The 72,089-nt window shown below is 42.3% G+C and overlaps 4 protein-coding genes across 6 annotated transcripts in view; 2 read left to right on the forward strand and 2 right to left on the reverse strand.

The window, feature by feature from the left end:
* Positions 1 to 6,574, forward strand: part of LOC110511523 (proprotein convertase subtilisin/kexin type 6) — an 85,069-nt gene extending 78,495 nt beyond the window's left edge. Inside the window, exons 20-21 of the mRNA XM_036963434.1 lie at positions 1,406 to 1,518; positions 4,965 to 6,574. Coding sequence (XP_036819329.1) covers positions 1,406 to 1,518; positions 4,965 to 5,062 — 211 coding nt within the window. The 3' untranslated portion in view covers positions 5,063 to 6,574. The remainder of the gene's footprint in view (positions 1 to 1,405; positions 1,519 to 4,964) is intronic.
* Positions 6,575 to 26,304: 19,730 nt separating this feature from the next.
* Positions 26,305 to 36,461, reverse strand: LOC110526696 (BTB/POZ domain-containing protein 1). Of its 2 annotated transcripts, none has more exons than XM_036963578.1 (8): positions 35,910 to 36,461; positions 34,717 to 34,873; positions 34,001 to 34,106; positions 32,574 to 32,771; positions 31,947 to 32,076; positions 29,482 to 29,569; positions 28,960 to 29,106; positions 26,305 to 28,025 (listed from the first exon to the last, which is right to left on the reverse strand). In XM_036963578.1, exons 1-8 carry the CDS (start codon positions 36,326 to 36,328, stop codon positions 27,867 to 27,869), a joined length of 1,404 nt encoding a protein of 467 aa, XP_036819473.1. In that variant the 5' UTR covers positions 36,329 to 36,461; the 3' UTR covers positions 26,305 to 27,866. The 2 variants fall into 2 exon arrangements, with proteins under 2 accessions (XP_036819473.1, XP_036819472.1); XM_036963577.1 differs by having other exon boundaries at positions 31,947 to 32,139; positions 35,910 to 36,460.
* A 5,061-nt stretch (positions 36,462 to 41,522) lies between these two features.
* Positions 41,523 to 50,117, forward strand: LOC110526703 (transmembrane 6 superfamily member 1-like). The gene is made up of 7 exons (XM_036964406.1): positions 41,523 to 41,666; positions 43,573 to 43,655; positions 43,863 to 43,981; positions 44,428 to 44,532; positions 44,885 to 44,977; positions 48,190 to 48,309; positions 49,803 to 50,117. The coding sequence occupies exons 1-7, from the start codon at positions 41,632 to 41,634 to the stop codon at positions 49,995 to 49,997; spliced, it is 750 nt and encodes a 249-aa protein (XP_036820301.1). The 5' UTR covers positions 41,523 to 41,631; the 3' UTR covers positions 49,998 to 50,117.
* A 9,675-nt stretch (positions 50,118 to 59,792) lies between these two features.
* Positions 59,793 to 72,089, reverse strand: part of LOC110526700 (hepatoma-derived growth factor-related protein 3) — a 14,548-nt gene continuing 2,251 nt past the window's right edge. Inside the window, exons 2-6 of one of the 2 annotated variants that reach the window (XM_036964082.1) lie at positions 71,604 to 71,680; positions 66,403 to 66,541; positions 65,747 to 65,911; positions 61,487 to 61,615; positions 59,793 to 60,861 (exon numbers count right to left, since the gene is read on the reverse strand). In XM_036964082.1, the coding sequence (XP_036819977.1) occupies positions 60,835 to 60,861; positions 61,487 to 61,615; positions 65,747 to 65,911; positions 66,403 to 66,541; positions 71,604 to 71,680 (537 nt within the window). In that variant the 3' untranslated portion in view covers positions 59,793 to 60,834. Of the gene's footprint in view, positions 60,862 to 61,486; positions 61,619 to 65,746; positions 65,912 to 66,402; positions 66,542 to 71,603; positions 71,681 to 72,089 lie in introns of both variants that reach the window. The other variant, XM_036964081.1, reaches the window with a different exon arrangement.

A 72,089-nucleotide genomic window follows, 5' to 3' on the forward strand; every position in this document is an offset into this window, starting at 1 on the left:
AGACCCTGTCCCATCACCCACTAGGTCAGACCCTGTCCCATCACCCGTTAGGTCAGACCCTGTCCCATCACTCGTTAGGTCAGACCCTGTCCCATCACCCGTTATGTCAGACCCTGTCCCATCACCCGTTAAGTCAGACCCTGTCCCATCACCTGTTAGGTCAGACCCTGTCCCATCACCCGTTAAGTCAGACCCTGTCCCATCCTCCGTTAGGTCAGACCCTGTCCCATCATCCACTAGGTCAGACCCTGTCCCATCATCCACTAGGTCAGACCCTGTCCCATCATCCACTAGGTCAGACCCTGTCCCATCATCCACTAGGTCAGACCCTGTCACATCATCCACTAGGTCAGACCCTGTCCCATCATCCACAAGGTCAGACCCTGTCCCATCATCCACTAGGTCAGACCCTGTCCCATCACCCACAAGGTCAGATGCTGTCCCATCACCCGTTAGGTCAGACCCTGTCCCATCACCCACAAGGTCAGACCCTGTCCCATCACCTGTTAGGTCAGACCCTGTCCCATCATCTGTTAAGTCAGACCCTGTCCCATCCTCCGTTAGGTCAGACCCTGTCCCATCACCCGTTAGGTCAGACCCTGTCCCATCACCTGTTAGGTCAGACCCTGTCCCATCCTCCGTTAGGTCAGACCCTGTCCCATCATCCGTTAGGTCAGACCCTGTCCCATCCTCCGTTAGGTCAGACCCTGTCCCATCACCCGTTAGGTCAGACCCTGTCCCATCACCCACAAGGTCAGACCCTGTCCCATCACCTGTTAGGTCAGACCCTGTCCCATCCTCCGTTAGGTCAGACCCTGTCCCATCATCCGTTAGATCAGACCCTGTCCCATCCTCCATTAGGTCAGACCCTGTCCCATCACCTGTTAGGTCAGACCCTGTCCCATCACCCACTAGGTCAGACCCTGTCCCATCACCCGTTAGGTCAGACCCTGTCCCATCACCCGTTAGGTCAGACCCTGTCCCATCCTCCGTTAGGTCAGACCCTGTCCCAGAACCTGTTAGGTCAGACCCTGTCCCATCACCCACTAGGTCAGACCCTTCCATAACTATTTATAACATAATTGTCTTCTTGTCTTCTTGTCGCGTCTTCTTGTCGCTATTCATTATCCAATACATTATCTTTCTCTTTCTCAACCTCCCCCCCTCTCTTTCTCTACCCCTATGTCTCTCTTTCTCCCTCTCAACCTCCCCCTCTCTTTCTCTACCCCTCTGTGTCTCTTTCTCCCTCTCAACCTCCCCCTCTCTATGTCTCTCTCTTTCTACATCGCTCTGGGGGGAAAAAGGCCCACCTTGTTTTCTGGACGTATCCCATACTCTTTCTTTCTTTTCATTCTCTCTCATTCTCTTTTGTCCCTCCATGTTATTGTGTGGGTGCGGTGTCCAGGTGTGAGGAGAATTGCCTGAGTTGCGACGGCCCCGGGACGACCTGCGTCAAGTGCAAAGACAGCTACAACCTCGTCAGCAGGACGTGCATCGTGAACGCCACCTGTAACAATGGTGAGTGTATGAGAGCTTGTTGAGGGTCACTCAAAAGGCCTGAAATACACACTCAAACTTTCACACTTTCACACTTTCACACACACACACACAAATAGCGGTGGTGACACATACCCCAACAGTTCTTTCTCTGGTGGGATGTTAATACAGGAGGCTTGTGTGAATGAATTGTGTGAATGCAGAACAGATTGGCGAGGGGTGCTAACAATGTCATTACTGTGACCCCTGTGTCACACTTAATCTCTTTCACCCTGAGTGAAGTAGGTGGCGGTTCTGAAAGGCATGTAATTGCCATTAACAAGTGCTTTGAATTCTCTCTCGGAGCATCAAGTTGCATCCCAAATTGCACCCTATGGGCCCTGGTCCAAAGTAGTGCACTATATAGGGAATAGGATGCCACTTGGGAGCCAGATACAGTAGCTACTGCAGCTAGGCTCTTAGAAGCTGCTTTCAGCTTTCGGCTCTCACAGCCAGAACCAGCTGCTTGGTCATTATTGTAATAACTAGTTGGTCTTTTTACCGCCATGTGAAAATGGACCATAACTGAACCGAGCAGAGGCGTTTTCAATTGAATGGGCTTCCTCCCTTTTCTGAAGTGTGTGGTGGTGGTGGGGCTTTGGAGCTGTGGTTAATGATTCATACAGTAGGCATTCACAATGGATCGTGACGAGTGTCATTTCAGAAAAAGGGCCATTTTATTCTGACTAGGAAATGTAATTGAATTGAACATTTGCGATGGTTGACAAAGGTACCAATGTGAATACTAGTTTTACTTGAAAAATATGATAGTTTTTCTTTGACATGATATTATCATAACAACATCACACCAAGATGGTTTGTTGTTTTTGAGTGGGACGACATTCATATGACACGGTGATGGTGGTATAGAATGAGATATTTAAAGGTAGTGTTCAAGTGTTTCCTACTGACTTACAGTAACACTCTATTAATGCTATTTGGCTGTGTGGAGAGAGTCAGTCAGAGGGGAGTTGGGAGAGAGTCGGACAGAGAGGGGAGTTGGGAGAGAGTCAGTCAGAGAGGGGAGTTGGGAGAGAGTCAGTCAGAGGGGAGTTGGGAGAGAGTCGGACAGAGAGAGGAGTTGGGAGAGAGTCGGTCAGAGAGGGGAGTTGGGAGAGAGTCGGTCAGAGAGGGGAGTTGGGAGAGAGTCGGTCAGAGAGGGGAGTTGGGAGAGAGTCGGTCAGAGAGGGGAGTTGGGAGAGAGTCGGTCAGAGAGGGGAGTTGGGAGAGAGTCGGTCAGAGAGGAGAGTTGGGAGAGAGTCGGTCAGAGAGGGGAGTTGGGAAAGAGTCGGTCAGAGAGGGGAGTTGGGAGAGAGTCGGTCAGAGAGGGGAGTTGGGAGAGAGTCGGTCAGAGAGGGGAGTTGGGAGAGAGTCAGTCAGAGGGGGGGTTGGGAAAGAGTCGGTCAGAGAGTGGGAGTTGGGAGAGAGTCGGTCAGAGAGGGGAGTTGGGAGAGAGTCAGTCAGAGGGGGGGTTGGGAAAGAGTTGGTCAGAGAGTGGGGGTTGGGAGAGAGTCGGTCAGAGAGGGGAGTTGGGAGAGAGTCGGTCAGAGAGGGGAGTTGGGAGGTTGCCATGTTTATGAGGTTGCCATGTTCATTAGGTTGCCATGTTCATTAGGTTACCATGTTCATTAGGTTACCATGTTTATGAGGTTACCATGTTCATTAGGTTAACATGTTCATTAGGTTACCATGTTCATTAGATTACCATGTTCATTAGGTTACCATGTTTATGAGGTTGCCATGTTCATTAGGTTGCCATGTTCATTAGGTTACCATGTTCATTAGGTTACCATGTTTATGAGGTTACCATGTTCATTAGGTTACCATGTTCATTAGGTTACCATGTTCATTAGATTACCATGTTCATTAGGTTACCATGTTTATGAGGTTACCATGTTCATTAGGTTACCATGTTTATGAGGTTACCATGTTTATGAGGTTACCATGTTCATTAGGTTACCATGTTCATTAGGTTACCATGTTCATTAGATTACCATGTTGGCCCGCTTTATGTCTAACGTGCCTGTTTCTGCATTCTACAACCCTAACGGCCCGTCCAAGAAGGTGAGGTAAAGAATGAATGAGAAGAGTCTAGGTCTGTCTTGCTAAGCCTTACTAAGCCACTATCCAGGGGATATAGAGCTGTAATGTTGGATGTTTCACATACTGTATGTAGGTGGCTATCGAGACATCTTGTGAAATGTTTGTTTATTCTGTTTTTACAGTGGCGGAGTTCGTCCAATTGGATGCACTCAGCAAGATATTGGATATAGGAATAGACACACTGCTTTCCAGACTTGGGTTCAAATACAATTAGAAATCTCTAAAAAAAACTTTCAGCTTTTGCTTTTTCCTGCTCGGAGTGCCAGATGGTCAGTGTTTACAGTTTTGGGACTATTCTATTGGCCAATTACACCAGGCAAGCTCAATCAAGCACAGATAAAGTATTTTATATTATTTCCAATAGTATTTGAACACAGGTCTGCTGCCTTCTGCAAACCTCGTAGCTCGTTCCCCAATACTTTTTTTTAAAGAAACACCCCTACGTTTGTGCCTTTAGGAAATGTTTCACGTTCAGATTCTCTCACCTTAAGTTTTAGTTACTTTCAGTTGTTGGGCCCTGCGGGGTGCTCGCTCGCTCAGGTCTCCAGGGGTGTTTCTCAATTGCATGCCGCAGGATGTGAGAGGAAGGGATGTGATTTGGGTTTGAAAGAGCAACTAGGGCCCATGGCTGTAGCAGCCTGTGAGATATATAAGGGAGGGAGGGAGGGAGGGAGGGAGGGAGGGAGGGAGGGAAAGGCTATGGGCCCTAGTCAAAAGTAGTGCACGACATAGTGAATAGAGTGCCAATTGGGACGCACTGAAAGTATTGGCCGAGCAGCCATAATGTTGCTATGAGTAAACAGTGCCTTTGTATGGCCTCACCAGGGCCTCACACCTCCATGGGAGCTTTGGTATAACAGGGAACAGGATTGGTCTGGGCTCCTCTCTGTGGTTAACAGGCTTCTCTCTCTGCACCACGGACTCTCTACAGTGACCCAATTCCACCACCGGACTAGAAAGAATATTCTAACAGAGTAAAGGGGCCATAGCAAAGTGAGAACGGAAGAGGAGGAAGAGGATGAAGGAGGAGACGGCACGGAAAGGGTAGAATGGATGGATATGGAGAAAGGATGTAGTAGAGAAGGAGATCTAGGAGAGGAGGGGACAAGGAGAGGTCATGAGGAGGGCAGAAGGGAGGGGGCTGAGAGTGGAGAAAGAGGTGAGGAGAGGGCATTTTTGGAGGATGACTGGGAAAGGGGGGGTTTGTGTAGTAGTAAAGGATTGGCACAGAAAGTTTGTATAGGGGAAGGGAGGAAAGTGTGGGAGAGGACATAGCTGTGTGTATAATCTATGAAGTCTCTCTCTCTCTCTCTCTCTCTCTCTAGCCGACGAGGTGTTTTGTGAGATGGTAAAGTCCAACCGGCTGTGTGAGAAGAAGCTGTTCCGCCAGTTCTGCTGCAGAACCTGTCTGATGACCGGTTGAGAATCCTAGTAGAGAACCTGAAGAGTGGAACCTGGAGAGGAACCCTGCGTGGAACCCACCACTTCCTCATCCACTGTACATTTCCAAACTAGCTAATGTCTGTGTCTGAATGAAAAGAAAGAGTGAATAGGCCTTCACCAGGGTTGGGGTCAATTACATTTTCCTCAATGCATTCCTGAATCCACTGAATTGAAATGGAATTGACCCCAACCCGGAACACACACTATTCCTCCCATCAATTTTACCCCGCAAAGGGTAGACTTGATTTTCATACGATACATACAGTATTTTAAAGTGGTCTTTTTTATTAAAAAAACAACATACATGTAACATGTATATTTTGTATTCTAATGCTGCATTGTTGTAAAGTACAGTACTTTTACAATGACACGTTAGTGGATAACTCTCTGATTGAACCACTGTGTTTTGGAAGTGAAGCTGGTTGATAAACCAACAGCATCACTCAAAATGGGGATGGTATTTATAAGGCACCAAGTGGAATAAGACAAACTGAAACATGAAGGGACTACTTGAACGTTTCTGTTTTCTGCTGTGTGCCCTACCGAATACGACCCTGATCAACTTTTTCATACTTAAGATACAAACTTCCTCACAAAAAAAAATGTTTATACTGTATAAGGCTTTTAGTTTTTTTTATAAAGAAATATGTAAAACAATGAATTACTGTAATTGTATTTTAGCAGACACTATTATTCAGAATGACTTACAGTAGTGAGTGCATACATTTTCATGTACTGGTCCCCGTGGGAATCACACCCACAACCCTGGCATTGCAAGCGCCATGCTCTACCAACTGAGATACACGGGACTATTACTGAATACTGTACAATTCCTGTATACTGTACCATTTACAATGCTGTTGTACATTCTAGAATGTGTATTTGATGTTTTTATCGTTTGTTTTTATGTATTAAATAAAAGACGTACATTGTGTATGATATCTTTTTGCATAGAAATGTTTGACACAGGCTTTCAAACTCACTAAAGCTTCAACCCGAATAAGACTCATCAGATTTCGACAAACCAATTCCAAAACAATACAAGGTGTTTGTGAAGTCAACATTGTTGTTTTAAGTTGTGTCTAAAGCCTCAGGCCTAGATTCAATCCATTCACCGTGTTTAGCCGATGTCTGAGGTGGCACTGCGTTGGAGCTGTCACATCCACAAGTGGTTTCCAGTGTCAATACTATCCTAGACATTGCCTTTGGATACACGGAGTCGCAGAGACGGGCTAGCTGACAACGTCACGTAAACAATGGGGCAGAAGTCTGTGTGTTGCTGTGATTCTGGATGGCCAGATAACTAGCAACAATGATAAGAAGCTGCCGTGTCGGGAATCGTAGGTGGCTCGTTTCAGCTCGTTGTATATTGATACCATGTTGTACTGAGGTGTTTTGACTGCTCATGTCTAAGCTGATATGGCAAATTCGCTAGCTAACCAACAACTGTAATGCATCGATAACGACAATAAATGCTCATTGTGCAAATTGATTTATGTTTTTAATAAACATTGTGGAGGTAATACAGTTTACATGTAAACAGTCGAAGCCAACCCTGTCTGTGTTGCGAACCCGTCGGTTGTGTTGATAAACAACCAACTGTCTTTTAGTAGAAACCCCATGCAGCACAAGTTGACCACTGGAATGTGTGATGTAATCTTCACTTTGATAAGGCTGATATAGATCGTTATTATTTTGTTGAATGATTTTAAATGTAATTTCCATATTGCCTACACTTTCTCGTTCTGAACTTCTAAAGCTAGTGGAAAGGGTGTGGCGTCGTGACAATGACCACATGAGCAGTCGCTCACCGATTTGACAACTCTAACGCAGTTACTCCTCCGACATCGCCTAAATAAAAACAATGATATGCTATGCAATTGTCGGTTAACGCTGAACTGATTGAATCTAAGCCTCAGTTTTCACCAGCATGACTTAAACATCATTTCATTTAGCTTGGCACATTACAATGCGTTCTCTAATTGAAAACACCTTGCAGTGATTTCACTTAATCTCTTGTCCTTTACATTCGCAAACCTTCTTACCAACATGATGGTTTAAATAGGATTTAGTGTCAAAATTCTGATCACTTCAGGGTGTCTGATAACACCATGCTCTCTGGAAATCATGTTTGTTCAAGCTTTTTAAGTCTAATGCTGACTTCCCAGAAAACACACAACAACCCCACAACTATGTCTGACGTTGCAATTTACAAAAATGTCCTGTGGTAATCCTGGTAAATTTAACACACAGTCAAATATTCCTTTGGTACTTCTCCTGTGGTAGTCTTGTGGTACTCTGGGTTATTCCTGTGGTACAAGCCACAAGAGCATTAGTGAGGTCGGACACTGATGTTGGGCGATTGGGCCTGACTTGCAGTCAGTGTTCCAATTCATCCCAAAAGTGTTCGATGGGGTAGCGTTCTCCTGGCATCCGCCAAACATAGATTTGTCCGTCTGACTATCAGATGGTGAAGTGTCATTCATCACTCCAGAGAATGCAGATGAACAACATGGCATTGTCCGTGGTGATCTTAGTCTTGTGTGCTGCTGCTCGGCCATGGAAACCCTTTTCATGAAGCTCCCGACAAACAGTTATTGTGCTGACCTTGCTTCCAGAGGCAGTTTGTAACTCGGTGGTGATTGTTGCAACCGAGGACAGACGATTTCTACACACTATGCACTTCAGCAGTCCCGTTCTGTGAGCTTGTGTAGCCTAACACTTCGCGGCTGAGCAATTATTGCTCCTAGATGTTTCCACTTTACAATAACAGCACACAATAACAGATGGTGCTACATTGAAAGTCACTGAGCTCTTGAGTAAGGCCATTCTACTGCCAGTGTTTGTCTATGGTGATTGCATGGCTGTGTGCTCGACGTTATACTACTATCAGCAACGGGTGTGGCTGAAGTAGCCGAATTCACAAATTTGAAGGGGTGTCCACATACTTTTGTATATACAGTATATTTTGGACCATTTTACCACACAACTGTGTTATTGCTGTGGTACAAATCCTGTGTGGTTTTAGTTTTTTAATGTGGTCATTCTGTTTATTTGTGTGGTTATTTAGTGGTACCACATGGTATGGTAATTTTTGCATTTTATCTATGTGAAACTGATCTGTAAAATGCAACTCACAAATGTGAGGCAACTCACAAATATGTATATACATGTGCCATGATCTATTGAATTGATGTCATGTATGCCTTTTAAAAGTGAAATATTCTTAATTACATTTGACACCGAGGCTCCAGACGAAGTGTATAATGAATAAAAATAAACAATAAACTTCTAAAAAAATATTACCTGTCTTATTTCTCCTGAAAGTGGCTGTTTTAAGATTTGAATGGTCCAATTTGTCTAATCCTACTCAGAACATGATATTGATATTACCTATTAGCTACATTTTGAGGATGATTCTGTTTAGGCAGTATGGTACCACAGGAATAGTTTGCCTTTGATGATTTCTGTCAAATACTGCAAGATTACCACCACATTACCACAGAAAAAGACATTACCACCACATTACCACAGAAAAAGACATTACCACCACATTACCACAGAAAAAGACATTATCACCACATTTGTTTTACTCTTGTGGTAATTTACCACATTACTTGTATTCTTGTGGTACGGTGCCACAGGACCTTTCTGGTGTATTCCTGTCATTCTGACAGGTTTTAATGAACATTTTGCCTCAGTGGGATAAATCAGGGTCACACAGAGTGTTTCTTAGTAGTCTTAAACAATTCTACTTTGAAACAAAAGTATACACCTCACTCACATGGTTATGATCTTAAAAAAAAGACACCTGTACCATGTCAGATATGGAGCTGAAATGTATTACATTTTGAGTTTGCATCCCAATATTACACTTTATATGCATCACAGAAGACAGAAATATAACAGAACTGTTTGACATAGAAACACAAGATTTTCAGTGTTTTTGTTGTTGTTTAAATAATGTTGATTAATTATGAAATTATGAAAAATCTGAATAACTTTCTACCCATGGGGCCAATAGAGGGCGATTTGGTCATTTGGCTTCATGATTCTTGTGGTACTTTCTGATCTGGAATACTAGTCAAAATTCTGGACACACCTACTCATTCAAGGGTTTTTCTTTCTTTTAAATATTTTCTACATTGTAGAATATTAGTGAAGACATCCACACTATGAAATAACACATATGGAATCATGTAGCAACCAAAAAAGTGTTAAACAAATCCAAATATATTTTATTTTTCAGATTCTTCGAAGTAGCCACCCTTTGCCTTGATAATAGCTTTGCACACTCTTGGCAATATTTGAGGTGTGTTCTTGAAAACAAGCACAAAAGTGACAATTTGATGATGTCCTCCACTCAAAAAAATGATGTCCTCCACTCACTTTTCTCCCGGGCCCAGGATCCCTGCTCCTCCTGGCCACGCTGCTTGGTCCTTTGGTGGTGGGATCTTCTGTTACGCCCGTTGACGGAATGAGACCAAGGTGCAGCGTGGTAGGCGTACATTTTCCTTTTATTTTAAATGACGCCACAAAAACAACAAAATATCAAAACGAACGTAAAGCAGTGCAACAGCTACTACACACAAACAAGATCCCACAACTGAAGGTGGGAAAAAGGGCTGCCTAAGTATGATCCCCAATCAGAGACAACAATAGATTGGGAACCATACCCGGCCAACAAAGAAATAGACAAACTAGAATGCCCACCCAAATCACACCCTGACCTAACCAAATAGAGAAATAAAAAGGCTCTCTAAGGTCAGGGAGTGACACAATTACCATTTGTTGTCTCTCAAATACATCATTACAATTGTAGGTTAGCTAACTAGCAATTTTTTTTGCCATATTAGTGTTGACATGAAATCAGCCACAACACCTCAAAACAAGACATGGTATCAATAACATGGTGAAACAAACTGAAACAAGCCACGTACGATTCCCCACATGGCAGTTTCTTGTCATTTTTGCTAGCAATCTGGCCATCCAGAATCAGAACAGGCTAACTTCTGCCCCATTGAAGCGCGCACATCATTTTTGTAAAGTTGTCTGCCAACCCATCTATGCTTTCACCAAATAGCAGCCCATCAATAAAGGGTTTGGCTCGTGAGATTGCTTGGAAATAAATATGAATCACCAAGCTATATTAAAAGATCAAGTTTCAGACCAGCAAAACAGGGAGCGGTATCGTATTTGTTATCATTATTTTAGCTAGCATCTAGTATTATTTTGGATGTATGTAAAAGTGTTAAACAAATCCAAATATATTTTATTTTTCAGATTCTTCGAAGTAGCCACCCTTTGCCTTGATAATAGCTTTGCACACTCTTGGCAATATTTGAGGTGTGTTCTTGAAAACAAGCACAAAAGTGACAATTTCATGCAGCGCTAAAGATAATTTTTAAGAGCCACCAAAAGTCTTAACTGTAGTTATTAATTTTGAGAGCGTAAGGGCAGCCTGCCCAGCAGTGATGCACAGTGCCCATGGAACAAGAGATGTGCCTTTTGTGCCTGTGAATGTCATATTTAGAAACAGAGAAAACCGATTGGGTTACTCCACTTAGTTGAATTTTATTTTAAAAAACAAGCATAGCTTCCCTCCCCTTAATCAAGGCTGGTTTAGCAGCTTCACATGGAGTATATTTTTATCCTGGCATTACCTAAGTAGCCTATATGAATAAAGGAGTTTAAATGATCTACTGAGTGTGCCTTGAAATATTTTGGAGGTTTTTGCCCTCTAAATGTATTGCTTTTTCATTATTCACAATTCATATACAGTACCTGCATACTTAATTTAACTTGTTCAGTAGACTATCCATTTCAAAGAGTGTCCTATTACCAAAGACGCACCCCACCAAACTATTCAGTTCTCCTATAATGCCATAGCAACTGCAGATTTTTTTGAGAATGTGCATTGCACATAGGCAATGATACAATTGACAGGAGTCTTTTTTTTCTAGATATGTCAATGTTATGCAAAAATATATTTAGGACTATGTTTGCACACAGTGCCTTGGAACAATAGATGTGATTTATGACTAGAGGTCGACCGATTATGATTTTTCAACGCCAATACCGATTATTGGAGGACCAAAAAAAGCAGAATCCGATTAATCGGACGATTTAAAAAAAATGTATTAATCAATTAGTTTATAATAATGACAATTACAACAATACTGATTGAACACTTTTATTATAACTTAATATAATACATCAATCAAATCAATTTAGCCTCAAATAAATAATGAAACATGTTCAATTTGGTTTAAATAATTGAAAAACAAAGTGTTGGAGAAGAAAGTAAAAGTGCAATATGTGCCATGTAAAAAAGCTAACGTTTAAGTTCCTTGCTCAGAACATGAGAACATATGAAAGCTGGTGGTTCCTTTTAACATGAGTCTTCAATATTCCCAGGTAAGACGTTTTAGGTTGAGGTTATTACAGGAATTATAGGACTATTTCTCTCTATACCATTTGTATTTCATATACCTTTGACTATTGGATGTTCTTATAGGCACTTTAGTATTGCCAGTGTAACAGTATAGCTTCCGTCCTTCTCCTCGCCCCTACCTGGGCTCGAACCAGGGAAACATCGACAACAGCCACTCTCGAAGCATCGTTACCCATCGCTCCACAAAAGCTGCGGCCCTTGCAGAGCAAGGGGAACAACTACTCCAAGTTTAGCGCACCCCGCTAGTTTAGCTCACCCCGCTAACTAGCTAGCCATTTCACATCGGTTACACCAGCCTAATCTCGGGAGTTGATAGGCTTGAAGTCATAAACAGCTCAATGCTTGAAGCACAGCAAAGAGCTGCTGGCAAAACGCACGAAAGTGCTGTGTGAATGAATGCTTACGAGCCTGCTGCTGCCTACCACCGCTCAGTCAGATTGCTTTATCAAAAATCAAATTATAGACTTAATTATAACATAGCACTGGGCTAAGGGTGCGCACTGGAGGCACAGTGCGCAGAACCAGAAAACATGGTATCTGAACTGTGACCAACTCCTCATTGTAATTACAGGGAGTTGGTTCTTGTTCCCACCTTTGCTCCGCTCGCCACCCCGTGTGCCGCCCCCAAATTTTTTTTTGAGTCTGCCTCTCTGGCTTCCGTCATTTCTTTGATTCCTGGTTTCGTCGCCGTTCCTCTCTCGCTGCCTCCGCCTGCTTCCATGGCAGGGTCTTGTCCCCTGCCATAACCTCCTCCCATGTCCATGATGTCCTCCACTCACTTTTCTCCCGGGCCCAGGATCCCTGCTCCTCCTGGCCACGCTGCTTGGTCCTTTGGTGGTGGGATCTTCTGTTACGCCCGTTGACGGAATGAGACCAAGGTGCAGCGTGGTAGGCGTACATTTTCCTTTTATTTTAAATGACGCCACAAAAACAACAAAATATCAAAACGAACGTAAAGCAGTGCAACAGCTACTACACACAAACAAGATCCCACAACTGAAGGTGGGAAAAAGGGCTGCCTAAGTATGATCCCCAATCAGAGACAACAATAGATTGGGAACCATACCCGGCCAACAAAGAAATAGACAAACTAGAATGCCCACCCAAATCACACCCTGACCTAACCAAATAGAGAAATAAAAAGGCTCTCTAAGGTCAGGGAGTGACACAATTACCATTTGTTGTCTCTCAAATACATCATTACAATTGTAGGTTAGCTAACTAGCAATTTTTTTTGCCATATTAGTGTTGACATGAAATCAGCCACAACACCTCAAAACAAGACATGGTATCAATAACATGGTGAAACAAACTGAAACAAGCCACGTACGATTCCCCACATGGCAGTTTCTTGTCATTTTTGCTAGCAATCTGGCCATCCAGAATCAGAACAGGCTAACTTCTGCCCCATTGAAGCGCGCACATCATTTTTGTAAAGTTGTCTGCCAACCCATCTATGCTTTCACCAAATAGCAGCCCATCAATAAAGGGTTTGGCTCGTGAGATTGCTTGGAAATAAATATGAATCACCAAGCTATATTAAAAGATCAAGTTTCAGACCAGCAAAACAGGGAGCGGTATCGTATTTGTTATCATTATTTTAGCTAGCATCTAGTATTATTTTGGATGTATGTAAAAGCCTCCATAGTCTACCTTCATTCTGCCCACGGGGAGCAGTTATGACGCCAGTAACTGGATTTACACATATCCTATTTAAAACAAGTTGTTTCGTTATGATTAGAATTGGATTACAATTATTCACTCACTTTTTAAGCATTATCAAGAGTGATTTTAATCTTGCTTCTGACAACATCTGGCGTGTCCATGGCTGAGACATGGCAGACAATGCAATTTCACAGTAGGCCTCTATATCAGTGCAAATGCTATGTTTAACAATATATTTTCATATTGAAGCTATGCAATTAGGCTTCTTACAATGTTGACTGCAAATATGTTCAACATGTTTAGAAAAGATGGGATAGGCCTTCATGCATCTTGTTATTTTGTTTCTGTAGGCCATTTAACAAACTAGGCTTATATGGGTTAACATTCAAATTGGAGTAAAACACAGTAAATACACTACTTGAAGCAACCACATAGTTAATCATGGACCACTTTCTGATTGGCCAGTGAGGGGTCATGCCTAAGTTTATTTTACTCACTGCTTTAGCACACTCTGCCAACCCGGATGTCTTAGCCGTGTCTGAATCCTGGCTTAGGAAAACCACCAAAAACCCTGAAATCTCCATCGCTAACTATAACATTTTCTGCCAAGATAAATCAAATCAAATCCAATTTTATTTTTCACATACACATGGTTAGCAGATGTTAATTAAAGTGTAGCGAAATGCTTGTGCTTCTCGTTCCAACAATGCAGTAATAACCAACGAGTAATCTAACCTAACAATTCCACAAAAACTACCTTATACACACAAGTGTAAAGGGATAAAGAATATGTACATAAAGATATATGAATGAGTGATGGTACAGAACGGCATATGCAAGATGCAGTAGATGGTATCGAGTACAGTATATACATAGGAGATGAGTATGTAGGGTATGTAAACATAAAAGTAGCATTGTTTAAAGTGGCTAGTGATACATGTATTACATAAAGATGGCAAGATGCAGTAGATGGTATAGAGTACAGTATATGCATATGAGATGAGTAATGTAGGGTATGTAAACATTATATTAAGTGGCATTGTTTAAAGTGGCTAGTGATACATTTTTTACATACATTTTCCATTATTAAAGTGGCTGGAGTTGAGTCAGTATGTTGGCAGCAGCCACTCAATGTTAGTAGTGGCTGTTTAACAGTCTGATGGCTTCGAGATAGAAGCTGTTTTTCAGTCTCTGTGTCCCTGCTTTGATGCACCTGTACTGACCTCGCCTTCTGGATGATAGTGGGGTGAACAGACAGTGGCTCGGGTGGTTGTTGTCCTTGATGATCTTTATGGCCTTCCTGTGACATTGGGTGGTGTAGGTGTCCTGGAGGGCAGGTAGTTTGCCCCCGGTGATGCGTTGTGCAGACCTCACTACCCTCTGGAGAGCCTTACGGTTGTGGTCGGAGCAGTTGCCGTACCAGGCGGGATAGAACTGCCAAAGGGGGCGGTGTTGCAATCTACTGCAAAGATAGCCTGCAGAGTTCTGTATTACTATCCAAGTCTGTACCCAAACAATTCGAGCTTCTACTTCTAAAAATGCACCTTTCCAGAAACAAGTCTCTCACTGTGGCCACTTGCTATAGACCTCCCTCTGCCCCCAGCTGTGCCCTCGATACCATATGTGAATTGATTGCCCCCCATCTATCTTCTGAGCTCATGCTACTAGGTGACCTAAACTGGGACATGCTTAACACCCTGGCCATCCTACAATCTAAGCTTGATGCCCTCAATCTCACTCAAATTATCAAAGAACCTACCAGGTACAACTCCAAATCTGTAAACACGTGCACCCTCATAGATGTCATCCTAACTAACTCCCCCTCCAAATACACCTCTGCTGTTTTCAATCAAGATCTCAGCGATCACTGTCTCATTGGGGCGGCAGGGTAGCCTAGTGGTTAGAGCGTTGGACTAGTAACCGGAAGGTTGTGAGTTCAAACCCCCGAGCTGACAAGGTACAAATCTGTCGTTCTGCCCCTGAACAGGCAGTTAACCCACTGTTCCCAGGCCGTCATTGAAAATAAGAATTTGTTCTTAACTGACTTGCCTGGTTAAATAAAGGTAAAATAAAAAAATTGCCTGCATCCGTAATGGGTCTGCGACCAAACGACCACCCCTCATCACTGTCAAATGCTCCCTAAAACACTTCTGCGAGCAGGCCTTTCTAATCGACCTGGCCGGGGTATCCTGGAATGACATTGACCTCATCCCGTCAGTAGATGATGCTTGGCCATTCTTTAAAAGTGCCTCCCTCACCATCTTAAATAAGCATGCCCCATTCAACAAAAACAAAATCTAGGAATAGATATAGTCCTTGGTTCACTCCAGACCTGTCTGCCCTTGACCAGCTCAAAAACATCCTGTGGCATTCTGCATTAGCATCGAATAGCCCCCACGATATGCAACTTTTCAGGGAAGTTAGGAACAAATATACACAGGCAGTTAGGAAAGCTATGGCTAGCTTTTTCAAACAGAAATTTGAATCCTGTAGTACCAAGTTCTGGGACACTGTAAAGTCCATGGAGAATAAGAGCACCTCCTCCCAGCTGCCCACTGCTCTGAGGCTAGGAACCACTGTCACCACCGATAAATCCACTGTAGTTGAGAATTTCAATAAGCATTTCTCTACTGCTGGCCATGCTTTCCACCTAGCTACCCCTACCCGGTCAACTGCCCGGCACCCTCCACAGCAACCCGCCAAAGCCCCCACCATTTCTCCTTCACCCAAATCCAGATAGCTGATGTTCTTAAAGAGCTGCAAAATCTGAACCCCTACAAATTAGCCGGGACAATCTGGACCCTCTCTTTCTAAAATGATCTGCCGAAATTGTTGCAACCCCTATTACTAGCCTGTTCAACCTCTCTGAGATTCCCAAAGATTGGAAGGCTTCCGCGGTCATCCCCCTCTTCAAAGGGGGTGACACTCTAGACACAAACTGCTACAGACCTGCTACCCTGCCTTTCTAAGGTCCTCGAAAGCCAAGTTAACAAACAGATTACAGACCGCTTCAAATCCCACCGTACCTTCTCCGCTATGCAATCTGGTTTCAGAGCTGGTCATGGGTGCACCTCAGCCACGCTCAAGGTCCTAAACAACATCATAACCGGCATCGATAAGAGACATTACTGATATGCAGCGATATTCATCGACCTGGCCAAGGCTTTCGACTCTGTCAATCACCACATTATTATTGGCAGACTGGACAGCCTTGGTTTCTCAAATGATTGCCTCGCCTGGTTTACCAACTACTTCTCTGATAGAGTTTTGTGTGTCAAATTGGAGGGCCTGTTGTTGACACTGTGTTAACTAACCTCCAGATGAGCTTCAATGCCATACAACTCTCCTTCCGTGGCCTCCAACTGCTCTTTAACGCAAGTAAATCTAAATGCATGCTTTTCAACCGATCACTGTCCGCACCTGCTCGCACGTCCAGCATCACTACTCTGGATGGCTCTGACTTAGAATACGTGGACAACTACAAATACCTAGGTGTCTGGTTAGACTGTAAACTCTCCTTCCAGACTCACATTAAGCATCTCCAATCCAAAGTTAAATCTAGAATCAGCTTCCTATATCACAACAAAGCATCCTTCACTCATGCTGCCAAACATACCCTCGTAAAACTGACCATCCTACCGATCCTCGACTTCAGGGATGTCATCTATAAAATGGCCTCCAACACTCTACTCAACAAACTGGATGCAGTCTATCACAGTGCCATCCGTTTTGTCACCAAAGCCCTATACACTACCCACCATTGTGACCTGTACGCTCTCGTAGGTTGGCCCTCGATTCATACTCGTTGCCAAACCCACGGGCTACAGGTTATCTACAAGTCTCTGGTAGGTAAAGCTCTGCCTTATCTCAGCTCACTGGTCACCATAGCAGCACCCACTCGTAGCACGCGTTCCAGCAGGTATATCTCACAGGTCACCCCCAAAGCCAATTCCTCCTTTGGTCATCTTTCCTTCCAGTTCTCTGCTGCCAATGACTGGAACGAACTGCAAAAATCTCTGAAGCTGGAGACTCATATCTCCCTCACTAGCTTTAAGCACAGGCTGTCAGAGCTGCTCACAGATCACTGCACCTGTACATAGCCCATCTGTAAACAGCCCATCCAACTACCTCATCCCCATACTGTATTTATTTATTTATCTTGCTCCTTTGCACCCCAGTATCTCTACTTGCACATTAATTTAATTTAATTGCTATATTGTAATTACTTTGCCACAATTGCCTATTTATTGCCTTAACTCCCTTATCTTACCTCATTTGCACTCACTGTATATAGACTTTTTGTTTGACTTTTGTTCTACTGTATTATTGACTGTATGTTTTGTTTATTCCATGTGTAACTCTGTGTTGTTTGTGTCGAATTGCTATGCTTTATCTTGGCCAGGTCGCAGTTGCAATAATTCCCAGTGTTCAGTTTACGTAACCATTACTGAGAATATTGTTGTAGTTAATGTGTTCTGTTGGTTCTTTTAACATGATCACTACCTGTTCTAAAGCTTTTACCATAAGTGCAAGTGATGAATAGGAGCAATAATATATACTTCAACTTTGAACTTGACATGTAGTAATGCTTTCTTCATTGACATGTAGAAGACATTCAATTATATGGGGTTGAAATGTGGCCATAGAAACATTGATCAAAAATGTTTCACCAGTTACTTCAAATTGTGATATGGTAACTGGTGAAACCTTTTGGGTGGATGTTTCTACGGCCCTAGACTAATAAGGAGAACATCCCATCCTTATACTATATTCTTCGATAGACATAGAACTATGCTTTGTAAGCTTATTCTGTGTTCCTCCCAAACAGGACCCTATGCCCTATAGCAGAGATGCACAATTGGCGGACCTTGGTCCGGGTCCAGACCGAGTGAAGGTTCTATCTGGACCTGGACACATTTCTCATAAATAATTGTTCAATTAAATAATGATGAAGCAACACTTTTTTTCAATGTACACATAATGCACTGGCTCAGCGCAGCTGGGAAGGTCCCAGAGAGCGCCCCATAGAAAATCTTTGGAGGGAGTTGAAAGTCTGTGTTGCCCAGCAACAGCCCCAAAACATCACTGCACTAGAGGAGATCTGCATGGAGGAATGGGCCAAAATACCAGCAACAGTGTGTGAAAACCTTGTGAAGAATTACAGAAAACGTTTGACCTCTGTCATTGCCAACAATGGGTATATAACAAAGTATTGAGATAAACTTTTGTTATTGACCAAATACTTATTTTCCACCATAATTCGCAAATAAATTCATTAAAAATCCTACAATGTGATTTTCTGGAAAAAAAAATTCTAATTTTGTCTGTCATAGTTGAAGTGTACCTATGATGAAAATTACAGGCCTCTCTCATCTTTTTAAGTGGGAGAACTTGCACAATTGGTGGCTGACTAAATACTTTTTTGCCCCACTGTATGTGCATGAGAATGGCGCTGACTCCATTCCAGCCAAGGTTCAAATGACTGGCAGGGCAAGCAATAGCCCATTTCTCTCACTAAAGAAGAGAGATGGAGAAGTGAAGTGTGAGAGAGTAGGAAAGATACAAATTAAACCTGTGGTTTCTTATTTGTTCAAAACTCTAAGTATTTTTTTCAGAAACAGGCACTTGTTATTTTTTGTGAAGATGCAGTCTTGTTTTGATTGAAAGGAGAACATTTGGAGAATCATAGCGCACGTTAGACATTTTAATGGTTTGGACCTTTGGGGGCAGAAAATGTTAGTCACTGGACCTCTTTGAATTCTAATGGTGTTCCCCTGCCCTATAGGGTTCTGGTCAATAGTTGGCTTAGTGCACTACATAGGGAATAGGTTGTCCCCTGAGGGAACCCCTCAGTCCCCCTCTGGAGCTCCAAACATGAAAGGCTACTTTAATCTTTCAGAGCACAAATTCATTGTCTGACCCCTTTTGACTTCTCTGACACTCCATCCTTACCCATCATCCTTACAAGCCTATTTAGCCAGCGCTAACATCCAAGCATAGCACATGAATCATCACTCAGTGTGACTTTTATGTCTGTTTCCAGCTACCCGTGCTCCTCAGCTCATTGTTTTCTCTGCACTGGAGACAGGTTACTCATGACTTCAATTGCCCAGAACCTTGTTCTTGATGTGGCTGTGTCGCAGTGTGGAGGTGATTACTGCTTTACAGCAACGGCAGTATGGCTCCGCGGTGACCCATTTCTCAGGCCGATAAGCGTGTATGATTAGGAAACTTTCCGAGGTGCAGCATCATTCTGGGTGTGAGTCGCAAATCCACTTCTACTGAGACGTCTCGCCCCATATAGGGAGGGAGGGAAGAAGGGCGAAGACGTTTCCTTTTGATGGACCTCCCTGTCTTTCCAGAATAATAACAAAAGTGTAGAACAGTGTGATATCAGAGAAGATTGGTTTCTGTTGTAAAAGTGAAAACCACTATATAGTTCAGAATCTGACTGATCGCATCAGTTCTTTCTGTGTACTGACACCTTATGTACCAATCTGTTGCAGACTACCTGACTGCTAGTATGATGAATAGCTTAATTTGACCTCACACACTCTTAAAACAGTAAAACACTAAAAAACACTCTCTTTGGACTTGATAAAGTTGTGATAGCCTTGTGCAGGGTTTTCTCCTATAGAGCTAAATAAAAAAATATGGAATGGTCTGCCGATCTATGTGACAGATTCAGATTCGGTCTCAACCTTTAAAGGGATACTTCAGGATTTTGGCAATTAAGCCCTTTATGTATACTTAACAAAAATATAGATGCAACATGTAAAGTGTTGGCACCATGTTTCATGAGCTGAAATAAATGACCCCAGATATTTTCCATAAAGCTTATTTCTCTCAAATGTTGTGCCACATATGTTTACATCCCTCTTAGTGAGCATTTCTCCTTTGTCAAGATAATCAATTCACCTGACAACTGTGGCATATCAAAGGCTGATTAAAAAGCATGCTCATTACACAGGTGCACCTTGTGCTGGAGACAATAAAAGGCCACTCTAAAATGTATAGTTGTGTCACACAACACATTGCAGAAATGTCCACCAGAGCTGTTGCCAGATAATTGAATGTTAATTTCTCTACCATAAGCTGTTTCCAATGTTGTTTTAGAGAATTTGGCAGTACGTCCAACCGGCCTCACAACCACAGACACATGTAGCCACACCAGCCCAGGACCTCCACATCCCGCTTCTTCACCTTCAAGATCGCCTGAGACGAGTCACCCAGCCAACTAAATGAAACGGTTTGTTTGTACAACTGAGGTATTTCGGCACAAATTGTCAGAAACCGTCTCAGGGAAGGTCATCTGCATGCCCGCTGTCCTCACCAGGGTCTTGACCTGACTGCATAACTGACTTCAGTGGGCAAATGCTCACCTTCGGTGGCCGATGGCACGCTGGAGAAGTGTGCTCTTCATGGATGAATCCCGGTTTCAGCTGTACCAGGCAGATGGCAGACAGTGTGTATGATGTCGTGTGGGTGAGCGGTTTACTGATGTCAACGTTGTGAACAGAATGCCCCATGGTTGTAGTAGGGTTATGGTATGGTATGGGCAGGCATAAGCTACGACAAAGAACGCAATTGCATTTTATCAATGGCAATTTAAATGCACAGAGATGCCGTGACGAGATCCTGAGGCACATTGTTGTGCCATTCATCCACAACCATAACCTTATGCTTCAGCATGATAATGCATGGCCCCATGTCAGGAAGATCTGTACACAATTTCTGGAAGCTGAAAATGTCTCAGTTCTTTCATGTCCTGCATACTCACCAGACATGTCACCCATAGAGCATGTTTGGGATGCTCTGGATCGATGTGTAGGACAGCGCGTTCCAGTTCCTGCCAAGATCCAGCAATTTTGCACAGCCATTAAAGAGAAGAGGGACAACATTTCACAGGCCACAATCAACAGCCTGATCAACTCTATGCGAAGGAGATGTGTTGTGCTGCATGAGGTACATGGTGGTCACACCAGATACTGACTGGTTTTCTGATCCATGTCCCTACCTTATTTTTAAGGTATCTGTGCCCAACAGATGCATATCTCTATTCCCAGTCATGTGGAAACCATAGATTAGGGCCTAATTTATTTATTTAAATTGACTGATTTTCTTATATGAACTCTTAGAAAATGTTTCATGTTGCGTTTATATTTTCTTTCAGTGGACTTCCCCAGAGTCAGATGAACTCATGGATACCATTTATGTCTCTGCATCCAGTATGAAGAAAGATAGAAACAGTTTTGTGACCCAATGCTAACCAGTGTTAGCGCAATGACTGGAAGTCTATGGGAAACACTAGTTAGTAACTTCCTTCAACCTGCTTGCAGAGATATAAAAATGAGTTCATATGACTATGGGGAAGTAAATGGAGGGCTTCATTGCCAAAATCCTGAAGTATTCCTTTAATTCTTTACTGAAGACTAATCTCTTCAGTAGGTCCTATGATTGAGTATAGTCTGGCCCAGGGGTCTGAAGCATGAACCACCCTTGCTGTCTCTGCCTGGTAGGCTCACCTCTCTCCACTGGGATTCTCTGCCTCTGACCCTATTACGGGGGCTGAATCACTGGCTTGCTCACGCTCTCCCATGCCATCCTTAGGAGGGGTGCATCACGTCTAGCCAGGCTTTTTTCGCTATACTTGACCTAAGTGGGTTGAGTCAGTGACTTGATCTCTCTTCCTGTCCTCAGGCTTGTGCAGTGGGGGAGATCTTTGTGGGCTATACTCGGCCTTGTCTCAGGGTAGTAAGTTAGTGGTCTGTTGATATCTGTTTGGTGGTGTGGGGAATGTGCTTTGGCATCGTGGGTGGGGTTATATCCTGCCTGGTTGGCCCTGTCCATGGGTAACTTTGGACGGGGCCACAGCGTCCCCCGACCCACCCTGTCTCAGTCCCCAGTATCTTTGCTTCAATAGTCTATGTGCCGAGGGGCTAGGGCCAGTCTGTTCTTTCTGGTGTAATTATGCTGTTTTATCTGGTGTCCTGTGTGATCTTAGGTATGCTAAATCTAATCCCCCTCCCTCCCTCTCTCTCTCTCTCCCTCTCTCTCTCTTTCTCTCTCTGTCCCTCCCTCCCTCTCAGAGGACCTGAGCCCAAACACCATGCCTCAGGACTACCTGGCCTGATGACTCCTGGCTGTCTCCAGTCCAGCTGGTCATGCTGCGGATCCAGTTTGTGCTGTTCTGCCTGCAGCTATGGAATCATAACCTGTTCACCGGTCGTGCTACCTTGTCCCGGACCTGCTGTTTCGACTCTCTCTCTCTCTCTACCGCACATGCTGTCTCGGCCTTTGAATGCTTGGCTATGAAAAGCTAACTGACATTTACTACTGAGGTGTTGACCTGTTGCACCCTCTATAACCACTGTGATTATTATTTGACCCTGCTGGTCATCTATATGGACGTTGGAATATCTTAAAGAATGATCCAGCCTTAATGGCCAAGGACTCTTATAATCTCCACCCAGCACAGCCAAAACAGGACTGGCCACCCCACAGCCTGGTTCCGCTCTAGGTTTCTTCCTAGGTTCCAGCCTTTCTAGGGAGTTATTCCTAGCCACCGTGCTTCAATATCTGCATTGCTTGCTATCTGGGTTTTTAGGGTGGGTTTCTGTATAAGCACTTTGTGAAAACTGCTGCTAGATATAAATACATTTGATTGATTGATTGATTGATTTATTGATTGATTGGTTGGTTGGTTGGTTCAGGTGCATCATTCAAGTCCCCCACATACGACGTAAGTCGTTTTGTAAGTTATGAGACTCTGCTATCTCTCTCTGAGATGTCCTCCTTTTCTTCACAGTCTGACTTTCCATTCCAGCGTCCTCTTCTCTCGCTCACGTATGAATCAACTGGAGCTTTCAAATCCCACTCAGTGAATCCTCGGAGGCAGATAAGCATTTGAAGGAAGAAAAAGACCAGGGATGTGGAGAGCTGTGCTGAATTCCACAGAGCTATAGCGTATATGCTGGAGACACACACTCACTCATGCATGCATGTGCATGCTCACACAGACACACAGGTGGAATTAGATCCCCCCCCAAGCCAGACTGAGATCTGAGTCTGTGGGTACCTCAGGTTATCACCTACCAGCAGCACAGGGGTAGTTAGAGCTATCGCTCATGCTCCCAGAGAGGGGAAGTACTCAAGAAGAGTCGAACAAGGCAAACTTGGGCTTAGCATGATAACAATAACTAAGGCGGATAAGTTTTGAAGAATTAAACTTTGGAGAAAGTAACGTTATGTGACGTTATCTGGAGGGATGGATTCCAAAGTTGCTAAACAAGATAGGAGTAGTGTAAAATGGTAATTTAGCAGATGATGCTATTCAAAGTGATTTACAGTTGACACATGGTATTCAGTACAGTATTTGTATGGCAGCTGCCTGTTGGCATTGCTTGGAGATAGGAATGGGGAAATCTAATCCTCAGGGTCTGAAGTACTGCTGTTTTTCTGACTTATTCGTGCCACTGATTGGCCAGAGAGTTTTCTCACCTGGGACATGTTCAGAAGGAAAACATGGTTGAACGTTGCAGATAGAAATGTCATGAATAAGAGACAAAATGATTCATTATTCTACATGTCATAGTCAGGCATGTTTGTTCTACAGTATATATTTCTACCCGAACGTTATGCCCCTGATGTCCCAGGTCTCTGACACAATGGAAAGGGTGAACACCAGCAATGCAGGCGACTTCGACATCTAAATTAGTGTACCCCTGGCTTATGTGATAACCTACCATACCTTTAGGCTCAACTCTATTTCCCTCCTACCGGCAAGTTGTAAAGATCCCATCCTCTTTTGTTCTGTCCAGTCTCACAGTCCCAAAGGAGGCACGAAGACACTGTGCCTTCTGAAGCAATTCACAGCAAAACCGCAGTGCAGAAAAACCCATTACCTTTGGAAAATAAGACGCCGCTGGTCCACAGAGCAGAAATTGCTTGAACAATCCCCCCTGATCTCAGCCCCGGAAAAATAAGTAAAGACGATTCTGAAAGTCAAGAAGATCCATAGTAGGTAAATAATAATGTGAGAAAAGGGCGAGGAGAATGCCAGCCAGGAAGTCCCCATGTGTCCATGTGCAGAGAGGGGCTTTAGACCTTACACACTCCAACAGGTCGGGATTTAACTCATCCTGTCTGTGAGTGGCACAGTATTACAGGTTTTTGGGCCTGGAGAGAGAAACATGATTGAGCCTCACTCACAGCGAGAGACATCAAGTCTTTAAATATTTCAATAGCTGTTTAGTGAAAACGGCCCTTAGCTTTGGATTCCATGTGTATCTCAGTCGGAATACACTGGCTCCCTGGGATCTAATAGTCTTACTGCAAGATGCCACCAAACATGAAAAGTAATATCCACCTGGGTCTTTACTGGCCTGTAAGCAATGTCAGCTTATGGAAATATCAATGTTTTACAGGGGGGGGGGGGGGGGGGGGGGGGCATGCAGAGATCAATGCATTTCATTTACAAATGTCCTGGATATATTCTGTATCTGGATATGGCTCAGTTATGGATAGCCAATATTCTCTACTAATATTCTCATTTGGATGGCTGAGAATTTGGTAATAAAAGGAATACAAAGAATAATTACCTCATGCATAATCATCTTTCAAACCATAGGTGGTTTTTATTGTCTGTGCAAACAAAAGGTCAGAAATACCCATACATCACTTCCTACATTTGGTTATTGCTTTTAATAGTCTTTGAAGACTCATCACAAACCCCTAATGTGCACACATCTGTTTCAAAGTAGCTATTCAGGGAATCACTGTTCAACCAAAGTGCTAACTTATTCAGAGATAGCACACTGAATATTCATTAGGAAGAACACAAGTTGGTTGGCTTTTGGTAGTTTCATAATTTTGATCAAATAAGCAATAGTTTGTCTATGGATATTTGTCTTCAATAGGTATACTGCTACTTACCTCTCTGCTACTGTCCATGTAGTGTGACAATTGGTTTGTAAAATATTGATATTGATATTTAATAGGTCTACTGTTCAACGATAGCTGTCTGGAATAAGTCTACTATAACTGGTACTTATCTGCCTTATTCAAGAGCTATGTTGTGTTTAGATGTTTGTAAGAGACAGTCAGATGTTCTGAGAAATAGCATGGTGGAATGGGAACATTTCTTCACCAACCTCTCAAACCCAGCCCCAAGTATGATTCTGGAAAATATTGCCAATTTTTACACCATTTGGCAAATTGTTTTTCACAAAATGTATTTTGCACGAAATATATCTATTTCAATAAGATTATTTCCTGAGCTTGACAATTGAACACATATTTCTTCCCAGTAAAGTATGCCTAATGTGGAAGTGATGTAACTTTTTTTTTCTCACAGGCCAATGTCCTTGCCGGAGTGGCATTCCTCAATTAACAACAACAAAAATCAGCTGCTGCATCTTTGACAGTCGAGCAAGCAACCAAAGCAATTCAGCATATGAAACTAAAAAACAAGCATATCCCTTTCTCTCTCCTCCATTACCTACAAGGCAGGCCAACTTGTCTAGCATGTTATCTGATGTATATTACCTTTGATATTGTAGAAAATCAAATAAGTGGACATTTGAAAAACCATATTTCCATAGCATGGACAAGAGAGACCAGGGGTGGTTGGTTTTAGATCTGGAACTCATGCAGATACAAAGCTATTTAAAATGTATGCCTAGAAGCACAACACTTGATTCAGCTAATCAACTATTAATCAAAGCCTTGGTTGGTTGAATCAAGTATTAATGCTGGGATGGAACAAAAGCCTGCAGCACAGCGAGTGGGTTCAGGGTCCCTATGAACTGGTTTGAAGATAGGTTGGAGCAGGTGTTGTTGGAGAACCATTGATTTAACTTGGAGCTCCACCTACAGGAACTATTGTAGTATTACAACTACTTGTTACATTGCCATTCCCCCCCATCTTTCTGTATAGTCATACATTATGTATGAGAGCATTAAATCTGTGATGTATTGTTGAACTGTTTCCCAGATTATGGGTGTGTTTGAGAGCATAAAATTGGTGATGTATTGTTGAACAACTTCACCGATCCCAGACTGTAGCTTTAATGACTCATTTCAGAAGGTATCAGACAAATACATCATTGGTGTCAACATACTTTATTGCAGAGAGATAAAAATATACATTTCCACTTGTTTCAGCAATTAACAGTCACAATATTATCCTGTCTTACTCTTAGATGACATGCTAAGGAAACAAATTAAAGCATGTAACATACATTGGCAAACTTTAACATACGCACAAATACTCAGACGTCACTAGTTAAGATTTTATTTGCACATGAAAAACCCCACCTGCAAATATAATCAATGAAGGTTAAGCACGAAAACAGTGGAACTTTTACCACGTCAGCACTCAAACTACGAAATGACATTGATCGAACAGTGAAGGGCACTCTGCGATTTTACACTACATAGGGTGTATTCATAAGTGCACACCATAGCTAAACGTTTTGCAATGAAAACGAATTTCTTCAGGTAGTCCCTTCCCGTTTCAGTGTCTAGTGAATACACTCCAGACACCAGCACTGTAGTGAGCGATTCCCTGATGAAGGTACGGACCACAGAAAGCCAGTAGTAGAATATAGAACATTTCCAACTGTGTCATTGTCTACCATCACCCAGATTCCAGCCAGTCCACAGTCCTATTATACATCTCTACATGTAACAATCCTTTTTGAGTTACAGTTCTATTATGTCAAATGTCTCACACAGTGGAGGCTGGTGGGAGGAGCTATAGGAGGACAGGCTCACTGTAATGGCTGGAATGGAATAAATTTAACGGTATCAAAAATATGGAAACCACATTAACTCCTTACCATTTATTCCATTCCTGCCATTACAATGAGCCTGTCCTCCTATAGTTCCTCCCACCAGCATCCACTGATCTCGCACACATCCAAGTTCACAAACCAGCAGACTAGACCGACACTACTCCACTCCTTTTGGTTTCCAAAAGTCTTTGTATCCGTTCCTGAACAGCAGAAGGCACAATCCCTCTAGCCTGGGTGTCGGTCTGTTTCTGCCCTTTTGCCAACTCCTTCTGGAATCGTCTTGGACAACGACAGAAATGGACTCAGCCAGAGCACAAACAGATCTGGAACCAGGCTACAATCCTCCCTGCAGGGCGCCATTCCATTCCACTCTCAGACTTACCCAACCTCATAGGTAGTTCTCATTGGAGCACACCATAGCAAAACATTTTGGAACAGAAAACAAGTGCTTCTTATTGGACAAGCTCAGGTAGTACCTCCCAGTCGCACTCCGTTTCCTCCATTCTATGCCTACAGAACATGGCCCCTGGTTTAGGTGTGGTAGATGGTGTCTACCTGACCCAGGGCATTGTTCAGCAGGGAACAACATTGCGGAACGTTCAGAAAGAAATACATTACCTAGAAAAAATATGCCGCAATGAGTCATCACGTCATCTCTATTCATGGCGTTTCTAGCTGCAACAAGTTTGCCTACCGAACACAACCCAGTCGTGTTTACTAGGGATCCATGTTTAATAGTACAAGCAACAGAATTTTTTTTTCGTTTAAGTGCGGCAACGGAAACCAAAATGCAAAAATGTTTCATGGACGAGTCCGGGTCCATGGTTCTACAGGACCCAGGTGTGGTGAGGAGTTGTCTAGGTGTAGTACTAGGTGTAGTAGATGATCTCTGGGATCTGTCCGTCCTCCACTGACGTGCCGTTGTTGTTCCCAGGAGAGCTGAAAAAGAAAAAGGTGGTCTTGGTCCCCGTGGCGGACTCCTGGCTCACTTTCTTTAACCCTTTAGTGCCGTAGTGAGAGTCCGGGCCCTACAGGAGACAAGTGGATTGTTAGCAAAGAGAAATTATGCACAAAACGCAGTTTTCGCAACGTACTGAAATGATCCACCTTGAAAGCTTGACATAAAACATTCCTAAAAAATTGTAACAGTGAACTAATGGACACAATACACAAATAACTGTTTATACTGTAGTTGTTTTGTGTGAACAATCCCTTTAAGATGAGATGATGATTAAAATGTTCATACAAAGTCTCAACTGTGGTCACACAGGGTTGATGATCTAGTAGAATACAGACCAAAACTAGTTTGCATCAACATTTGATTCAAGTCTATAATAACTATGCTGATGTTAGCAGCAGAGGCAAAAATAAAACACAATAGCCTATTTGTTCGTAAACATGCACTTGAGTACTGTCGTTACGGGGTGAGCGTACCTTTAAGGCTGCACCTGAGTACTGTCGTTATGGGGTGAGCGTACCTTTAAGGTTGCACCTGAGTACTGTCGTTATGGGGTGAGCGTACCTTTAAGGTTGCACCTGAGTACTGTCGTTATGGGGTGAGCGTACCTTTAAGGTTGCACCTGAGTACTGTCGTTATGGGGTGAGCGTACCTTTAAGGTTGCACCTGAGTACTGTCGTTATGGGGTGAGCGTACCTTTAAGGTTGCACCTGAGTACTGTCGTTATGGGGTGAGCGTACCTTTAAGGTTGCACCTGAGTACTGTCGTTATGGGGTGAGCGTACCTTTAAGGTTGCACCTGAGTACTGTCGTTATGGGGTGAGCGTACCTTTAAGGTTGCACCTGAGTACTGTCGTTATGGGGTGAGCGTACCTTTAAGGTTGCACCTGAGTACTGTCGTTATGGGGTGAGCGTACCTTTAAGGTTGCACCTGAGTACTGTCGTTATGGGGTGAGCGTACCTTTAAGGTTGCACCTGAGTACTGTCGTTATGGGGTGAGCGTACCTTTAAGGTTGCACAAGCGGTGTAACTAACGTTGGGTAAAATCTCCACCGGCTCCTTGAACATGACTCTGAACGTGTTGGCTGTTCCGTCACAGCTGAAGCCCGTGTCGTTTGTTGCTAGCGTTAGGCTTTTGTCACTCTCAATAATCTGAAAAAAATTGATACAATTATTGTCAATTACTGTTTGCACTATAGCTTAAAAAAATTAAAAAGGTTTTCTGAACAAATTCACTATAATGGCCTGGATCGTGTTTAGTTGGCACCAAACAGGGGACAAAAACATTTGGAAACAGAAAGGTACTACATGACCTTGTCTAATAACCCAGGTTTTTGGTTTTCCATTGCAAAACGTTTTGTTACTATGTGCCCTACTCGACACAACCCTGGTAACCAGATCTCTTAGTGCTTCATACGCAGTAAGGAACATTGGAGAAGTTATCGTGTGACTGAAGCACTAACAGGACACATTTGGTCTGGCTACCAGGCTGATAACATCATTAGCTCTTCATTATTAAATGCTTACCTGTATATTAACCTGATAGTCCGTAGGTCCGTGGATCGAGCCATACAGTCCGAAACCCACCACTGATATTCTTCTATTTACATTAAATCTACAGGAGATGGAAATTACAAGATACCTTTAGAAACCTCAAACGAACGAACACAGCCTTTAATAATACACATGCAGTAGAAACTCCACCAATGGGAGACGAACACAGCCTTTAATAATACACATGCAGTAGAAACTCCACCAATGGGAGACGAACACTGCCTTTATTAATACACATGCAGTAGAAACTCCACCAATGGGAGACGAACACTGCCTTTATTAATACACATGCAGTAGAAACTCCACCAATGGGAGACGAACACTGCCTTTATTAATACACATGCAGTAGAAACTCCACCAATGGGAGACGAACACTGCCTTTATTAAAACACATGCAATCGTCTCTGCCAATGGGAGTGTGGTGAAGAGGTATGAGGCTGGAGAAAGACCATCGCTCAAATTCACCTGGTTGACTCCTTTAACAGCACACATTGCAATAGAAGAACAACCATCTCAAACTATTCTGGGGGTGTTGATTTGCATTGAAATGTTCCACCACTGTAAAAAACAGTGATGTGGCAGGTTTTTTATGGCTCTGCCAGAAGCAACCCCCCTCCAAAAATATGTTGAACCGACTTATTATTTTGACATTTTGTCATTTATTAGACACTCTTATCCAGAGTAATCAGGTTTAAGTGCCTTGCTCAAGGGCACATTGACAGAACCTTGTCGGCTTTGTTTTTCAAAACAGCAACCTTTCTTACTGTCCCAACACTCTAACCACTAGGCTACCTGCTGGTTACTGGCCCAACAATCTAACCACTAGACTACCTGCTGGTTACTGGTCCAACAATCTAACCACTAGGCTACCTGCTGGTTACTGGTCCAACGCTCTAACCACTAGGCCACCTGCTGGTTACTGTCCCAACGCTCTAACCACTAGGCTACCTGCTGGTTACTGTCCCAATGCTCTAATCACTAGGCCACCTGCTGGTTACTGGTCCAACGCTCTAACCACTAGGCTACCTGCTGGTTACTGTCCCAACGCTCTAACCACTAGGCTACCTGCTGGTTACTGGCCCAACAATCTAACCACTAGACTACATGCTGGTTACTGGCCCAACGCTCTAACCACTAGACAACATGCTGGTTACTGGCCCAACGCTCTAACCACTAGGCCACCTGCTGGTTACTGGCCCAACGCTCTAACCACTAGACTACATTCTGGTTACTGGCCCAACGCTCTAACCACTAGACTACATGCTGGTTACTGGTCCAACAATCTAACCACTAGGCTACCTGCTGGTTACTGGCCCAACGCTCTAACCACTAGGCTACCTGCTGGTTACTGGCCCAACGTTCTAACCACTAGACTACATGCTGGTTACTGGCCCAACGCTCTAACCACTAGACTACATGCTGGTTACTGGCCCAACGCTCTAACCACTAGGCCACCTGCTGGTTACTGGCCCTACGCTCTAACCACTAGACTACATGCTGGTTACTGGCCCAACGCTCTAACCACTAGGCCACCTGCTGGTTACTGGCCCAACGCTCTAACCACTAGGCCACCTGCTGGTTACTGGCCCAACGCTCTAACCACTAGGCCACCTACTGGTTACTGGCCCAACGCTCTAACCACTAGACTACATGCTGGTTACTGGCCCAACGCTCTAACCACTAGGCTACCTGCTGGTTACTGGCCCAACGCTCTAACCACTAGACTACATTATGGTTACTGGCCCAACGCTCTAATCACTAGGCCACCTGCTGGTTACTGGCCCAACACTCTAACCACTAGGCTACCTGCTGGTTACTGGTCCAACGCTCTAACCACTAGACTACCTGCTGGTTACTGGCCCAACACTCTAACCACTAGGCTACCTGCTGGTTACTGGCCCAACACTCTAACCACTAGGCTACCTGCTGGTTACTGGCCCAACGCTCTAACCACTAGGCCACCTGCTGGTTACTGGCCCAACGCTCTAACCACTAGACTACATTCTGGTTACTGGCCCAACGCTCTAACCACTAGGCTACCTGCTGGTTACTGGCCCAACACTCTAACCACTAGGCCACCTGCTGGTTACTGGCCCAACGCTCTAACCACTAGGCTACCTGCTGGTTACTGGTCCAACACTCTAACCACTAGGCCACCTGCCGCTCATAAGTGTTTCTCTCCACCGAGGTCTGTAGAAAAAGGCTTATAGGTTATTGAAGGACAAACCAGTGTTGTACTGAGGCTGCATTTGACACACCATCATCTGAATTAGAATGAATAGTTTATCTTTTTCCGTCTGAATAATTTGCATGTCCAAAAAACAAATACGAGCAAAACAAAAGTCATTTCTGTGCAAGGGCTTTTAGTCATTGTAATTGTATAGTGTGGGGCCGGTAGGACATTGTCACAGTGTAGACAAGCAGGTACACAGTCTCACCTGATCCTGTCACTGGTGCCACTGTATCCCCAGCGACTTTCAACCTGCTGGAACCTACTAATGCTGCCCTCCTTTCCTCGGAGGCAGCAGCGGGGCCTGTCAATGTAGTCTACCCGCGGCTTGGGGTTTACTGTAAAGTGTAAAAACAGATTTACCACCTCCCGATCGAACAATATTCCAGACTGGGCAGGCCCTGTTGCACAAGAAAGAATATCAAACTGGTTTCAGACTGGGCAGGCCCTGTTGCACAAGAAAGAATATCAAACTGGTTTCAGACTGGGCAGGCCCTGTTGCACAATAATTAATATCAAACTGGTTTCTAGGGCTGGGTTCATCGGACAGCAGAAACACAAACACATTTATAAAATGATTATACACCGTTATGTTCAAAATGAATTCTAGGTTACAAGTATGTTCAAGTATTTACATTTTACAAAACTGAGCTTGATGAAAAGCAGTGCTTACTCGTATTAAAAAGTAATAACATTTAGGATATGTTTAATCTGACAAAGCAGAGTTCTAACTTATTTAGCATTTTAAACTACAACTTTAGATAGTGTGTGTGTTTGTCTTTCTGTTTATGTGCTTCTGTCTCTGTGTGTATGTCTCAGACAGAGAGATGCCCACCCGCAGCAAACTCCTCCACAGTCATGAGTGGGAAGCGGATGAGGGTTAGGGCCTTGCCCAGAACCTTCTGTTTGTTCTCAGAGGTGAGGGGAAGCTGTTGCCTGTAACACTCGGCATCCGCCCAGCGCACCACCGCACCAAATAGACGGTTTTCGCGAATCCCCAGGGTGTCTCTCTCCAGCACTGCACACAGCGTATCTAAAAACACAGGCTCAGTGTTAGGTCTAGTCTACACAGTATGACAAAAAGGGAAGGGGTTAGGGTCAAAGGTTAAACTCAATTGCCTCCAGAACGCACCCAGAAACCAACACACACTTAAAGCAGTCAATTTCTTCCACTACCTCTATGATGGGAATCCTAATAAAATACTGATGGATTCTATTAAAATGTAACATGTTTCAAGTTAAACTGTAGTTAGTTTGTATCCTGTTTAGTGAAAGATAACTGTGAGTATTAATGGAGTTTAGGCCATGAAACTGTGTGTACGCTCATTTAGAAACCATGACCTAATGATCAGAACAGAAGATGGACGGGGTGTGATTCTGACATCTGGCTAAACAAAGAGGACCATGGACATTCCATGGAGCCAGAGGGAAACTCATTGGGGTCATAAAATGTATAGCTGGGGAGGTGACACCTACAAGGGAAGAATATAAAATGTGTTGTGAGCTTTCTAATTGTAAACACTCAGCTGACTGTATCCTTGGTATTAAACACATGACACTTCTATTGAGCTTTTGGTCTCAATTCCTTATTGCAAAGAGGTTGCAATAGCATTTTCCTTTTTAACAACACTATAAGTCTATTGGCGGTTCCACTGTATATCATTGGGATATGTTCCTGTATATCATCCACTGTATATCATTGGGATATGTTCCTGTATATCATCCACTGTATATCATTGGGATATGTTCCTGTATATCATCCACTGTATATCATTGGGATATGTTCCTGTATATCATCCACTGTATATCATTGGGATATGTTCCTGTATATCATCCACTGTATATCATTGGGATATGTTCCTGTATATCATCCACTGTATATCATTGGGATATGTTCCTGTATATCATCCACTGTATATCATTGGGATATGTTCCTGTATATCATCCACTGTATATCATTGGGATATGTTCCTGTATATCATCCACTGTATATCATTGGGATATGTTCCTGTATATCATCCACTGTATATCATTGGGATATGTTCCTGTATATCATCCACTGTATATCATTGGGATATGTTCCTGTATATCATCCACTGTATATCATTGGGATATGTTCCTGTATATCATCCACTGTATATCATTGGGATATGTTCCTGTATATCATCCACTGTATATCATTGGGATATGTTCCTGTATATCATCCACTGTATATCATTGGGATATGTTCCTGTGTGAATAATAGGCCATACTGATGCATACCTAGGTCAATGTCAGTGAATCCTTCTGCGTTTATGGCATCACCGGTGCTTTTGTCTATTGTTTCCAAACAGAGGCTGGCAAGCTGAGGCTCATCGAATAGTCTGGCCTGCAGAAAGAATGAGCACGGTCCAAGATGACACATCAGCATGAGACACATGGGGAAGTTGTCTGTTCAAGTACCGCCCCACCAATTTGCACTTGATTTGATAAAGGCATAACGTAATATACAACATTCTAGGATCAAACTTGCTCGCTCAACAGAACAAAAACAGGAAACGAGAACACTTGAATATACCTTACATTTTTGAAGATGTTTTGTTTTGGAAGCACATTGGCCTACGCAAATACTTTGGACAGTGGACATGGACAGTGTGGGATGTGACCTGTGTTTAAGCTAGTTTATTCTGTAGTACTACCCAAGTCATCTAGGCCTGTGTATTATCTTCAGTCATGGCTTAGTTTTTGGAGTTTTGATTACCCTGTTCTGAATTGTTACCCAAGAGGAATTGGCAGAGATGCCATCTTGGCTATTCTTTCTAAGTGATGAACTACAGTAGTCTATTCTATTTAGTGAAGAGCTGGCATATTCTTTAGTACCCACATGAGGGTTTTATGTAATATAGTTAATGATACCAGTTCTATATACTACCTGAGTGAGTAGCAGTATTATGTAGAATAGTTTATGCAATAGGAGTTATATTAGCAGCCCTATATACCTGAGTGAGTAGCATGAATGCATTGTCTGCCCTGAGGTGTTTGGTAAGGAACTCCACACACTGAGTCTCTAGAGCAGGAACGGCATATTTCTTCGCCGTGTACAGAGTGGTCATCACCGTCTCTGGTCCTATGTGGACCTCGTCAGAGTACAGGAACCTACACACACACACACACACACACACACACACACACACAGTAAGTGGTCAAAGAAGGTGGGATGTACAGGCTTCCAGAACACCAGAATGTTTGTCTTCTAAAACAAAAGCTTGACATTGCATATAGAAGAGAAAAACGTTTCATTTTTTAAAAGAGGTAGTTAGGCATAGTAATTAGGAATAGCTCAGGCAGGAGCCTCGTTTGATATCACTTTCACCAACTCACATCAAATCAAATTGTATTGGTAACATACACGTAATTAGCAGATGTTATTGCAGGTGTCTCAAAATGCTTGAGCTTCCAGCTCCAACAGTGCAGTAATATCTAACAAATTACACAACATATACATAAAACACACCATTCTAAGCAGGAATCAATTAAGACTATGTACATATGGACGAGCGATGACAGAGCAGAACGGACTAAGATACAGTAGAATAGTATAGAATACAGTATATACATATGGATGAGCAATGTCAGAGCGGCATGTACTAAGATACAGTAGAATAGTATAGAATACAGTATATACATATGAGATGAGTAATGAAAGATATGTAAACATTATTAAGTGACTAAGATACAGTAGAATAGTATAGAATACAGTATATACATATGAGATGAGTAATGAAAGATATGTAAACATTATTAAGTGACTAAGATACAGTAGAATAGTATAGAATACAGTATATACATATGAGATGAGTAATGAAAGATATGCAAACATTATTAAGTGACTAAGATACAGTAGAATAGTATAGAATACTGTATATATATATGAGATGAGAAATGCCAGATATGTAAACATGATTAAAGTGACTAGTGTTCCATTCCTTAAAGTGGCCAGTGATTTCCAGTCTATGCCTATAGGCAGCAGTCTCTAATGTGTTAATAATACATGAATATTATCATACAGACAATGCAATGTCAGCACTCATAACATAAGGGGAACAATTTAACTAACGTACTGGGGTAACAAACACCTCTCTATAAATATATTATATCGCAATGCAGTGCATGGTCGGTCAATAGATGTTACCTTAGCAAGGCTAGGAAGGCTGCAGGTTCCACATCAGGTAACTCTATCTCGGCCGAGGTGGTGGCCATTCCCCCGTTGAACATGGCGTCAAATACTGCACTACCAGCAGCTAGGACGAATTTATGCGCTGGTATCCTCTGCGCCTGTCTACCTTTACCGACAATAAACCTAACGTCACTGAGCAGTTCGTTATTGAAGAGAAACGCGAAGCGCTCTTTTACTGAGCTCTTCGTGGCCTGCCAGTTGTACATAGGCTCCCGGTGAAGGCCACCCGACGGGGGTGAGATTGGTGCTGCGACCACGGGGACTGGCATATTCGAGGCCACTCCAGCATTTCTTCCCGCTCCAGAATGGGCGAAATTTGATGCTCGTCCTTCAAGATTGGACGGTGGACCGATGCCACCACCCCCAGTCGCCATTTCGTACCGCTGTCCTTATTGGCTTTTACGATTGATAACCGTGGAAAATATTAATGACGCATTTTTGCGTTTTATTGCGAATTTTTCAAAGACTAATGGGCCAGTGTTTGTTACTGCTTTCTTTCTCGCTCTCCAGGAATGACGCACACTTCCGCGGTTTTACGTCTCTTCCTGTGAATCCTTCTTGTTGTTTTCTTTTAACCCATTAGGTGGCGCTGTTTTCTGGTATCACGTCAAGCAGACAGCATCGCTGAATAGCTTTATTTTGGAATTACCACAAATCTGTCTGGATCATGCATATTAGACACCCGACACGAAACACGACAACACACAGTTGATCATTTCCACACAATCCGAATGCGGCAGAGCAAAACTGCTTTGCAACAAGCCAAGTATTCTCGAATAGTTTATATACTCGTTTTTTTTGTTAATACTTTCCAGCTAAATTCTGGAAAATTGTCAAATCTTTGAAACACGGCTCCAACCCCTCATTGCCCCGGCGGGTTTTGACAGCCTCTGGTCCCATACTAGACAACGTGTACATTTGTAGTGCTTTTAATAAGCGTTAGACTTCAGCTGGCCACCTGCTTGAAAGGATCGTCTCTGAAAGAGGTAGTCCTTTAGTCGCCTCAACAGATTGTAAAGAATAATGCTCTAACAGACTCACATAGTTTATTTTCATTTCAACCATTTGATGTCTGTGATGTACTAAGTGCCTTGCTAAAGATCGATGTAAAATGATTCACTTGACCCCTTCTTATTACAGCTCTCTGTCCATAGTCGCAGGAAGTAGGGATTCTGAGGGTGTTGCAGCTCCCCCTGAAAAATCTGAATAAATATATATATATATTTATATATATATATATATATATATATATATTTACATATATAAATGTAATATTCATCTCTCTCTCTCTATATATATATATATATATATATAGATAGATAGATAGATAGATAGATAGATAGATAGATAGATAGATAGATAGATAGATAGATAGATAGATAGATAGATGAATACATAAAGGCGGAGATCCTTATGATAATTACCGCCAATCTCCAAGTTATCTTGCCTAGCCAAGGTACGAGAATCCCTGACCAACTCCCCGCTACAAACTTTTTTAACATCCCACTCTATTCTAAATATGCACTAGTCTGGTTTTAGAGCTGGGCATAGATCTGTTTCAGCTAATATGCTTGTTTTAGATGATGGGATTGCCTAGATCATAAAAAACATTGTGCTGCCTGATTTATAGACCTTTCTAAGGCATTCAACAACGTTGACCATTCCCTACTCATTCAAAAACTGTCAGAAATGGGCCTGGACAATAAGTATTTCAAATGATTTAAGAGCGATCTGACAGACAGGACACAATGTGTGCTTTGTGATGGTGTCAAGTCTAATTTTCTCAATATTACGAAAGGTGAACAGCAGGGGTCTGTATTGGGACCTGTCCTTTTTAATGTTTATATAAATAATATTGGTCTATGTATTAAATCCTGTAATATTCATCTGTATGCAGACGATATGGTTATGTATGCCATTGCACCGACTGTTGACCAAGCAATGTTACAGCTGCAATCTGATTTAGTTGCATTACAGAAAACCCTTGTTGATTTAAAACGTGAACTTAATGCAGACAGAACTAAATATATGTTGTTCTTTAATTCACTGAAAAATGTCTCAGATCGGCTACATATTCACTCATTGGATGGCTCTCTCTTCAAGCAGGTTCCCGCCTATAACTATCTGGGCTTTGGATTTATAAAGATGTAACTTTTAAAAACATACTGAGCTTAGTTAAAAAGCTAAGATTTAAAGTGAGCTTATTTTTTAGAAATAGATCTTGCCTCTTCATGAACAGCAGGAAGCAGATTGTACAGTCAACTTTCCTGACAGTTCTTGAGTATGTTGACACCATTTACCTGATTGCAGCAGCCACTACTCTTAGTCTTAAACCTTTGGATGCCGTCTACCATATCTCCCTTCACTTTATTACAGGTGACAGTTTTAATACTCATCACTCCATCCTTTATCAGAAGGTCGTCTAGACCTCACTAGAATCCCGTAGATCACTTCATTACTCCCTTCTTGTTTACAAAGCTCTGCTTCACAAGCTTCCAACCTACCTCACTTTCCTGTTGAAATATAAAAATATGAGATACCAAACCCATTTGCAACTCGAGGTCTCACTTGTCTCCACAAAGTTTGGTGAATCTGCCTTTAATTTGAATGCACCACAGTTATGGAATAACTTACAAAACAAATTCCACCTGGATTCCCTGGTACCAATAGGGCAGTTTAAAAGTTTGTTGTTAAATGAGTTCGCTGAAGTGTGCAATTGTTTCAATTGACTATTATAACTTGTTATAATAACCTGATGTCATGTATTTATCTGTCTTGTAGTTTATTTTTTTTATCTTCTGTTGTTGTGTTGATGGATTTATTTGTCCTCGGGGCTCCATTCCAAATGAGACACTGGTCTCAATTGGGCTCTCCTGATTAAATACAAGTTTTTAAAAAAAATTGTAGGCCATGGAAATATGTTGTCTGATGGATTTATATTGCACTACATAGAGTAGGCCAATGGCATTTAAATAGCCTAAATTCAAGATGGCCATATAGCTCATCATCACTTTGCTCAGTGGTTTCCAACCTTTTTCAGTTACTCCACCACCAACTGAAATTTGCTCTTCCAGGACCAGGGTACAAGCATTGCTAATAAATCACTAGCTTGCTATTCAGTGGAGTGGCTGTGTGGTCCCAAATCTGGGATTAAGGGGCTCTTTTCCAAGTTTAAAATTATAAACATTCAACATTGGCCATGCTGTCAATTAATCATGATTTGTGCCGCGTACAAAACAAGAGTTAACTTGGAACTGCAAAAACTTGACTTTAATGAATAAAAAAACCCCTGTGAAATCGTGAATAAATGAGCTCCGACTGGGAAAATAAATGTTGAACGGTCATCCAACTCGGAATTGTGAATCTGGCCTCTTTCTAGAGCTACGACCTTAAGATCATTGACGTCATCATGATTCAACCGTTTTTTTCAGAGTTCCCAGTTGTTTTGAAAGCATCATAAATTCAGAGAATGCCAGACTTTGATGACAAAATTTGCCCCAGAAGGACCATCGCGCCACCTTCCTGTTCAGGTGAGCACAGCACAACAAGGTGAGTCCAAAAATGTCATGTATGCTGCTGCATACATTATGTAATATGCCAAGGAGATATGTATACTGTAGCTAAGAAAGTAATACTAAGTGTATGTTGTGTAGAAGGTGTTAGTAGCCCATGTGCCTCACTCTAATTATTTGGTCTATTTACCCCTCTTAATTCCGCCTACTGTTCTGACTTGGTGGTGCACATGTGGCCTATAACCTATTTTAGAGAAATATAATCAGAATATTGTAAGAGCTTTCATTGTCTGCTTATATGCCCCCCTTATTTATCCTACGGTTCTGCCTTGGTGTACAGGGAGAACACTGCATCCCACTTTTTTTATTTTGTTTGCCCCAACCAAAATGTACATGATAAAATGCCATTGATCACGTGTCATGTTCAGGGACGTGAACTCCACTTGTGGGATCATGAGTCGGACGACAGCAGTCAGAATAGAATTTAGCGCCATAGGAAAGGGGATCTCAATGCTTTGCAGTCGCTTCCTCTCCTTGCTCCCTTCTCTTCATCCATACTGACCTGTGACTCATGGATAGGTAAAAGCAGATAACCTAAGCATAGATTTCCCGACTTCTGCATTGTTAATTAGGCAGGGAGAGAAGGAAGCCTTATTATACGATTGAGATGCGCACAGGGTGCTGGCAGAATAGTAGTACGGCGCAGCACGCGCCCAATAAAAAATGTATTAAGCAACATGTTCTAATGGTTTTTAACATATATAATTTTGTGTTTTATTTTCAGTAACAAATAATTATTTATGCGCGTCGACAGTGTAAATAGAGCAATGCACGCGTCTGCTGGGACGGGAGTTTTTATCTTGTCCTTGACATCAATACCCATTTCATTTTTCCTCAACTCTCTGATCTACACTAACAGGTGAGTAGGGATATTGTCGATAATATAGTTGTCATGTGTTTTACTGTAGCCGTTAATAAACCTTATAATGCTAGATAGTGGATGATGCTATAGCCTAGTAGTTTTGTATGCAGTCTTGTATGCAATCTAGTTTAAAAGCATTAGTAATATGTATCCTAGTTGATTTGATTCTTAGCAGGTTATTTCTGGTTAGGCCTAATTAATTGAGTATTTTTTATGTCTAGCATTGAGACAGTCTTTTTCGCTGGATCTACAACTGTTCTTATCTTGGCTATATCTGCATGCTTTCTATTCAAGAAGAAGGCACCCAAAGACCCTCTATTCTATGGTGAGAGTTTACACTGTTTTCCTCTACATTCACCAGTGTTTTCCCATGCAGGTATTCTCTATTTTAACTAAGCCTTGTAGGTTTAGGCTAGTTTTTATATACATACAGCATATCCAAAGTGACTTACATGCATGCACACATTTTGATATGGGAGGCCCCAGTGGGAATGGAAAAGCGACGATCCTGGACCTGGTGTTACAAGCGCTCTGCTCTACCAACTGAGCCACAACGGGCTCTAACTTCGCTGTTGTACCTGTCTTTGCTGCGCACACTAGACCACTCATTTAGCTGATTTTTGAAGGTTTACTTTGCTATGATTTTGTTATGTGTTTGTTAATTGAAGGAACTGATTGTAAGAGCATCTGCTAAATGACTAGAATAACTAAAATAAGTCAAGTAAAATGGAACTGTATTATTCAGTGTTCTCTTGTTCTGCCAGTGTTTGCAGTGTATGCATTCCTGAGTGTGGTAAACCTGATCATTGGTCTGGAGCAGGACAGTATCATCGATGGTTTCATCACCTTCTATCTCAAAAATGCAAGTAAACATCCCTGTGGCACACACACGGGCGCATGCACACACACGGACGGACGGACATACATGGACCTAATGGACGCATGTATGGACACACACACACACACACACACACACACACACACACACACACACACACACACACACACACACACACACACACACACACACACACACACACACTACCTACAGTCCATGCCACTGAATACAGAAATGAAAACTGAAAACTGTCCCATGCAATGAAGAACCCAATGAAAGCAGACTTTAACAGTGTTATAGTAATATATCTTTATATCTTTATCATGTTCATTACAGGCAGACCCCTACATTAACACGGCCCATGGACACATTATCTCCTATTGGGATGGATGTGTCCACTATCTCATGTACCTGCACATGGTTGCAGCTATAACCTGGGGGTATGTGCTTTACATTGACTTTATAGCCGTTTAGGAGACACATCCAAAGAGGTTTAGAAGAATAACATTTAAGTGAGTCTGTTAAGTAAGTAAGTAAGTTTAATGGAGTCTGTTAAGACTATATAAGTAAGTTTAATGGAGTCTGTTAAGACTATATAAGTACGTTTAATGGAATCTGTTAAGACTATATAAGTAAGTTTAATGGAATCTGTTAAGACTATATAAGTAAGTTTAATGGAATCTGTTAAGAGTATATAAGTAAGTTTAATGGAATCTGTTAAGACTATATAAGTAAGTTTAATGGAATCTGTTAAGACTATATAAGTAAGTTTAATGGAATCTGTTAAGAGTATATAAGTAAGTTTAATGGAATCTGTTAAGACTATATAAGTAAGTTTAATGGAATCTGTTAAGAGTATATAATTAAGTTTAATGGAATCTGTTAAGACTATATAAGTAAGTTTAATGGAGTCTATTAAGACTATATAAGTAAGTTTAATGGAGTCTGTTAAGACTATATAAGTAAGTTTAATGGAATCTGTTAAGACTATATAAGTAAGTTCAATGGAGTCTATAAAGGCCATATAGGTAAGGAAGCTAAAACAATCCGTTTTTTATTCATTTAACCAGGCAAGTCAGTTAAGAACAAATTCTTATTTACAATGACGACCTAGGAACAGTGAGTTAACAGCCTTGTCCAGCGGCAGAACAACAGATTCTTACCTTGTCAGCTCGGGGATTCGATCTAGCAACCTTTCAGTTACTGGCCTAATGCTCTAACCACTAGGCTACCTGTTGCCCTACATACATTTACATTGATAGTAACTACCACTCAACTGTATTTATCTGGGGGTAATAACTCCTAAATAAGTCATTATTAGGTTGTCTCAGCCTTTGGCTCATATACCACAAACCCCTGAGATGCCTTATTGCTATTATAAACTGGTTACCAACGTAATTAGAGCAGTAAAAATAATTGTTTTGTCATACCTGTGGTATTCGGTCTGATATGCCACTGCTGTCAGCCAATCAGCATTCAGGGCTCGACCCAACCCAGTTTATAAAAAGTATTTGAAGGTAAGGAAGCTGAAACAATCATACATTTACATTGATAGCAAATACCACTGAACTGTACATATCTGGGTGTAATAACTCCTTAATAAGTCCTTATTATGAGGTTGTCTCAGCCTGTAGCTCATGCTCACATTAACAGACATAACCCATGTCAGTATCAGACATGATGACTTGGGGTGCCATATTATACACAGTGAGCTTCACAAGTTTTGGGACATTTTACTAATTTGCTGTTGTTTTGGCTCTGTACTCCAGCAATTCGGATTTGAAATGATAGGTTAAAGTGCATACTGCTAGCTTTCATTTTAGGGTATTTTCATCCATATTGGGGGAATTGTTTAGAAATTAAATTACATTTTGTACATAGTCCCCCGACATTAGGGGACCAAATGTGTTGGGACAAGTTAACTTTTGGTCCCATATTCATAGCATGTAATGACTACATCAAGCTTGCGACTCTACACATTTGTTGGATGAGTTTGCTCTTTGTTTTTTGTTGTGTTTCAGATTATTTTGTGCCCAATATAAATTAATGGTAAATAATGTATTGTATTATTTTGGAGTCACTTTTATTGTAAATAAGAATAGAAGTATATTTTTACATGAATGTGGATGCTACCCTGATTACGGATAATCCTGAATGAATGGTAAAAAATTATGAGTGAGAAAGTGATATAGTGTAGTGCACTAATTCTGACCAGAGCTCATAGAGGTCCTAGTTATGGGCTACAACAAGGAGCCACAGTAATGATGTGTGATGTCTGTGTTGTGTGTGTTGTGTGTGTTGTGCGTGTTGTGTGTGTTGGGATGTGTGTGTTGCCTGTCTTTGCAGGGCAAGCTACAGAGCCATCGGCCTGTACTGGGTGGGGTCCATTCTCATGCGTGTCATCGTCTACATTCCTGGAAATGTTGTGGGTGGGTACACTCAAACGAATGGATAAAATTAGACCGTTACTTTATTGAACATGCATGGCTGATATGTTTTATCCCTGAACACAATGCAAATCAGTCTCAGCACAGATCTAGTGAGATTTACCCCTGTACAGACAGACAGAACATGTATTGTCTATCCTCAGAGAGGAACATTATTTTCACACATGCTTTTTGATCTCTCCCCACCAGGGAAGTATGGTACCCAGCTGAGCCCCCTGTTCCTGGTCCACATGCTCTACGTCGTAGTTTCGGTGTGGGCCTGCTTCCGCGTCTTCAGCCAGTCCACCACCAGACAGGCTCGGACAATGGTAAGAGCCCAATCCTTCAGGGTCAAAGGTCATACAATATTGCATTGTAACCAGATGCTATAATGCAACACTGCAAGGGACATAGTTACTCTCCATTTATCAGTAACAAGCCTACTTGTTTACATCCACCATGATTGACCACCAGGGAATTTGGTTAAAGATGCCAAAGTAAAAATAGATGTTCCCAGATATTATTAGACAATTCAATGGGAATTGGCTCCTCTTGCAGAGGCCAAGTGTTTTTTGACAAAATGTTTTCATGTCAATCTGAAGCATTTCAATCTGAAGCAATTTCTTATTTTATTTTGCTCACTCAATCCTGTAAAGCTTTTTTTGGTGTGCACACATCGAGCTACAAATCCTGACTTGAGCAATATCACTATCCATTAAAACAGAGAGACATTGCTGATGTTGGTGTATTTTTCTCTATATATTTTTTCTGTCAGAGTATCAATGAGGCCCAGAGGACTACGCTATTGGAGAGGCCCCTAGACTTTCTGTTTGTCATCTACCTCGTCCCTGCTACATTTTTTTGTGTCTTCAGAGGCCTGGTAAGAACCACAGAGACATTGCCAAACTACAGATGCCAGCCAGTTGTACTTCTAATGGATCTATGCGTTACCGTGGCGGCTGCCATGTCCCCCTCGCAAAAGAGGGTTAAATAAAGGTTAAATGGTTAAATAAAGGTTAAATGGTTAAATAAAGGTAAAAACTACCTGAGAAGGATGATAGATGAAAATGTTAGAGCATGGTACTGAATGTCACTCTGAGCTGAATCAAAGCCTCTGTTACAAAAGGACCTCATCATTATAGTTATACTCATTGCTGAAGAAAGGTCTGAGGCCCATTTAACTTTTTACAACTGGGTCTGATGTAACACTCATTGAACAGTGTCTGGCCTAGGTGGCCCTGGACTGCCCGACAGAGTGGTGTCAGGAGTACACACAGCTATATGAACCTTACCTGAAGGACCCCTCGTCTTATCCTAAAATACAGGTAAGTAATGGAAAGGCCAAGCCATGGAGCACACTGTTATATGGATGATGGACTCATACGTTTGTCATGTCTAAAATAGAGGTGATATAGGTGGAGGTGATATAGTAGGTGGATTAACAGTGATGGGTTTAACATCAGTAGGTGGTTTAACAGCGATGGGTTTAACATCAGTAGGTGGATTAACAGCGATGGGTCTAACATCAGTAGGTGGATTAACAGCGATGGGTGTAACATCAGTAGGTGGATTAACAGTGATGGGTTTAACATCAGTAGGTGGATTAACAGCGATGGGTCTAACATCAGTAGGTGGATTAACAGCGATGGGTTTAACATCAGTAGGTGGTTTAACAGCGATGGGTGTAACATCAGTAGGTGGATTAACAGCGATGGGTTTAACATCATTAGGTGGATTAACATCGATGGATTTAACATCAGTTGGTGGATTAACAGCGATGGGTTTAACATCATTAGGTGGATTAACAGCGATGGGTCTAACATCAGTAGGTGGATTAACAGCGATGGGTTTAACATCAGTAGGTGGATTAACAGCGATGGGTTTAACATCAGTAGGTGGATTAACAGCGATGGATTTAACATCAGTAGGTGGATTAACATCGATAGGTTTAACATCAGTAGGTGGATTAACAGCGATGGGTTTAACATCAGTAGGTGGTTTAACAGCGATGGGTTTAACATCAGTTGGTGGATTAACAGCGATGGGTTTAACATCATTAGGTGGATTAACAGCGATGGATGTAACATCAGTAGGTGGATTAACAGCGATGGGTTTAACATCATTAGGTGGATTAACATCGATAGGTTTAACATCAGTAGGTGGATTAACAGCGATGGGTGTAACATCAGTAGGTGGATTAACAGCGATGGGTTTAACATCATTAGGTGGATTAACAGCGATGGGTTTAACATCAGTAGGTGGATTAACAGCGATGGGTTTAACATCAGTAGGTGGATTAACAGCGATGGGTGTAACATCAGTAGGTGGATTAACAGCGATGGGTTTAACATCATTAGGTGGATTAACAGCGATGGGTTTAACATCAGTAGGTGGATTAACAGCGATGGGTGTAACATCAGTAGGTAGATTAACAGCGATGGGTGTAACATCAGTAGGTGGATTAACAGCGATGGGTTTAACATCATTAGGTGGATTAACAGCGATGGGTTTAACATCATTAGGTGGATTAACAGCGATGGGTTTAACATCAGTAGGTGGATTAACAGCGATGGGTGTAACATCAGTAGGTAGATTAACAGCGATGGGTGTAACATCAGTAGGTGGATTAACAGCGATGTGTTTAACATCAGTAGGTGGATTAACATCGATAGGTTTAACATCAGTAGGTGGATTAACAGCGATGGGTTTAACATCATTAGGTGGATTAACAGCGATGGGTTTAACATCAGTAGGTGGATTAACAGCGATGGGTTTAACATCAGTAGGTGGATTAACAGCGATGGGTGTAACATCAGTAGGTGGATTAACAGCGATGGGTTTAACATCAGTAGGTGGATTAACAGCGATGGGTTTAACATCATTAGGTGGATTAACATCGATGGATTTAACATCAGTAGGTGGATTAACAGCGATGGGTTTAACATCAGTAGGTGGATTAACAGCGATGGGTTTAACATCAGTAGGTGGATTAACAGCGATGGGTTTAACATCAGTAGGTGGATTAACAGCGATGGGTTTAACATCAGTAGGTGGATTAACAGCGATGAGTTTAACATCAGTAGGTGGATTAACAGCGATGGATTTAACATCAGTAGGTGGATTAACAGCGATGGATGTAACATCAGTAGGTGGATTAACAGCGATGGGTTTAACATCATTAGGTGGATTAACATCGATAGGTTTAACATCAGTAGGTGGATTAACAGCGATGGGTTTAACATCAGTAGGTGGATTAACAGCGATGGGTTTAACATCAGTAGGTGGATTAACAGCGATGGGTTTAACATCAGTAGGTGGATTAACAGCGATGGGTTTAACATCAGTAGGTAGATTAACAGCGATGGGTTTAACATCAGTAGGTAGATTAACAGCGATGGGTTTAACATCAGTAGGTGGATTAACAGCGATGGGTTTAACATCAGTAGGTAGATTAACAGCGATGGATGTAACATCAGTAGGTGGATTAACAGCGATGGGTTTAACATCATTAGGTGGATTAACATCGATAGGTTTAACATCAGTAGGTGGATTAACAGCGATGGGTGTAACATCATTAGGTGGATTAACAGTGATGGGTTTAACATCAGTAGGTGGATTAACAGCGATGGGTGTAACATCAGTAGGTGGATTAACAGCGATGGGTTTAACATCAGTAGGTGGATTAACAGCGATGGATGTAACATCAGTAGGTGGATTAACAGCGATGGGTGTAACATCAGTAAGTGGATTAACAGCGATGGGTTTAACATCAGTAGGTGGATTAACAGCGATGGGTTTAACATCAGTAGGTGGATTAACAGCGATGGGTGTAACATCAGTAGGTGGATTAACAGCGATGGGTTTAACATCAGTAGGTGGATTAACAGCAATGGGTTTAACATCAGCGCTCCATTATCGGTTAGACCGGCCATAGCCAGGTGCACCGCGGGTTAGAATAATTAACAGGTTAGAATAATTAACGTAGCAGGTTAGGAGAATTAACGTGGCAGGTTAGGAGAATTAACGTGGCAGGTTAGGATAATTAACGTTGCAGGTTAGGAGAATGAGATTAAGGTTAGGAAAAGGGTTAGTCTTAGCCAAAATGCTACAGTTATCAACAATCGACTCGTCGTGCCGCCCAATCAGCCACACAAAACAGTCTTGAGTGGCAACAAATCTGCCCTATTTGCTGATTCGCTTTCCACACACCCACTTCTGTTAATCCTCCCACTTCTGTTGACACGCCCACTTTCAGACACACGCCATGTTTGCAGTTACACACGCCATGTTTGCAGTTATGACTCAATACTTACCTCAAACTATATAGTAGGACCCCTTTTAACCTCTATAGCTGCGTTTACACAGGCAGCCCAATTCTGATCTATTTTCCACTAATTGTTTTTTTTGACCAATCACATCAAATCTTTTCACATATTTTTCAGAGCTGATCTGATTGGTCAAAAGGCCAATTAGTGGAAAACATCAGAATTGTGCTGCCTGTGTAAACGCAGCCTATTATGTCTCTGCTGTGTCCTAGATGATAGTGAACATGCTTTACTCCGGTCCGTACTACATCATTGCACTCTACGGGCTGCTCGTGCCTGGGTGTGAGTGGATGCCTGACCTCACTCTGGTCCACTCTGGGGCAATAGCACAGGTGAGTGGGGAGCATAGAAATATAACTGGAATGAAATTACTATTTCAAAAGAAGTAGGGTGAAGTTCCCCTTCCTACATGCTGATCTTGGGTCAGTTGTGCATTTTCCCCACTATAGGTCAAAGTTAGGGTTGGGGGAGAGGATCCTAGATCTATACCTAGGGGATATTTCAGCTATACAAATTCCAGTGTTGACCTAGATAAATTATGTGAATGACTGTGGCTCTGCACATGGTTAACTCATCTGTATTCCTGTGGTCAAGCTGTCGTACTGCAGAGGCCAGTGTGTGCGCACACACACACATACACACACAAACACACACACACACACACACACACACACACACACACACACACACACACAGAGAGACACACGCGCACACACACACAGTCTGATTAGTGCTATAAATTCCCGGGTTTCTAAGGTACTCTCCCTAACAAGGGCTCAGGGAGCGCTCTGTGTATGGCCAGTATTGATGCATCCCCAAGGACCGGTGATATTTGCTAAAGCAACTGACCCACAGTGTGCAGGCTTTTGTTCCATTATTGTGCTAAACAACACACCTGATTCAACTGATCACACCGTGTCTTGATGAATTGAATCAGCTTTTAGTCACACACAGATAGACATTGGACTGACACATTCTTTCTCAGGCGGATTTACCTTGCTTGCAGACCTATTTCCCTTTGGGTACAATACATTTTGGTTGATTGGTTGGTTGGTTGCTCAAAATGTGTGTATGTGTACCACTTAAAGGTTATTTAAAGATCACATGTGTAGTTGGAAGCAGCAAACGAAACAGTGAGCGGCTGCCATTGCTTTGTTGTGAAGCCAGTAGGCTGTCCTGTGCCATCAGTCCCAAGAGAGACAAAAGCTGGGGCCATCTTTAGACACAGCAGGCACGTTGCCTAGCCAGGCTAAATATAGAGGTCGAGAGAGGCAGAGTGTGTGTACAGACAGACAGACAGACAGACAGACAGACAGAGAGACAGAGAGACAGACAGACAGACAAGCAGGAAACAGGCAGGTAGACAAGCAGGAAAACAGGCAGACAGACACAGACAAGCAGACAGACAGGCTCATACATCTTGTTTCAATGCCTCTCCATGCTAGGAATGACAGCAGTAGGCTACAGGGAAATAGGCCCAGTTCAGAGATTGATAGTGGAGAGATATTCCACTCATGATACTGACAGAATATGACAGTGAACAGCTCAGGAGAGTGTAGGTCTATGCTATGGTACAGGGTTCATAGAAGACGTATGGTATGCTTGTACAGTATATAGAAGAAAAGTTTCTGAATACCAGATGCGTACCAAGAAATCCAGCTTTTCTAGTGTATCTTCCAGCTTTCATGTTGAGATTGTCAAAGCGGATCCTTCATTTATCTTTCATTCTTTCTCCTCCTCATCTTCTCCCTCCCTCTTTCTTTCTACCCCTCCACTTCTTGTTTTTATACTCTCTCTGTCTTATCTTCTCTTCTCTACTCCTCAGGCCCAGTTCTCCCACATCGGTGCATCTCTCCACACGAGGACGCCATTCTCCTACAGAGTACCAGCTGACAGCCAGATTGTCTTTCTATTAGTCAACGCTGTGTATGCCATCGTACCCCAAGCCCTCTGCTACCGCTGTGTCACTAGCCCTGCCTTCTTCCTCAGAGACCAACAAAATGACAAGAGGACTGACTGACGGAACTGGCTGACTGACCAACTGACTGGCTGGCTGACCGACTCAGGCCTTGACTACGCAGAAACCAGTCCAAAAGTATCTCTCTGCCTAGCATAACCGCAGAAACCAGTCCAAAAGTATCTCTCTGCCTAGCATAACCGCAGAAACCAGTCCAAAAGTATCTCTCTGCCTAGCATAACCGCAGAAACCAGTCCAAAAGTATCTCTCTGCCTAGCATAACCGCAGAAACCAGTCCAAAAGTATCTCTCTGCCTAGCATAACCGCAGAAACCAGTCCAAAAGTATCTCTCTGCCTAGCATAACTGCAGAAACCAGTCCAAAAGTATCTCTCCGCCTAGCATAACCGCAGAAACCAGTCCAAAAGTATCTCTCCGCCTAGCATAACCGCAGAAACCAGTCCAAAAGTATCTCTCTGCCTAGCATAACCGCAGAAACCAGTCCAAAAGTATCTCTCTGCCTAGCATAACCGCAGAAACCAGTCCAAAAGTATCTCTCTGCCTAGCATAACCGCAGAAACCAGTCCAAAAGTATCTCTCTGCCTAGCATAACCGCAGAAACCAGTCCAAAAGTATCTCTCTGCCTAGCATAACCGCAGAAACCAGTCCAAAAGTATCTCTCTGCCTAGCATAACCGCAGAAACCAGTCCAAAAGTATCTCTCCGCCTAGCATAACCGCAGAAAACAGTCCAAAAGTATCTCTCCGCCTAGCATAACCGCAGAAACCAGTCCAAAAGTATCTCTCTGCCTAGCATAACCGCAGAAACCAGTCCAAAAGTATCTCTCTGCCTAGCATAACCGCAGAAACCAGTCCAAAAGTATCTCTCTGCCTAGCATAACCGCAGAAACCAGTCCAAAAGTATCTCTCTGCCTAGCATAACCATAGAAACCAGTCCAAAAGTATCTCTCTGCCTAGCATAACCGCAGAAACCAGTCCAAAAGTATCTCTCTGCCTAGCATAACCGCAGAAACCAGTCCAAAAGTATCTCTCTGCCTAGCATAACCGCAGAAACCAGTCCAAAAGTATCTCTCTGCCTAGCATAACCGCAGAAACCAGTCCAAAAGTATCTCTCTGCCTAGCATAACCGCAGAAACCAGTCCAAAAGTATCTCTCTGCCTAGCATAACCGCAGAAACCAGTCCAAAAGTATCTCTCTGCCTAGCATAACCATAGAAACCAGTCCAAAAGTATCTCTCTGCCTAGCATAACCGCAGAAACCAGTCCAAAAGTATCTCTCTGCCTAGCATAACCGCAGAAACCAGTCCAAAAGTATCTCTCTGCCTAGCATAACCGCAGAAACGAGTCCAAAAGTATCTCTCTGCCTAGCATAACCGCAGAAACCAGTCCAAAAGTATCTCTCTGCCTAGCACAACCATAGAAACCAGTCCAAAAGTATCTCTCTGCCTAGCATAACCGCAGAAACCAGTCCAAAAGTATCTCTCTGCCTAGCATAACCGCAGAAACCAGTCCAAAAGTATCTCTCTGCCTAGCATAACCGCAGAAACCAGTCCAAAAGTATCTCTCTGCCTAGCATAACCGCAGAAACCAGTCCAAAAGTATCTCTCTGCCTAGCATAACCGCAGAAACCAGTCCAAAAGTATCTCTCCGCCTAGCATAACCGCAGAAACCAGTCCAAAAGTATCTCTCTGCCTAGCATAACTGCAGAAACCAGTCCAAAAGTATCTCTCCGCCTAGCATAACCGCAGAAACCAGTCCAAAAGTATCTCTCTGCCTAGCATAACCGCAGAAACCAGTCCAAAAGTATCTCTCTGCCTAGCATAACTGCAGAAACCAGTCCAAAAGTATCTCTCTGCCTAGCATAACCGCAGAAACCAGTCCAAAAGTATCTCTCTGCCTAGCATAACCGCAGAAACCAGTCCAAAAGTATCTCTCTGCCTAGCATAACCGCAGAAACCAGTCCAAAAGTATCTCTCTGCCTAGCATAACCGCAGAAACCAGTCCAAAAGTATCTCTCCGCCTAGCATAACCGCAGAAACCAGTCCAAAAGTATCTCTCTGCCTAGCATAACCGCAGAAACCAGTCCAAAAGTATCTCTCTGCCTAGCATAACCGCAGAAACCAGTCCAAAAGTATCTCTCTGCCTAGCATAACCGCAGAAACCAGTCCAAAAGTATCTCTCTGCCTAGCATAACCATAGAAACCAGTCCAAAAGTATCTCTCTGCCTAGCATAACCGCAGAAACCAGTCCAAAAGTATCTCTCTGCCTAGCATAACCGCAGAAACCAGTCCAAAAGTATCTCTCCGCCTAGCATAACCGCAGAAACCAGTCCAAAAGTATCTCTCTGCCTAGCATAACTGCAGAAACCAGTCCAAAAGTATTTCTCCGCCTAGCATAACCGCAGAAACCAGTCCAAAAGTATCTCTCTGCCTAGCATAACCGCAGAAACCAGTCCAAAAGTATCTCTCTGCCTAGCATAACCGCAGAAACCAGTCCAAAAGTATCTCTCTGCCTAGCATAACCGCAGAAACCAGTCCAAAAGTATCTCTCTGCCTAGCATAACCGCAGAAACCAGTCCAAAAGTATCTCTCTGCCTAGCATAACCGCAGAAACCAGTCCAAAAGTATCTCTCTGCCTAGCATAACTGCAGAAACCAGTCCAAAAGTATCTCTCTGCCTAGCATAACCACAGAAACCAGTCCAAAAGTATCTCTCTGCCTAGCATAACCGCAGAAACCAGTCCAAAAGTATCTCTCTGCCTAGCATAACCGCAGAAACCAGTCCAAAAGTATCTCTCTGCCTAGCATAACCGCAGAAACCAGTCCAAAAGTATCTCTCCGCCTAGCATAACCGCAGAAAACAGTCCAAAAGTATCTCTCCGCCTAGCATAACCGCAGAAACCAGTCCAAAAGTATCTCTCTGCCTAGCATAACCGCAGAAACCAGTCCAAAAGTATCTCTCTGCCTAGCATAACCGCAGAAACCAGTCCAAAAGTATCTCTCTGCCTAGCATAACCATAGAAACCAGTCCAAAAGTATCTCTCTGCCTAGCATAACCGCAGAAACCAGTCCAAAAGTATCTCTCTGCCTAGCATAACCGCAGAAACCAGTCCAAAAGTATCTCTCCGCCTAGCATAACCGCAGAAACCAGTCCAAAAGTATCTCTCTGCCTAGCATAACTGCAGAAACCAGTCCAAAAGTATTTCTCCGCCTAGCATAACCGCAGAAACCAGTCCAAAAGTATCTCTCTGCCTAGCATAACCGCAGAAACCAGTCCAAAAGTATCTCTCTGCCTAGCATAACCGCAGAAACCAGTCCAAAAGTATCTCTCTGCCTAGCATAACCGCAGAAACCAGTCCAAAAGTATCTCTCTGCCTAGCATAACCGCAGAAACCAGTCCAAAAGTATCTCTCTGCCTAGCATAACCACAGAAACCAGTCCAAAAGTATCTCTCTGCCTAGCATAACCGCAGAAACCAGTCCAAAAGTATCTCTCCGCCTAGCATAACCGCAGAAAACAGTCCAAAAGTATCTCTCTGCCTAGCATAACCGCAGAAACCAGTCCAAATGTATCTCTCTGCCTAGCATAACCGCAGAAACCAGTCCAAAAGTATCTCTCTGCCTAGCATAACCGCAGAAACCAGTCCAAAAGTATCTCTCTGCCTAGCATAACCATAGAAACCAGTCCAAAAGTATCTCTCTGCCTAGCATAACCGCAGAAACCAGTCCAAAAGTATCTCTCTGCCTAGCATAACCGCAGAAACCAGTCCAAAAGTATCTCTCCGCCTAGCATAACCGCAGAAACCAGTCCAAAAGTATCTCTGTGCCTAGCATAACTGCAGAAACCAGTCCAAAAGTATCTCTCCGCCTAGCATAACCGCAGAAACCAGTCCAAAAGTATCTCTCTGCCTAGCATAACCGCAGAAACCAGTCCAAAAGTATCTCTCTGCCTAGCATAACCGCAGAAACCAGTCCAAAAGTATCTCTCTGCCTAGCATAACCGCAGAAACCAGTCCAAAAGTATCTCTCTGCCTAGCATAACCGCAGAAACCAGTCCAAAAGTATCTCTCTGCCTAGCATAACCGCAGAAACCAGTCCAAAAGTATCTCTCTGCCTAGCATAACAGCAGAAACCAGTCCAAAAGTATCTCTCCGCCTAGCATAACCGCAGAAAACAGTCCAAAAGTATCTCTCTGCCTAGCATAACCGCAGAAACCAGTCCAAAAGTATCTCTCTGCCTAGCATAACCGCAGAAACCAGTCCAAAAGTATCTCTCTGCCTAGCATAACCGCAGAAACCAGTCCAAAAGTATCTCTCTGCCTAGCATAACCATAGAAACCATTCCAAAAGTATCTCTCTGCCTAGCATAACCGCAGAAACCAGTCCAAAAGTATCTCTCTGCCTAGCATAACCGCAGAAACCAGTCCAAAAGTATATCTCCGCCTAGCATAACCGCAGAAACCAGTCCAAAAGTATCTCTCTGCCTAGCATAACCGCAGAAACCAGTCCAAAAGTATCTCTCCGCCTAGCATAACCGCAGAAACCAGTCCAAAAGTATCTCTCTGCCTAGCATAACCGCAGAAACCAGTCCAAAAGTATCTCTCTGCCTAGCATAACCGCAGAAACCAGTCCAAAAGTATCTCTCTGCCTAGCATAACCGCAGAAACCAGTCCAAAAGTATCTCTCTGCCTAGCATAACCGCAGAAACCAGTCCAAAAGTATCTCTCTGCCTAGCATAACCGCAGAAACCAGTCCAAAAGTATCTCTCTGCCTAGCATAACCGCAGAAACCAGTCCAAAAGTATCTCTCTGCCTAGCATAACCGCAGAAACCAGTCCAAAAGTATCTCTCTGCCTAGCATAACCGCAGAAACCAGTCCAAAAGTATCTCTCTGCCTAGCATAACCGCAGAAACCAGTCCAAAAGTATCTCTCTGCCTAGCATAACCGCAGAAACCAGTCCAAAAGTATCTCTCTGCCTAGCATAACCGCAGAAACCAGTCCAAAAGTATCTCTCTGCCTAGCATAACCGCAGAAACCAGTCCAAAAGTATCTCTCTGCCTAGCATAACCGCAGAAACCAGTCCAAAAGTATCTCTCTGCCTAGCATAACCGCAGAAACCAGTCCAAAAGTATCTCTCTGCCTAGCATAACCGCAGAAACCAGTCCAAAAGTATCTCTCTGCCTAGCATAACCGCAGAAACCAGTCCAAAAGTATCTCTCTGCCTAGCATAACCGCAGAAACCAGTCCAAAAGTATCTCTCTGCCTAGCATAACCGCAGAAACCAGTCCAAAAGTATCTCTCTGCCTAGCATAACCGCAGAAACCAGTCCAAAAGTATCTCTCTGCCTAGCATAACCGCAGAAACCAGTCCAAAAGTATCTCTCTGCCTAGCATAACCGCAGAAACCAGTCCAAAAGTATCTCTCTGCCTAGCATAACCGCAGAAACCAGTCCAAAAGTATCTCTCTGCCTAGCATAACCGCAGAAACCAGTCCAAAAGTATCTCTCTGCCTAGCATAACCACAGAAACCAGTCCAAAAGTATCTCTCTGCCTAGCATAACCGCAGAAACCAGTCCAAAAGTATCTCTCTGCCTAGCATAACCGCAGAAACCAGTCCAAAAGTATCTCTCTGCCTAGCATAACCGCAGAAACCAGTCCAAAAGTATCTCTCCGCCTAGCATAACCGCAGAAACCAGTCCAAAAGTATCTCTCCGCCTAGCATAACCGCAGAAACCAGTCCAAAAGTATCTCTCTGCCTAGCATAACCGCAGAAACCAGTCCAAAAGTATCTCTCTGCCTAGCATAACCGCAGAAACCAGTCCAAAAGTATCTCTCCGCCTAGCATAACCGCAGAAACCAGTCCAAAAGTATCTCTCTGCCTAGCATAACCGCAGAAACCAGTCCACAAGTATCTCTCTGCCTAGCATAACCGCAGAAACCAGTCCAAAAGTATCTCTCTGCCTAGCATAACCTGGTGGCCAGTCTGTTTCATATTCTGCACTGGCCAACTCTAAGTGTAGTATATTCAATACTCACAACTGTACTCTTTAGTGTACACTACTGTAGTCTCACTGTTGTACTCTACTGACAGCAACACAACAGAGACTTAAAAACAGCATCCAAGCATATCTTGCTCAGTGGTACATTCCTTTACATAGAAAGAAAACTTGATACCTTTACTCTTCATTTCTGTTTGTCAGTGACTAGTCTTAGCCTATTATGGAACTGATTTAGGATCAGTTTAGCCTTTTAGATTGCAATGAATAACAATAAATGGACGGGGGGACCTGACCCTAGATCAGCAGCACTCCTACTCTGGGATATGTTATGAATACAGCACTGTTCTAAATGTGTTTTCAGCTAAATTACTTGTATTCTGGTTCTGTAAAGCATTACGTTTACTTTGAAATAAAACAATAGGTTTGTTGTCATAAAATGCTATATGGTGAATCAAAATATATTGTGTTATGTTTAAAGGTGTTTGGAGAGGATTTAAGGACTAGTTTTGTGGACGCAATATTTGGATGTTTGTGTCTAATTTAAGTGTTAAAAATCTTGATTTGTAAAATCTGATGAGTGTTTTCTGGCTCTGTTGGGGCTCTTGCATGTGAGATGTCCGTGTTATCCAAATAATAGGTGTTTTCAAACACAGTGCATTCCAATGAGTTTATTCTGTAAAAGTCTTGTTCATAAACAGCAACAGTTTACTTTAAACTACAAACCTTTCAAATGTAAAACATGTTCTAATTCCGAGCATTAACAAAGATTGAAAGGTTTAAATCAAAACATTAAAATGTATGAGTTTACATTTCACACAGTATTATAATCAACTATCATCAAAAAAATAAATAGAATATATTTTTCATAAAGACATAGGAAGGAGAGCAGGCTACTGGCATACCATTGATGGGAGTGTGTAACAGTAAGTTTGGAAGCTGAACCAAGGCAGAAAACACCATTTTCCAGCATGCCAGGCGCCAACTTTACACCAAACACTAAAGCTGCATTCATGACAAGTCGGAAACTCTGAAAATATGACTTGAAAACTCGGAGAAACGAGTTGTGTGCATTCACATGCCTTGAACTCGTTGAGAACGCTGATTTCGTTATCGAGGTCATTTCCTTAGTAGGTAATGTCACTTGTAAATAGTTGGAGGGCAGTTCAAATGTTGTTTTTTTAACTCGGAAGCTTGTATTTCTGAGTTTCCAACATGTCATAAATGCCTCAGGATGAAAATCAATATATCGTCTGAGAAAGGTGCTTGCAAACATGGTTGTGTTATGTCTTTTTTTCTCATTCACCGCACTGTGGAAGAAGTGTGAATGGAAAAACAGCAGGTATACTGAACAAATATATAAACGCAACATGCAACAATTTTAAAGATTTTACTGAGTTTATATAAACGCAACATGCAACAATTTCAAAGATTTTACTGAGTTACAGTTCATATAAGGAAATCAGTCAATGTAAATTAATTCATTAGGCCCTAATCTATTGATTTCACACAGTGGGCAGGGAAGCAGCCATGGGAGGGCATAGACCCACCCACTTGGGAGCCAGGCCCAGCCAATCAGAATGAGTTTTTCCCCACAAAAGCGTTTTTTTACAGACAGAAATACGCCTCAGTTTCATCAGCTGTCCGGGTGGTTGGTCTCACACGATCCCGCAGGTGAAGAAGCTGGATGTGGAGGTCCTGGGCTGGTGTGGTTACACGTGGTCTGCGGTTGTGAGGCTGGTTGGATGTACTGTCAAATTCTCTAAAATGACGTTGGAGGCGGCTTATGGTAGAGAAATGAACATTCAATTCTCTGGCAACAGCTCTGGTGGACATTCCTGCAGTCAGCATGCCAATTGCACGCTCACTCAAAACTTGCGACATCTGTGGCATTGTGTTGTGTGACAAAACTTTTATTGTCCCTAGCACAAGGAGCACCTGTGTAATGCTAATTTAATCAGCCTCTTGATATGCCACACCTGTCAGGTGGATGGACAATCTTGGCAATGGAGAAATGCTCACTAACAGTGACTTAAACAAATTTGTGCACCAAATTTGAGAGAAATAATGTTTTTGTGCGTATGAAACATTTCTGGGATCTTTTATTTCAGCTCATCATGAAACATTTTACATGTTGCGTTTACCTTTTTGTTCAGTATAATTGAAAACGTAAAAAAAATAACTAGGTAGTTGTGTACAACAGTTTAGCATGCCACTATAGAAAGCTTTTAAAATATACCATAACCCATTCTACTGACACAGGTTAAAACCGATTAATCACTTCCCATAGAAAGATGAAGGCAGCGTAGTGCACAAAAGTACAGTGCCATGCGAAAGTATTCGGCCCCCTTGAACTTTGCGACCTTTTGCCACATTTCAGGCTTCAAACATAAAGATATAAAACTGTATTTTTTTGTGAAGAATCAACAACAAGTGGGACACAATCATGAAGTGGAACGACATTTATTGGATATTTCAAACTTTTTTAACAAATCAAAAACTGAAAAATTGGGCGTGCAAAATTATTCAGCCCCTTTACTTTCAGTGCAGCAAACTCTCTCCAGAAGTTCAGTGAGGATCTCTGAATGATCCAATGTTGACCTAAATGACTAATGATGATAAATACAATCCACCTGTGTGTAATCAAGTCTCCGTATAAATGCACCTGCACTGTGATAGTCTCAGAGGTCCGTTAAAAGCGCAGAGAGCATCATGAAGAACAAGGAACACACCAGGCAGGTCCGAGATACTGTTGTGAAGAAGTTTAAAGCCGGATTTGGATACAAAAAGATTTCCCAAGCTTTAAACATCCCAAGGAGCACTGTGCAAGCGATAATATTAAAATGGAAGGAGTATCAGACCACTGCAAATCTACCAAGACCTGGCCGTCCCTCTAAACTTTCAGCTCATACAAGGAGAAGACTGATCAGAGATGCAGCCAAGAGGCCCATGATCACTCTGGATGAACTGCAGAGATCTACAGCTGAGGTGGGAGACTCTGTCCATAGGACAACAATCAGTCGTATATTGCACAAATCTGGCCTTTATGGAAGAGTGGCAAGAAGAAAGCCATTTCTTAAAGATATCCATAAAAAGTGTTGTTTAAAGTTTGCCACAAGCCACCTGGGAGACACACCAAACATGTGGAAGAAGGTGCTCTGGTCAGATGAAACCAAAATTGAACTTTTTGGCAACAATGCAAGACGTTATGTTTGGCGTAAAAGCAACACAGCTCATCACCCTGACCACACCATCCCCACTGTCAAACATGGTGGTGGCAGCATCATGGTTTGGGCCTGCTTTTCTTCAGCAGGGACAGGGAATATGGTTAAAATTGATGGGAAGATGGATGGAGCCAAATACAGGACCATTCTGGAAGAAAACCTGATGGAGTCTGCAAAAGACCTGAGACTGGGATGGAGATTTGTCTTCCAACAAGACAATGATCCAAAACATAAAGCAAAATCTACAATGGAATGGTTCAAAAATAAACATATCCAGGTGTTAGAATGGCCAAGTCAAAGTCCAGACCTGAATCCAATCGAGAATCTGTGGAAAGAACTGAAAACTGCTGTTCACAAATGCTCTCCATCCAACCTCACTGAGCTCGAGTTGTTTTGCAAGGAGGAATGGGAAAAAATGTCAGTCTCTCGATGTGCAAAACTGATAGAGACATACCCCAAGCGACTTACAGCTGTAATCGCAGCTAAAGGTGGCGCCACAAAGTATTAACTTAAGGGGGCTGAATAATTTTCAGTTTTTGATTTGTTAAAAAAGTTTGAAATATCCAATAAATGTCATTCCACTTCATGATTGTGTCCCACTTGTTGTTGATTCTTCACAAAAAAATACAGTTTTATATCTTTATGTTTGAAGCCTGAAATGTGGCAAAAGGTCGCAAAGTTCAAGGGGGCCGAATACTTTCGCAAGGCACTGTATGTAGGTGGTAGGATTCCATTTGGGATGCAGACGAGTAGTTAGCTAGATCAGTCAGGTAGAATACTGGCCATATACTCTACAACCAAAGTCAAATATATAGATAGAGAGTTAGAGAGTCGGTTTGTGCACAACACTTCCTACATTTATCTATGTCTTTTCCCATTCATCTTTTGCGGTTACATAAAAGAGCAACATACAGTGCTGAGTGATATGGATATGTTATACAGTCAGTTTAACACACATTTCAAATTTCCAGTAACTTTCCCCAAATTCTCAGGTTTCCCATGAATTCCAGTCTTATGATCACTGGATTTCCTGCTTATTCCCTCCTGATTGCAGGATTATTCCAACCGGGATTTCTGGAAAACTGGACAGTTTTGAAAATGTACTGGAATTTTGCAACCCTAAGCTAGTCCCTCCCCTTAAACCATTGTTTTATAAAAGCAAATCCAAGATACAACTAGTATGATCAGAACACTGCAATACCCAACATATATCAATCATCATAGACCACAGGGGAGTATATTATACTGTATATTCATAGAAGTTTTATCAAACATAGCTAACATGTTTACCTATATGAATCATTGATGGAATCAGATAGTGGAGGCTAAGGGTCAATATAAATATCGATTGATGCTTATTTTACACTGTTTAGATATGAAATGTGGTGTTCTGATTTTGAAAGAGATGGGGACACAAGTGTGTGTGTATGTTGTTTTGAAGCTAGTTACCTTGGCTGTAGTCAAGCCTGGGCGTCTACTGGCTGAAGCAGAGTTGTACAGATTTAGTGATATACTGTAGTAGATGTGTGTTATTTTCTACATAGAGATGGATGTGAATGACCCATTACAGGTAGTGCTAGAGGTGGTGATTATGGGAGTTTGACCATTCCAATATCACGTGACAGCAACAATGAATACCTTCCCTTCCCTCGGCAGGTGTCCACAGCACCTAATGTTCTTCTCTCAGCAACTGGTTCTGGAACAGAGGCATACAAATATTCCAATTGAAAAATATCCTATTAAACAATTAGAATACACATCAGAAACATAAGTATCTGCCAGTGACACAGGACACAATGAAGTGATATAATAATGCTGTTTGAATGATACAAGAGAATCAGAACAGTTATTTTGCTACCATGCCCCCTGGTGTCAGTATTCCTGCATTGAATGAACAATATCTGCAACATTTTCACCTCCATTTTAATCTTTGCTAAATAAAATAAATTAGTAATCAAGTGTTGATCTTGCAACACTATCACTTTGCGGTTCCAAGGAAGGAATAAACATACCTGTGACTGAAATGTGTCAGCAATGTCTTGTCAACTAGGGTCAATGTCACCCCAAGCATACAAACAGATCTGGGATCAGGCTACATCCACCATGGTTGGGGTCAATTCAAATTGAAGACAGTCAATTCAAGAAGTAGACTGAAATTCTGACTTAATTGTTGTAAAAATGTTATATTTTCAATAAACTGAAAAGGAGAACCTATTTATTTTAAATAAATAAAACATTATTTTAAATTAAAATCCTTTCCTGATTTAACTGACTTTAATTAGAATTGTCCCCAACCCTGACATCCCCCCTGGGCGGCCCACCTTGCTGTCGGCAGTGTTCTGAATGATGCCGTTATCGGGGTCTCCCCCCTCCGATCCGCTCTTCTGATCCTCCTCTTTCCCGTCCTCCAGATCCTCCTCTCCAGACGAGATCCTGGACAGCTTGGATGACTTCTGGGGACAACACACACAGATCAGCACTATTTGTTTATTCAGTGAATGCAAAAAAATGTGGTGCATTGTTTTCTCCACCCCACAGGCCATAGGGGGCTTGCTTTTATGCCCCATCGCTGGAGGTTGGCGAGGCATGGGCCGTGGCCAGTTCTGAACCTATTGAGGACCACTCCTTCCTGAGGACGTTGAAACCAGGAAGTTGTTGTGTGCAGGTAGTGATGAGGTGCTTATTTGTCAGAACAGCACTCATGCAACACTAAATGGACGTGCTTTGCTAGTGGATAGCTAGAGTCCATAATACTGTATCAATAAGTATTTCATACAATTTCACAAATATGATTTGCTGTCTTGCAATATGTGGGAAACATAGAGTCTCATTGAACAATAAAGTAAGTAATTAATGAAGTTTAATGAATGCATTCATTGTCAACAGTGTGCGCAACTGGTGAACTGAAGTCAGGTGCAGGAGAGCAGAGATGAGTGAACAGGCACACTTTATTTGGCAGAAGGAAAACAGTCGGACGCAACTGTGTAACGACATTCCCGCCAAAGGCAAAAGCAAATAGCGCACTTGTCACACAAATATTGAACAGCATACAATACCACGGGTTCCAAACAAGACCCGGCGAAAAACCAGCATGAAGCGTCACACATGACACGTAACGAACAATTACACACACAGACATGGGGGGGAACAGAGGAAAATATACACGTAGAGTGATGAGGGGATGTAAAACAGGTGTGTGGAAAAACAAGACAAAACAAATGGAAAATGAAAGGTGGAGGGGCGATGGCTAGAGGACCGGTGACGTCGACCGCCGAGCGCCGCTCGAACAAGGAGAGGAGCCGACTTCGGCAGGAGTCGTGACATCCATTATTCTTTGAACTGGACGATTTTTTAAATAATTTCTGGACACCAAATGTTCTGTAGGTATCTGAAAAAGTGAGCATGGCTAATGATGTTTCAACCAATCCCCAGTCAGGCTTCATCAGATCTGCTCCCTGTTAGAATGGCATAATGTATTAACATCCCTGTTAGAGTATCATAATGTATTAACATCCCTGTTAGAGTATCATAATGTATTAATATAACATCCCTGTTAGAGTATCATAATGTATTAACATAACATCCCTGTTAGAGTATCATAATGTATTAACATCCCTGTTAGAGTATCATAATGTATTAACATCCCTGTCAGAGTATCATCATGTATTAACATCCCTGTCAGAGTATCATAATGTATTAACATCCCTGTTAGAGTATCATAATGTATTAACATAACATCCCTGATAGAGTATCATAATGTATTAACATCCCTGTTAGAGTATCATAATGTATTAACATCCCTGTTAGAGTATCATAATGTATTAATATAACATCCCTGTCAGAGTATCATAATGTATTAACATCCCTGTCAGAGTATCATAATGTATTAACATCCCTGTTAGAGTATCATAATGTATTAATATAACATCCCTGTCAGAGTATCATAATGTATTAACATCCCTGTTAGAGTATCATAATGTATTAACATCCCTGTCAGAGTATCATAATGTATTAACATCCCTGTTAGAGTATCATAATGTATTAACATCCCTGTCAGAGTATCATAATGTATTAACATAACATCCCTGTTAGAGTATCATAATGTATTAACATAACATCCCTGTTAGAGTATCATAATGTATTAACATAACATCCCTGTCAGAGTATCATATTGTATTAACATCCCTGTTAGAGTATCATAATGTATTAACATAACATCCCCGTTAGAGTATCATAATGTATTAACATAACATCCCTGTCAGAGTATCATAATGTATTAACATCCCTGTCAGAGTATCATATTGTATTAACATCCCTGTTAGAGTATCATAATGTATTAACATCCTTGTCAGAGTATCATAATGTATTAACATCCCTGTCAGAGTATCATAATGTATTAACATCCCTGTTAGAGTATCATAATGTATTAACATCCCTGTTAGAGTATCATAATGTATTAACATCCCTGTCAGAGTATCATAATGTATTAACATCCCTGTTAGAGTATCATAATGTATTAACATCCCTGTTAGAGTATCATAATGTATTAACATCCCTGTTAGAGTATCATAATGTATTAACATCCCTGTTAGAGTATCATAATGTATTAACATAACATCCCTGTTAGAGTATCATAATGAATTAACATAACATCCCTGTCAGAGTATCATAATGTATTAATATAACATCCCTGTTAGAGTATCATAATGTATTAACATCCCTGTCAGAGTATCATAGTGTATTAACATCCCTGTCAGAGTATCATAATGTATTAACATCCCTGTTAGAGTATCATAATGTATTAACATCCCTGTTAGAGTATCATAATGTATTAACATCCCTGTTAGAGTATCATAATGTATTAACATCCCTGTTAGAGTATCATAATGTATTAACATCCCTGTCAGAGTATCATAATGTATTAACATCCCTGTTAGAGTATCATAATGTATTAACATCCCTGTCAGAGTATCATAATGTATTAACATAACATCCCTGTTAGAGTATCATAATGTATCAACATCCCTGTTAGAGTATCATAATGTATTAACATCCCTGTTAGAGTATCATAATGTATTAACATCCCTGTTAGAGTATCACAATGTATTAACATCCCTGTTAGAGTATCATAGTGTATTAACATCCCTGTCAGAGTATCATAATGTATTAACATCCCTGTTAGAGTATCATAATGTATTAACATCCCTGTCAGAGTATCATAATGTATTAACATCCCTGTCAGAGTATCATAATGTATTAACATCCCTGTTAGAGTATCATAATGTATTAACATCCCTGTCAGAGTATCATAATGTATTAACATAACATCTGCTCTGCATAGCTCAGTTCAACTCTGTGTGTGATGCTGATTTGTTTAACTTTCACTACAACACACTACACGTATAAAGAACACAGGTCAAATGCTATATAGCTGTATTTGCACTGAGAAACAAAACAGCTGTATTTGCACTGAGAAACAAAACAGCTGTATTTGCACTGAGAAACAAAACAGCAAAAGCATAGCCAGCACTTTGAAGGACAAAAGCAAGAAAATGTTCATCTGTGTAATGCAAGCACGAGTTAGACTTCCAATTTGAGAGGCTGAGGTCGGTCTTCTGGAATGCTACATTCCATCGAATAGATGTGCGTAATAGAGCCCAGTTGCTAGGCAACAGTGGTTGCTAAGCGAGGACGGGGTGGAGAGGGCTGTGGGTGACTTTTTTCAACCCAGGCCTCAATGGACACCACAGTAACATTACCTACAACCACCCTGCCTCTGTATGGGCCCATAGGCTTTGTGTTGTCCTGATGAAGGAAATACCATTCAAATGGAACTATCAGCGTTTCTCAACCCTCCGAGTTCACTTCATTATCATTATTTTTCAAGATATGCTGACGACTTGCAATGTAATGTATCAGTAGGCTTAGGATAGCTACCCCCCCTCCCATTGCTCCCCTGAACATACGCACCTGCACTCTGACCTTTTACCTTTAACCTATAGGTTAGCTATAGCTCCGGAGAGACTAGAGATAGATCTCAATAGTCTCACGTGGCTTCCTCTCATCTTATCGTTTGTTTCATTTAGCTGACATTGCTAAACAAGTGAAGACAGATACCTGGTTGGAAGGCATCCGTCATATTGCTTTCACCTTGTCCGGTCAGTGCAGATGAAGGAGAGGAGACAAGGAGAGGAGGCAAGGAGAGGAAGCAAGGAGAGGAAGCCCCTTGAAAGTTTTTAGATGCACTTTAGAGATGCCCCTGAAATGACCCTGTTGTCAACCATCTCATACAAAAAAATAAAAAAACACACCCAAGACCATCGTGACATTTATGTTAAGCCAGTGTTCTTCAACCCTGTTCCTGGGTTCCCACAGACTGGCAGACTTTTATATAGCCCAGCACTAACACAACTGACCAAACAAATCATCTATCAAGTCTTTGAACCAGGTGCGTTAATGCTGGGTTGGAACAAACATCTGCACACCCTGTGGGTCTCCAGGACTATGGTTGAGTTCTACAGGTTTACAGTGTGATAGAGTGTAATAACAGGTCTGATAACTAGTTTGTGATGACCTGGTACCTTAGAGGAGGCCGTCCTTTTCCGTTTGAACCCGGACCTGTCTTCCTTCAGTTTGCCTTTGTCATCTTCCACCTCCTCTATGGAATCTCTCTCCTCTCCTTCACTGCTTCCGTCTGCCACGTCTCCTTCTCCCTCCGTCTTGGAAAAGCTCTGCTGCTGGATGGCCTGAGAACATAGGACAGAGTACAGTAGAATATAGTACAACTTTATTGTACACACAGAGTAGGAAATATACCTTTGGCTTCATAGTGACATGAGAAAAATCTACAAAACAGTACAGTGAGCAGACACTATTCACTGATGTGCTATTGAGATCAACTGAGAAAATATTGAGAGGAAAACAAATAAAATAGAAGTCTCTTCTATAAGGAACTCTCCAGGAGAGGACTGCACCAAGGTGAAGCAGCAGCCCATAATATGTAGACACTGGACTATGACAAGAAGTTATGAGACATCAGCAACTAAGATACAACTCTCGTGTGTGTGTGTGTGTGTGTGTGTCCTTGTTTCTGATGGCTTAGAAGTTATTAGTTATGAGTTGGGCTTATAAGTTATAACTGCTATTCAGAATGCACTGTCCACATATCTGGATGACTTTTGTATACTTCTGTATGTGCCGGCCAATCCATAAAAATGGACCGAGAAGCACGACGGACCTGATAGCCGGTGAATTTGACCCCTGCGTTGTTCTCGATCTCCCACAGACCCTCGTTGAAACCTTTCCTCTTGTTGGACTTGCCAAACTTGTCCTTGTACTCCTTGTATGGTAGGAGATCCCTGGGGCCCAGGAAGGCACTGTGGTGGGACAGAGATGGTGAGCAGTAATACCAACCTGACCAGAACCAAACCACTAACATTAATCTGTCATCACAAAAATGTAACTTACACTGAGTGTACAAAACATTAAGAACACCTTCCTAATATTGAGTTGCACCCCCCCTTTCCCCTGAGGGCAGCCTATCCCCTGAGGGCAGCCTATCCCCTGAGGGCAGCCTATCCCCTGAGGGCAGCCTATATTCGCCGGGGCATGGACTCTACAAGGTGTTGAAAGCGTTCCACAGGGATGCTGGCCCATGTTGACTCCAATGTTTCCCACAGTTGTGTCAAGTTGTCTGGATGTCCTTTGGGTGGTGGACCATTGTTGATACACACGGGAAACTGCTGAGCATGAAAAACCCTGAAGCATTGCAGTTCTTGACACAAAGCGGTGCGCCTGGCACCTACTACCATACCCTGTTCAAAGGCACTTCAATCTTTTGTCTTGTCCAATCACCCTCTGAATGTTACACATACATAATCCATGTCTCAATTGTCTCAAGACTTAAAAATCCTTCTTTATCCTGTCTCCTCCCCTTCATCTACACTGATTAAAGTGGATTTAACAAGTGACATCAATAAGGGATCATATCTTTCACCTGGATTCACCTGGTCAGTCTATGTCATGGAAAGAGCAGGTGTTCTTAATGTTTTGTACACTCAGTATATGTACTACAAAGACTCTGTCATGTAACTGATATACTCAAGTTGTGCTACTGTTTTGTGAAGTGAGCGTTCATGTTTATAACTAGAGTGTGTGTGCGAACAATAAATATATTCACCATAAAGTACCCAAGTTAAGATATTTAAGCAATGAGGCACAAGGGAGTGTAATATATGGCCAATTTACCACGGCTAAGGGCTGTTCTTATGTACGACACAACACGGAGTGCCTGGGCACAGCCCTTAACCGTGGTATATTGGCCATATACCTCAAACCCCTGAGGTGCCTTATTGCTATTATAAGCTGTTTACCAATGCAATTAGAGCAGTAAAAATAAATATGTTGCCATACCCGTGGTATACGGTCTGATATACCACGGCTGTCAATCGTCATTCAGGGCTCAAACCTTCCAGTTTATAATAGGCCTATATTATCTGCTGATCACTATAATGCATTGTTATAACGGGCTCTGAGTGGCGTAGTGGTCTAAGGCACTGAATCGCAGTGCTAGCTGTGCCACTAGGGATTCTGGGTTCGATTCCAGGCTCTGTCGCAGCAGGCCGCGACCAGGAGACCCATGGCGCGGCGCACAATTGGTCCAATTGGGGAGGGTTTGGCCGGCAGGGATGTCCTTGTCCCATCACGCACTAGCGACTCCTGTGGCGGGCCGAGCACAGTGCACGCTGACACGGTCGCCAGGTGCACGGTGTTTTCTCCGACACATTGGTGCGGCTGTGGGCATTGGTTGGGTTGTGTTTTGGAGGACGCACGTCTCTCGACCTCTCCCGAGTCTGTACGGGAGTTGCAGCGATGAGACAAGACCGTAACTACCAATTAGGTACCATTAAGAGAAAGGGGAGAGAAAGGGGTGAAAGTACTAAATAAAAAAATAAATACAGTGCTATAACTGTGTAACGCCATAGGCCTCAGTGTAATAACATAGGCCTCAGTGTAATAACATAGGCCTCAGTGTAATAACATAGGCCTCAGTGTAATAACATAGGCCTCAGTGTAATAACATAGGCCTCAGTGTAATAACATAGGCCTCAGTGTAACACCATAGGCCACAGTGTAATAACATAGGCCTCAGTGTAATAAGATAGGCCTCAGTGTAATAAGATAGGCCTCAGTGTAATATCATAGAACTCAGGGTAATAAGATAGGCCTCAGTGTAATAACATAGGCCTCAGTGTATTAACATAGGCCTCAGTGTAATAAGATAGGCCTCAGTGTAATAACATAGGCCTCAGTGTATTAACATAGGCCTCAGTGTAATAAGATAGGCCTCAGTGTAACACCATAGGCCTCAGTGTAATAACATAGGCCTCAGTGAAATAACATAGGCCTCAGTGTAATAACATAGGCCTCAGTGTAATAACATAGGCCTCAGTGTATTAACATAGGCCTCAGTGTAATAACATAGGCCTCAGTGTAATAACATAGGCCTCAGTGTAACACCATAGGCCTCAGTGTAACACCATAGGCCTCAGTGTAATAAGATAGGCCTCAGTGTAATAAGATAGGCCTCAGTGTAATATCATAGAACTCAGGGTAATAAGATAGGCCTCAGTGTAATAACATAGGCCTCAGTGTATTAACATAGGCCTCAGTGTAATAAGATAGGCCTCAGTGTAATAACATAGGCCTCAGTGTAACACCATAGGCCTCAGCGTAATAACATAGGCCTCAGTGTATTAACATAGGCCACAGTGTAACACCATAGGCCTCAGTGTAATAACATAGGCCTCAGTGTAATAAGATAGGCCTCAGTGTAATAAGATAGGCCTCAGTGTAATATCATAGAACTCAGGGTAATAAGATAGGCCTCAGTGTAATAAGATAGGCCTCAGTGTAATATCATAGAACTCAGTGTAATAACATAGGCCTCAGTGTATTAACATAGGCCTCAGTGTAATAAGATAGGCCTCAGTGTAATAACATAGGCCTCAGTGTAACACCATAGGCCTCAGCGTAATAACATAGGCCTCAGTGTATTAACATAGGCCACAGTGTAACACCATAGGCCTCAGTGTAATAACATAGGCCTCAGTGTAATAACATAGGCCTCAGTGTAATAACATAGGCCTCAGTGTAATAACATAGGCCTCAGTGTATTAACATAGGCCTCAGTGTAATAACATAGGCCTCAGTGTAACACCATAGGCCTCAGTGTAACACCATAGGCCTCAGTGTAACACCATAGGCCTCAGTGTAATAACATAGGCCTCAGTGTAATAAGATAGGCCTCAGTGTAATATCATAGAACTCAGTGTATTAACATAGGCCTCAGTGTAATAACATAGGCCTCAGTGTAATAAGATAGGCCTCAGTGTAATAACATAGGCCTCAGTGTAATAAGATAGGCCTCAGTGTAATATCATAGAACTCAGTGTAATAACATAGGCCACAGTGTAATAACATAGGCCTCAGTGTAATAACATAGGCCACAGTGTAATAACATAGGCCTCAGTGTAATAACATAGGCCTCAGTGTAATAACATAGGCCACAGTGTAATAACATAGGCCTCAGTGTATTAACATAGGCCACAGTGTAACACCATAGGCCTCAGTGTAATAACATAGGCCTCAGTGTAATAACATAGGCCTCAGTGTAATAACATAGACCACAGTGTAATAACATAGGCCTCAGTGTATTAACATAGGCCTCAGTGTAACACCATAGGCCTTAGTGTAATAACACAGGCCTCAGTGTATTAACATAGGCCTTAGTGTAATAACACAGGCCTCAGTGTAATAACATAGGCCTCAATGTAATAACATAGGCCACAGTGTAATAACATAGGCCTCAGTGTATTAACATAGGCCACAGTGTAATAACATAGGCCTCAGTGTAATAACATAGGCCTCAGTGTAATAACATAGGCCACAGTGTAATAACATAGGCCTCAGTGTATTAACATAGGCCACAGTGTAACAACATAGGCCTCAGTGTAATAACATAGGCCTCAGTGTAATAACATAGGCCTCAGTGTAATAACATAGGCCACAGTGTAATAACATAGGCCTCAGTGTATTAACATAGCCCTCAGTGTAACACCATAGGCCTTAGTGTAATAACACAGGCCTCAGTGTATTAACATAGGCCTTAGTGTAATAACACAGGCCTCAGTGTAATAACATAGGCCTCAGTGTATTAACATAGGCCACAGTGTAACACCATAGGCTTCAGTGTAATAACATAGGCCTCAGTGTAAAAACATAGGCCTCAGTGTAATAACATAGGCCACAGTGTAATAACATAGGCCTCAGTGTATTAAGATAGGCCTCAGTGTAACACCATAGGCCTTAGTGTAATAACACAGGCCTCAGTGTATTAACATAGGCCTTAGTGTAATAACACAGGCCTCAGTGTAATAACATAGGCCTCAGTGTAATAACATAGGCCACAGTGTAATAACATAGGCCTCAGTGTATTAACATAGGCCACAGTGTAATAACATAGGCCACAGTGTAATAACATAGGCCTCAGTGTAATAACATAGGCCTCAGTGTATTAGCATAGGCCACAGTGTAACACCATAGGCCTCAGTGTAATAACATAGGCCTCAGTGTAATAACATAGGCCACAGTGTAATAACATAGGCCACAGTGTATTAACATAGGCCTCAGTGTAACACCATAGGCCTTAGTGTAATAACACAGGCCTCAGTGTATTAACATAGGCCTTAGTGTAATAACACAGGCCTCAGTGTAATAACATAGGCCTCAATGTAATAACATAGGCCACAGTGTAACAACATAGGCCTCAGTGTATTAACATAGGCCACAGTGTAATAACATAGGTCTCAGTGTAATAACATAGGCCTCAGTGTAATAACATAGGCCTTAGTGTAACACCATAGGCCTCAGTGTAATAACATAGGCCTCAGTGTAATAACATAGGCCTCAATGTAATAACATAGGCCTCAGTGTAACACCATAGGCCTTAGTGTAACACCATAGGCCTCAGTGTAATAACATAGGCCTCAATGTAATAACATAGGCCACAGTGTAATAACATAGGCCTCAGTGTATTAACATAGGCCACAGTGTAATAACATAGGCCTCAGTGTAATAACATAGGCCTCAGTGTAATAACATAGGCCTCAGTGTAATAACATAAGCCTCAGTGTAATAACATAGGCCTCAGTGTATTAACATAGGCCACAGTGTAATAACATAGGTCTCAGTGTAATAACATAGGCCACAGGAGATGCTTTTGGTAATATGCTTATCAACAAAAAAGTTGTAAAGGTGTGCATGTGTCCCAAATATTCACTATGTAGTGCACTACTTACCCCATTGGGCTCTGGTCAAAGGTAGTGCACTATATAGGGAATAGGGTGCCATTTGGGACATAATAGTGTGTTGGCTTACGTTTCATGTGTGCCGAAGAAAAATATGGGATATTTATTAGCAGGTGGCTTGACAGCTCCCTCTGGAAGCTCATCAATCTAATGGGGGTAGAGAGAGAGAGAGAGAGAGAGAGAGAGAGAGAGAGAGAGAGAGAGAGAGAGAGAGAGAGATGTAGAGAGAGAGAGTGATGTAGAGAGTGAGAGAGAGATGTAGAGAGAGAGAGAGTGATGTAGAGAGAGAGTGATGTAGAGAGTGAGAGAGAGAGAGAGATGTAGAGAGAGAGAGTGAGAGTAATGTAGAGTGAGAGAGAGTGATGTAGAGAGAGAGAAAGTGATGTAGGGAGTGAGAGAGAGTGATGTAGAGAGAGAGAGTGAGAGAGTGATGTAGAGAGTGAGAGAGAGATGTAGAGAGTGAGAGAGAGTGATGTAGAGAGAGAGAGTGATGTAGAGAGAGAGAAAGTGATGTAGAGAGAGAGAGAGAGATGTAGAGAGTGAGAGAGAGTGATGT

This window comes from Oncorhynchus mykiss, chromosome 26 (assembly GCF_013265735.2).
Source record: "Oncorhynchus mykiss isolate Arlee chromosome 26, USDA_OmykA_1.1, whole genome shotgun sequence".
Lineage (NCBI taxonomy): Eukaryota > Metazoa > Chordata > Actinopteri > Salmoniformes > Salmonidae > Oncorhynchus > Oncorhynchus mykiss.

Bases quoted from the DNA above. Each gene is read 5' to 3' on its own strand.
- LOC110526696 (XM_036963577.1), bottom strand. From the start codon at position 36,328: ATGGCGACTGGGGGTGGTGGCATCGGTCCACCGTCCAATCTTGAAGGA. The intron at 34,874-35,909 runs GTAACATCTATT...GTGTGTGTGTAG, and splicing joins GCCTTCCTAGCCTTGCTAAG to GTTCCTGTACTCTGACGAGG. The intron at 32,772-34,000 runs GTATGCATCAGT...CTGTGTTTTTAG, and splicing joins ATTCACTGACATTGACCTAG to ATACGCTGTGTGCAGTGCTG.
- LOC110526703 (XM_036964406.1), top strand. From the start codon at position 41,632: ATGTACCTGCACATGGTTGCAGCTATAACCTGGGG. The intron at 41,667-43,572 runs GTATGTGCTTTA...CTGTCTTTGCAG, and splicing joins GTTGCAGCTATAACCTGGGG to GGCAAGCTACAGAGCCATCG. The intron at 44,533-44,884 runs GTAAGAACCACA...TGTCTGGCCTAG, and splicing joins TTTGTGTCTTCAGAGGCCTG to GTGGCCCTGGACTGCCCGAC.